The following is a 72,089-nucleotide window of genomic DNA, read 5'->3' as shown; positions in this document are numbered from 1 at the left end:
ATGAGTTAAAAGGTCATTAAGCCTTTTTAGTTAACAATATATGCATATCTAGTATTTATATATTAGATATGTACTTTGAAATATGTTATTGGTGATAGGGTTAGTGTCAAACTACATACTATTTTCTAGCATAAAGACTAATGTAACATTATTTTAATCATTGTTAGTTTTTGTGAATAATTTCATCCATTTTCATATACAAATTCAGTAAACATAAATACTTGCTTCTTGTGCCAAACTTTTCTAAATTCGATAAAATATTCATAAATATTAGTACATAAATTTCTAATGCTTTAATGTTATTATCAAAGAAATAATACGATAATTTATGTGATCAATATAATTACTTTTCATTTTTATTATAAAATAAATCAAATCAAATCATATATTTTAGTATGTATATGGGTTTCATTCATACATTATAATTTCAAATATGAAAATAACATAATAACAAGAATAATTTCATACCAAATTTAACAATTGCAAGAAGTTCTGTGTTTTATTCAAAAACTTTTAAATTCATCTATAATTTTAAATTTTGTGTTTTTTTTAAATCGAGTAGATTCTGATGCTAAGTTCGAAATAAGCCTAAATATATTGGTCTAAATCAAAAATAGAATAATTTAATGAATTATGTGTACATCTAACACTATTCCATTTATTTTATAATTGTTGACTTATTTATTTTTGACGTCAATTTGGTCAAATAACTAAAATTTACTATTCTAATTTTTCTTAAAATTATATTACATATACTTTCTAATTTTTATTGAATAAACACGCATTATTAACTTTATTTATTTATTTTTCGTATTAGTGTGAACATGATTATTTGACATTATTAATTAATTTTTATATATAATATCGTAGATTCTAATAAGATGGTTACTTAAAAATACATTACATTATTTATTAAATACATGTTATATCTTAATTTCTTTATATATTATATATAATGATTTTCTTTACATGTTAAATATTGATCAAAATTATTATCTTAATTGCAATTTTAATTATTTAGAAATATATATCTAATGAAATCAACATATATAAAAGAAAAAAACATGACAAAAAGTGTAATTTCATAAATTGTAATAGAAAGTTGAAATTTTACTTTTTAGCGCCACACATATAAGTATTTGATTAAAAATATAAAAGAAATAATAGGATAGTGGTATTGTAGCATGAGAACTAATGGGTAGACCGTAGTTCAATTCTCGTCAACAATATTTGTTAATTATAGTAGATATATGGACATATTCGTCATTTCACTGAGAATAAAAAGTCTCACTATTTTTATCCCCATGTTATGTTATTATATATAGAAGAGATGTATAAATTTGAATCTTAATATAAAATTTATAGTTACGAAAACAAAAGGATTGTTTCGGAACAAATTTTATTAATATATATAACAAATATTTGCATCAAAAATTGTATTTCAATAAACATGAAACTAGTGATTTTATTACTAATTCTGTGTTCTATACTTTTACTGCATTAAAATAATATTGTAATATAAAAATAAGCACGTTATTGGACAACAGCCTTGCAACATTATAATATAACAACAATACGTGATAGTAGAAATGTATTATTTTATATGCTTGTTAATGCTTATTTAAATCCAGAGGTTACTTATATTAATTACTTATTTTTCTAGTAACACTAAGAGTTGCAACTTTGATTTATGATTTAATAACCTTTTAATCCTTAAAGTATATAACCTTATACCTTCTCTGAATTGTACCATTATGCGTTAAAAGATATATTTCTTATACCTTGAGGGTTAAATATTAAATTTCTTGTACCTTGAGGGTTAAAAGTACACCATAATATATTTTAAGGGCTTATAGATACAATAAATATGCAAGAAATGTACCTTTTCACCATCAAGGCATGAGAAATGTATTTTTTGACCCATAAAGGTACAACTCGGAGGGTAAACGTCTTTTTTGCCCCTTTAATTTATACCGGTAATTGTAAAAAGCGCTAAAGGAGACCAAATCTCCTATCTTGGGGGTTAAAAGGTACGAGTTCAAATATTTGGAGCTGATGGATCTAACGCTATATACTTTAAGGGTCAAAATGTCATTCAGCCTGGATTTATTTATGCACAATGTTTGAAGTTTGCAGATAGTCTGGTGCCGTGCCAATTGTATCTGTATCTGCATTATTTTGTATGCCATTTAACAACCAATGCTCTCTCTTGTATGAATAACATGCAAATCCTCGATCAAAGTTTATAACTTACTATCAATACCATAAGGTTAAATCGAAAAGCCAAACCATTTTTAATATTTTTCTGCAAGGCCTAGTAGGAACTTCTCATGGCTCTTGTTTGAAATGGGGTTAATTATCAAATAGGTTGCTTATTGCATCCAAATGTATCAAGTGAGACACTTATTACAAAACTGACTCAAATGAGTCACTCATTTAAAAATTTGTATAAAAAATATCACTCTATCGTTAGTCGAAATTCTTAAAAGTATTATATATTGAGTTTCACACCTTATTTATGAATGATATTACATCCAAATGAAAGGTTCCGAGTTCTGCTATTTTATATAATATTGTTAGATTTTTAAAATTTTATCAACTTTTTATTTTTATTATTTTATTGTTTTATTTAATTTAAATAAAAATAAATAGTAGATAATAGTAGATAAATTTTTAAAAATTTAAAAATATTATCTAAAATATTATAACTCAGAAACTTTCATTTGGATGTAATATTATTCATAAAAAATGTGCGAAATTCAATATATAATACTTTTAACAATTTCGACTAACAATATATTGATATTTTTGTTACAAATTTTTAAATGAGTGATTCATTTGAGTCAGTTTTGTAATCAGTGACTCACTTGATACATTTGGACGGAGTAAGTGACCTACTTGATTATTAACCCGTTTGAAATGCATACTAAAACTGTTATCAAGGTATATAGACATTGACACTATTCTCAAGGAGGGAGAGCGATAATTGATAATCGGTTTGATGAGGAGAATTCTGAATAGCTAGATAAATAGTCTGCTTTCAACAAGTTTCTCTCCATGAAAAACCCAGTGTTCATCATTAAAATAAAGGTTGCTTTCAAGCACTTTGAGCAAAAGGCCCCCTTCAAGCACCTTGAACTTCTTGTGTGATATACCCTTTAATGAATTTTTTTTATCATTTACAATAAAGCTCATTTTCCAACTTATTAAAATCCCAATACACTGGTCCCGGTGTTGACAACCATTGTAGACCTAGGACCATGTCACAGCTGCCTAGTGGAATCAACATTACATCTGTATGAAATTTCTTACCATTAATCATCCATTCAAAATTTCTACAAATGTACTTGCATACAATGTTATTACCATCTGCAACTGTCACTGCTTGTGCTGATACTTCTTCCAACTAACACCCCAATTTCTTAGCAAAAGTAAAATCCAAAAAATTGTGAGTGCTGCCACAATCTACCAAAATATGCACTGAGTTTCCACCTGACATCCCTTTTAATCTCATAGTTTAAAAATTTTTGTTCCCTGCTAAGGCATTCACAGAAATATAGGGTCCCAATTCCTCGGTATTAACAAAAACCTCCCCACTCAATTCTTCATTTCTAACAAATTCTTCCACCTCATCATTAACTAATTCACCTGGAACTTCAACTGTGAAAAGACGAGGTTCATTAAATTTACATTTATGCCCCTTCTCATAAGCCTGATCAAAGTAATAGCAAAGGCCTTTTGCTATTATTCATCTCTCACATCTGCTAGAATGAATTTAAAATTCCTAGAGTGTCTTACATCATGTAAATTTTGTTTAATTTGAGTGGTTGATAGTGAAGATGGAGTAATATTGGCCAATAAAGGTACTGTTTGAGTGATTTTTGGTGTAATGTGTGAAGAATATGCAGCATTTGGTTTTGCAGTTTTGTAAGAAACAATAAGAGATTCCTCTTTCAATCTTACATAATCAATTGCTTCAGAGATGTTACTAGGCTTAAAAGCTTTCACAAATGTTTTCACAGTTGATTCAATCCCCCAATAAAGCAATCCACGATATAAGATTCCGGTAACACATGGTTATATTGCAACATTAAAGATCTAACATTCTCAAATTCATCAATATAAGCCTCTAATTGCCCTATATGTTGCATGTTATTAAACTGCTCCATAATCTTTCCAGCACCATCATCTCTAAATCTTGCTATCAAATCAATGATAAAATCATCTTATTCTACATATTTTCTCACATCAAGATAACTAGTAACCCAAGTTTCAGCCTTATCTATCATGTATAATGATGCTAAATTCATGTTCTGATTATTAACAATCTTACATAAATCAAAGTATCTATTACATTTATTGATCCAATTTCTAAGGTTTATAACGTCAAATTTGGGGAAATCAAGTTTTGGAGTAAATTTAAAAGGTTGAATTGTACATGTTTTTTTAACAATCCTTTCTTCATCGCCATTGCATTCCCTACGATGAGCATTGCCATTTTTATTATTCCGTGAAGTGCTCGCCCCATTCAATTATGACCTAATTTCATGAATCGATTGTATTAATCAAACCAAAGTATCTTCTACTTTCTTGTTTTGCATATCTTGTTTCTGATTGTAAGTATCCAGTTTCTTCTCCATCGTTTTGACTTGATCGTTCATTGATGAAGCTTTTTGTGTTCTAGCCAGTGTACGAAAAAGTGTATGTATTGTGTATGTATGTACTGCGGTTAGGAATCGATTGCTCTGATACCAATGATAAAGGTTAAGCAACCTTTATGAACAATGTGATATAAAACTGTGACTTGTTAGAGAGATTAATCGAGAAATATCAAAGGTGAGAGATATGAGAGAGATCAGAAAGAAAGAGATGAGAAGTTAAGAGTTTGTTATTTTCATTTTTATTGAATGAATTGTACAGAATGGATTCACTCCTTTATACAATTGAAAATGTTCAATTAACTTTCCCGCCAAATCTATCAACAAAGTCTATTTTGACTTATTTGACCTGCACAAGTCAAACATGTTACCCAGGTTGCTCCGAATGTGGGAGTTTTATCTTACTACTCAACATTATAACCACCTGTAACATAATTGTCCTTTCGATCATGCTGAACGCAAAATAATTCGATTCAGATAACTTGAAAAACTTTCATGACAACTTGAATCCAAGATTACTCCATCATTTAGTAGAAAAGGTTTGTCTTCTTTGCAACTCATTCATGCCTACAATTTTTTTAATGTATCGGCAGATTATATCCTAAAAAGTGTCCTAATAAATTGTACTTATTTTGCTTTTGGGGCTTCCAAGTTCCCCCAAAATACAAGTTCCCCCAAATATTTTATCGTAATGTTATTACAGTTAAATCTCGATTAATGAATATTTATGGGTAAATGAATATTTCTGGGACCAAAATATTTATTCATTAATCGAGATTACTCATTTATCGAGGTAAAAAATACAACAAAATATTCATTTGACGAGATTATTCGTTTATCAAATATTTAATTATCGAGATTTTCCTGTATGTCTATATAAGTGTGTTTATCATTTTGTAATTTTTTATTTGTTTGATTTTTTAATTATTTTTTATTTAGTTTTAGTACTTGAAAATTTAATATATAATATACAGTTATTTAATTTATTTTTTGACTGATATTCAATTTATTTTAGTATTCAATATTCACGCTTCTACTATTTTAAGCCTTTAATTCATTTAACTTTTCTTTCAAATTGAACATCCAATTAATTTAGCAATTTTATAACCTTTGTTTGGGGAAATAAGTAATAAAAAGATAAAGTTAAAAATAAAGAGATGGAAGGTGATGATTTGTACGAATACTTTGTGTATGTTGCGTCGAAATTTGCTAGAAGTTAGTAAGAGAAGAAACATGTTGACATACATTAAAAAGGTGGAAGACAGCTACTCGGTCGCCTATAAAATTCTTCTAATTACACATGTTAATGTTGCTTATGCAGAGCGAAGTTTTTAAAAATTGAAACCGATAAAATTCTACCATCTTGCAACTATGTCTCGAGAAACTCTAAGTGGCATAGTTATGTTATCAATAGAAAAGGACGAGGTTGAAAAACTGATTATGTAAATTTGATTGATAGTTTTGCATCAAAAAATGCAAGACGTGTTATATTTAAGTATAATAAAAAAATTAGTTTGCATAATGTTCCGTTGTATATTTTATTAGTTTACTTTTGTAGTTCTCAATACAATATTTTGTACGTAAATTTTTAATTTATAAAAATCCCAAATTTTGAGTTCACCTATGATCCCTTAATAGTAACTAGTGTATAACCCGTGCTTTGCACACGGGGATCTCAAAAATTATTTACTAAAATAAATAAAATTATAATCAAAATTGAATAATATGATTTTGAAAGATTAAGTTATTTATATAATAAGTGTATTGCATCTACATATTATGATAAATTTATTTAAGAACTATTTTCGTTACCTATGTTATTTTTATGTTATTTATTTTATGAGATTATTTCTATAAGTGGATCTGTTAAAATTTAAAGTTTACTTCAAATTTATATTAAAAACTTACCATAAGTAACACAATTCATATTTAAAATTGTATTGTCAAGTTTTCATAATTAAACGGGTCATAATAAGTACATGGATCTTTTATAAACTAATATGGATACTAAACCTAAAAATGGATACTCCATTTGGTCAAATTAAAGTTAAAAATCATAACCGAACCAAAATATGGATATTAAACCTTAGGAAAGGGTTATCCAAAAATTTATAATATATAGAGGCTAAAAGGTTTAAGTTGTGACTAGGGTAGCAAAATTATGTGTTTTCATTGCACTAACTATCTCTATTAATAAAATAGCCAAGTTATATACATCAGATTTAAGATAGAATTGTCCGTCAACAGCATCATACTCGGGCGACATATAACCGCAACAGGAAATAAATAATTATGGGATATCAACTGCAGCTGTCTGGTAACTTGACACCCGAGTACTTTACAAAACCTTCCTTCGTTCCACAAACTAATTTAGTTCATCAGACCTTCCACTTATCCGGAAATCTAGGAACAAATCCTCTCAAGCATTTACATCTAGGTGCATTATGCAATATTTTACTTTCATTAAAATCGAAGAAAATACTATATACAGAGAAATGATGTGGTAAGAAATGTGTTAGATACTCTGGAATGATAATTGTTTTGGTGGATAACTGACAGTAAAGTTCCAAACTCCTTCCCCTTCATGATACTAGCAGAAAAATTCCACCCAGCTATTTTTTCTTCAAGATGAATAATATATTTCATATATCAAAAATACAATTTCCAAACACTATTCATTAATAAGTCAAAATAGATGAAAAGAATTTTTAAACAAAATATCATAAACACTCACTACAAATATGTGATACTATCTAAATTGAGCCTGATTGCTTGAGTACTGTATAGTCATTTTTCTTACAAAAGAGATAGTGACTCTGTTGTTCTTCTTGGGAGGTTGATCAATATCCCTAGGGCTGTAATTCGAGCCGAGTTCGAGTTTTTTAAAGTCGAGTTCGAGCTTTTTTTTATCTAGTCGAGTCGAGCCTGAAAATAATCGAGCCTGAATTGTGTGTTCGAGCTCGACTCGGTAATACACGAGCCGAGTTCGAGCAGTTCGCGAGTTTTCGAACTTAACGAGTTTTCGAGTTTAACGAGTTTTTAACGAGTTTTCGAGTTTATCGAGTTTTTTCACATATTTTCGAGTTATCGAGTCCTTATCGAGTTTATCGAGTTTTTAACATATTTTCGAGTTATCGGGTTCTTATCGAGTTATTCGAGTTTTATTTTTACCTTCGTAAAAATATTTCTTTTTTGAAATTTTGACTTATAATTTAAAAACATTAGTTTCACTATTAATAACTATAAATAAATGTTCAAAACAACATACATGTGTTCTGAGGTAAATCTAACAACATATTCAAATACGTGTATAAACTAGAAAAAAAATAACAACACCTCTGTTAGTATAATTTTTCAAATCATCATTTTTATTAATTTTGTTTAACTCTATCTTCATATTTCTTAAAAATGTATTTATTTTTATATATTGTATATTGTATATCTTATATATATGATAAATAAAGTAAAATGATAATTTTATTATTGTCGGGACTCGGGGTAGAAAAGTAGTTTTTATCTTTTTTAAAACAAAAGTACGCAATAGACATTAAATCATTAATAAATAACAATTATAAAAATACTAATTTTAATTAATAGCAATACATCATAATAAAACTTTTTTGGTGTAATTTATATGATAGTTGTATAATATACCTATTAACTTATCACTAAATTGTAAATTTAGATCTAATTAGTTGACATCTCAATTAGAATTTAGACAACTATCAAAAGTATGAATCAAATTTATAATAAAATATCATTATAGTAGTAATACATTATTACTATAAAGGACCGTTAGATTTTGAAATAAATGATAACCGTTGAATCTAAAATAAAGGAATATTCTATAGATTCATGATTTAAACAAAAAAATAGAAACTCTATATTGAATAGATTATTTGATGTAAAATTCGTAACTGTCCTTTTTATTTTAAAATAAAATAAAACGAAGCACGATAACAATTTTACTTGCTTTAACTCCAACTTGATTCTTTTTTTTACTCTTTCAAATTAATAAATTCTTATTTTTCTATAAAATATTAATAATTGATGCAATAAAAATTTAACTCAGTTCAAATCTTATTTTTGAAACAAAATAAATGTTACATGAAAAATTGATAGACTAAAAATGTGACCAGAAATTTTTACTTAAAAAAATTAGTATGACAAGAAATCTGAGTCAACAAGTATTTATAAATGATACGCTATAATGAAATTAAAATATTTTTTTGATAATCATATTAGCCCTATTTTGTGTACAATAGCAATAAAGAAGGCTTTATAATGTCGGTAGCTAAAATATTTTATAATTTATATGTATAATGGAATAACACAATTACATATATATTGAGAAAAATTAAAAAATATATTTAAATTATGGAAGGGGTCCCCTCAAATATACACAAAGTAACAAAGCACTACCAATATCAAAATATATATACATTTCCAAAAAAAAAATATCAATCATGTAAATAACAAATATAGAAAGATATAAGTTATATTAATAATATAAGTAAAATAAAATATCATTAATCATCTAAATAACAAATAAAAATAATATCAAGTTATATTAATGGAAAAAAATAAAAATATAGAAAAACATAAGTAATATTAATAACATAAGTAATAACATATATAAAAAATAAAAATATTAATAAAATATAAAAAAATTAACCGAGTTCGAGTTCGAGTCGAGTCGAGTTCGAGTTTATCGAGTCGAGCTCGAGTCGAGTTCAAAAAAACTCGGCTCGGCTCGAGTTTTTAATCGAGCCTAAAATCTTGTTCGAGCTCGAGCTCGATAGCGAGTTCGAGTCGGCTCGACTCGAACTCAAAAAAGCTCGGCTAGAATTACAGCCCTAAATATCCCATATCTCATATAATCTTATTTATAAGTTAATAAAGATAGAATAAGTTATTCATTTCTGTAATTCTAATGTTTCATATATTCTAAATTTCTAATGCATACATTTTATCACAGAGTGCATTCTATATGGTATGATATGCTTTTTTTGGTAAATAGAAATTAATATGTGATATGTGTTTTTGTATGATACATTTTAATTAAAAAAATATGTAAAAATAAGAAGAGTACCAGAACTATCTTGTTGTGGTTGTGGTCATCGCTGAAGACTTGATTTCAAACATTAATTTTAATTTGGGATAATTAATTCTTAAATAAGTGAATTATAAGTCATTTTGGTCAAGGTCCTTGATAAAAAAAATCAACGTTCCCGTACTTTAACTTCTAAAAAATTTGATTAGCATCCGAAAAAATGGAATATATGACCTGTTTTTATAAACTTTTAACATAAAAAGTCCACATAGTAGCCCGGCTTTCCTTGTAAGAAAACATAATGAACAGAAAAGGGGAAAAGCCCGTATGGTAATAGACTATAGAGAATTAAATAAGAAAACTATATTTGATGGATATTTCTTACCATACAAAAGAAATCTTATAAATAGACTAGGAAATAAGAAATGGTTTAGTAAATTTGATTGTAAAAGTGGATTTTGGCAAATAAAATTAACCAAAGAATCAAGACCTTTAACAGCCTTTAGTGCTCCGCAAGGACATTATGAATGGATAGTATTACCCTTTGGATTAAAAAATGCGCCACAAATATTTCAACGAAGAATGGACCAAATCTTTAGGAAATTAAAAGATTTCTGTATAGTATATGTAGACGATATATTAATATATAGTGAAACTCTAGAAGAGCATATAAAACATTTAGAGCAATTTATAAAAACAATAGACCAGCATGGAATATTACTTTCTGAAAAGAAATCTGAAATATTTAAGAATAAGATAGAATATTTAGGATACAAAATAGATAAAGAAGGTATACAATTACAAGACCATATAGTAACAAAGATTGTAAATTTTAAGGACAAATTAGAAAATAAAAAAGAGGTACAACAATTTTTAGGAATAATAAATTATGCCTCAGATCATATTAAAGACTTACCTAAATTAAGAAAACCATTACAGGAACTAACAAAAAATAAACCTTTTGGATGGACAAAAGAACATGAAAACTGTATAAAAATTCTTAAGGAAAAGGTGAAAGATTTACCAAAACATAGAATACCCATAGAAACAGATCATTTAGAATTATATACTGATGCTAGTGATATAGGATGGGGAGCAGTGAGGTAAAAAAATTCTGATTTAAATCTGATTGTGTATGATAGCATTATAAAATAATGTTTTCTGAGATTATGATGTATAATTAGTATGAGGTTATAGAGATGATTTCATTTAAAATAATGAATTTGATTTTGTCTATTGCTTACTACATGCAAAAAATAACAATATTAATTAATACGAAAATGCATGCACCTTCCCTCGCCTTCCCTCTTTAGGGTTGTGTAGATATATAAACGATCCATAATAATAACCCCCCCGAAATTGGTATCAGAGCAAGTAATAGGCGGAAAATGAACAGTAAAACACTGTAGCAAAAGTAGCCGTGAATAGTAAACAGTGAATAGTAACTAATGAATAGTAAAAGGTACATGAATAGTAAAAAGGAAATAAAATTTGATAGTTAAATGAGACCTCCGACAAGAATAAATAGAGAAAGGAATAAAAGATATAAATCTAAAATAATAGCAACTCTATTAATTTTATTTATGGTAGAAAACAAAGTAACACAACAGATGTGTAAGAAAATTTTATACAGACAATTAATCTGACTTATGGAAGATTTAAGGATACGATCAATTCAGTATATAGCTGATAAAGAACCAACATATAATAGGCTAATAAATCAACATATTGAAAGTTGTAAGATAAGCATGCAAATAATAAATGAAAAATTAGATATTATAGCTATATTACAAACAATGCTGGAAGAAAGAGATGAAAAATTAGGAGACTAGAGGAAGAAAAACTTTTATTAAAACGAGAAAAATTTATTAAAGAAACTAATTTAGAAATCGAAATAAAAGACTTAAAAGAAGTATTAACTGAACAATATAGATTAATAGACGATTTAAAACAAAAAATTAAAAAATGAATTGGACAGATCCAAATGCAATAACTAGAAATAATAGAAAACTAAAGCAATTAATAAAAAATCAAGAAAAATTAGAAATAGATCTGGAAAAATTACTAGAAAGAAAAAATAAAATAACATGGACAAGAGAGAATAACGAAGAAATTATGAGAATTTACCAACAACTTGGAAATATGATAATAACATTTAGAAATGATAAACTAAGAATACAAGGACTTAAAAGAATAATTTTAACAAATAATATAACTGGATAAAATATAGATGGATAAAATATCATTAGAAGAAATAAGTGAAAAACAAGATATGTATTATCAAATGGATGAATACGAAGGAGGAACATCACAAACTCTAAGTTTTAAATCAGATATATATAATCAAATTCAAAGTGAAACAGAAGAATTAACAATAAAAAAGATATTCAAGACATCATATTTTGAAAGAAATAAGGAAGTTAGGTATATAGCCCAAAAACATGAGAATGTAATAGATATAGATACAATAAATGGAAAAACAAGAATAAATTTAATAACAGATGGATTAATAAAAAGAGAATTATCCAAATTAAAACAAAAGGAAGCAAATAAACTAAAAAACATATATTTTGGAGCAATAGAATTTACAATAAAAGCATATTTTCAGAAAAATATCGATACTCCTATACAGATATATGTATTGGATGATAGAATAATAGGAAATATACAAGATTCATTAATAGCAGTAATAAAAGGAAACTTGATATATCAGAAATTAAAATTTATAATACAACCCGATTTCAGTATATCACTAAGGGATGAAAATAAAGAAAGATCTTTAACATTATACTATAAGTTAGATGGAATAAAAATGCAAAAAGGAAGTAAAGTTATTAGTATAGAAACCAAAATGGTTTATGCTATGACTGGAAACCATCACGTAAAGAAACAAACGGAATTAGGAATAATAATACCAAAGTTATATAATGATATATTAGAAAAAATTGAACATAAAGAAGAATCTCAAATAACAATCCCAGAAGAAATTACAATAGATTTTAGTAATAGACAAATGATTCCAAGGCAAAGAATTAAACCAATATTAGAAGGATCTAGATTAAGTTTTAGAAAAGAACAAAATCCTATAAGATTAATTAGATCAATGAGTATGACGAGTAGAAAGATAGATTTAATAAAAATAGATACTGATAGTTTGAAAATAAAAATAATAATATTTGACGAAACAATAACAAGAGACTGTATAGCAGAAATTAATACAGGAGCTACCAAAAGTTTTATTCATATAAGCAAGGTAAATGAAGAAAATTGTAAGTGGATAGAACCTCAGACTTACAGATATGCAGAAAATGATAGAGAAATATTTATTACTAAATGTACTAATTTAAAGTTTAAAATATTAGACTTGGAATATAATATAAATATAGGAGTAATAGAATATGATAGTTCGAGTGAATTATTATTAGGAAGCGACTTCTTAAAAATGATAAATTATAAAATTAATAATAATGGAATAAAGATAGTAGATCAAGGAAAAGAAAGATTTATAGAAAAACTATGAATATACAAGAAAAATTAAGGAATAAGAAAGAAAAGTTAAAGAAAATACAGAGGATGTTAGAAAGCGAAATAGATTCACAAATAAAATATTTAGAATATAAGGAAAGACAAACAAAGTTAGAAAATGATATTAAGAAATTAGAAGAACAGAGTAAAAATACTAGTAAATATTGGATAGATGTTGGAAATGGTTGGAAGAAGCGAATCAACAAATAATAAAATGTCAGACTCAGAATTTATAAAAAATTTATGGGAAGAAATAATAGTTAAGGAAAAACTAAATGCAATAATGAGATTGGTAGAAAAACAAGATAATCAAGAAAATTTGAGACAAATAATAAGAGAAGAGTTAACAAGCTTATGGAATAATTCTGAAATACCTACTTTAAAAATGATACTAGACAAGTTAATAAAATTAGAAGAAGGAAAACAAAAAATTATACCTGAAAAAGAAATTACAAATAAGCCAGAATTAAAAGCCATTAATGCATGGAGAAGAGTTAATGAGCCAATGATGATAGATATAAGTAAAATGAAACCTAATATATCTGAACCAATAGGAAAGGTATTAGATAATTTGGGACAACTTAGTAAAAAAGGAAAGTTCTAATGGAAACTAAAGAACAAAAAGAATATAACGTGATAATATTTTTAAAGAATCATGGAAAAGAAATTTTAGAAAGAGAAAAATATAAGTATGAACCATTAAAAAAGGAAACAACTAGTGAAAGCAAAGCTGAGTTTAAGATTGATACAACTGTGATAGAATATTTAAAGTCAAAATTAGAACAACAAAAGGAAGAAATAGAAGAAATAAGGACGGAGAATAAAAAATTACGATTAAATACTAATGAAGAATGGTTAGAAAAATATAAAAAATATAAAAATAAATATAAAGAAACTAAAAAGGAACTAAAAGATGTAAAAAGAGATTTAAGACAAACAAAAAAGGAATTAAATGAAAAAACAGAAGAAAATAAAAAAGAAATAGAAATATTGAAAAGGCAATTAAATAAGATAAAAGGAAAAAAAAAAGATACAAGTGAAGTTTCTAGTACTGTATCTACAAATAATAATACAAGTACTAGTGAATTGGAACAAGATAATTTAGGAAAAACGGTGAATATAATAGAAGAATATAACAGTAGTTATGAGGAAAATTCTGAAATGGAAATAGAAAATAAAAATATAATAGAAGCTTTAGAAAGAATGAAAAATGTAAATGCAGTAATAAAACAAGAATCGAATAGTGACCAAGAAGATAAAGATAATTATACTGATATAGAAACTGAAGGAATAAAGAATGAGGAGATGGATAACTACCCAGAAGAAGAAGTAACCGACCATAATATGGAAGTTATAACAAGATATAGGAACACGATACCAAAACACATACCAATAGGACAACATAATGAATTTAAAGAATTTATAGGATCAATGTCACAAGGCGTAAACTTGAATGGATACTTCTTAGACTTAGATAATGTATATGAAGAACAAGAAATTAGCAGGAGAATTACTGATTGGAATTTAGGAATGTATATAGCATTAATGAATTCTACTCATACAGATGAGTTAGAATATACTTATAACTTGATCTCAAAAACGTTAATTGGAAAGGTAGCATATTGGATAGAATCCATAGAATATCAGTTAAAAACTGAAGTACTAAGGTATGCAACGGATTGGAAATCAATGTTACAAATATTTGATATGATATTAAAAAGAGAATTCTTAGGAGAACCTTGGATAGTAGCTAGAGACCAAGTTTTAATAGAAAGAAAAATAGAAATAATAATGAATCTAAATAACATGAAATGCTGTAAAATTAACAAGTTACCAGAATATACTATAAGTTTTACTAAATTCTTTTATGAAGCTAGATTCTTACCCGAAGAAGGACATATATATCAACAATTATATTATGATCATTTACCAGAACCTTATAATACTGAGATAACTAAGGAATATAATAAGTTAGAACCTCGTGAGAACACTCTGGGTGAAAGAATAAGAGTACTAAGAGGATATCTAATGAGAAAATGTGAAGAATATAGGGTACAACAGAAGGTTAAAAAGGATAAAAAACTAGGATTAAGAGAAATATGTGGATTCACTGAAAGAAGATTAGTATTTGGATGTGAAGATAAAAAACCCTATAGGAACTATAAGAAGAGGTATAATAAGAAAAAATCATATGATAAGTACAGAAGCAAACAAAATAGAAATAATTATCCTTATAAATACAACAGATATAAGAGAAAAAGATTTAGGAAATTTAGAAATACACCAGAAAATAGGAGAAGATATAAAAATAAGAGAAAGTTTAGAAGAAAACCTTTTAAAAAGAAAGATATAAGTGAATGTAAATGTTGGAATTGTAATGAAAAAGGACATTATGCTAATAAATGTCCTAAACTGAAAGAAAAGAAAGTAAAATATATAAATACATCACAATTCATAATGGAAATAGAACAAATTAAAGAAGATGACAATAGATGGTATGAATATGAAGAGTTTTATATTAGTGAAACTGATAATGAAATAAACTTTATAAATTATGAATCATCTAGTGAAAGCAATTGGGAGGAATGGTAGCAATATACATAGAAGCAGATGTAGAATATAAAAAATATAAATTCCTAAAACAAAAAATATTTATAGATAGTGGAGCAGATCTATGTCTAGTAAAAAAGGAAGTTTTAGCTTCATATAGATGGGAAAAATCTAATGCACATAGAACTAGGGTATCAGGATTTAATGAACAAAAGAAGGAATTAGATGTAATAGCAAAAAACATGAGAATAAAGCTAAATAAAACATTATTCAGTTTACCTATTGTATATCAGAATAAGATGAAGCAATCTATATTATTAGGAAATAACTTTTTAGATTATTTTAAAACACATATAGTAACTTCAAATACCCTATCATTACAAACTCCGTGTAATAAGTGGATAGTATTAAAAAGAATTATGCCAATAAGTACTATAAATACTATAAGAATAAACAATCTAAAAATAGAGAGAAATAATAATCTACAAGAATTAACTGAAAAATATAATAATTTATTAAAATCCAACTTCGGAGAAAATCCTATGAGGTTATGGGATAAGGAAAAGATATATGCTGAAATAAAATTATTAAACCCTAATGATATAATAAGATCTAAACCTATAAGGTATAGCCCTTCAGACCAAAAAGAATTTGATAATCAAATCAATGAATTATTAAAACTAAAATTAATACAAGAAAGTAAAAGTCCACATAGTAGCCCGGCTTTCCTTGTAAGAAAACATAATGAACAGAAAAGGGGAAAAGCCCGTATGGTAATAGACTATAGAGAATTAAATAAGAAAACTATATTTGATGGATATTTCTTACCATACAAAAGAAATCTTATAAATAGACTAGGAAATAAGAAATGGTTTAGTAAATTTGATTGTAAAAGTGGATTTTGGCAAATAAAATTAACCAAAGAATCAAGACCTTTAACAGCCTTTAGTGCTCCGCAAGGACATTATGAATGGATAGTATTACCCTTTGGATTAAAAAATGCGCCACAAATATTTCAACGAAGAATGGACCAAATCTTTAGGAAATTAAAAGATTTCTGTATAGTATATGTAGACGATATATTAATATATAGTGAAACTCTAGAAGAGCATATAAAACATTTAGAGCAATTTATAAAAACAATAGACCAGCATGGAATATTACTTTCTGAAAAGAAATCTGAAATATTTAAGAATAAGATAGAATATTTAGGATACAAAATAGATAAAGAAGGTATACAATTACAAGACCATATAGTAACAAAGATTGTAAATTTTAAGGACAAATTAGAAAATAAAAAAGAGGTACAACAATTTTTAGGAATAATAAATTATGCCTCAGATCATATTAAAGACTTACCTAAATTAAGAAAACCATTACAGGAACTAACAAAAAATAAACCTTTTGGATGGACAAAAGAACATGAAAACTGTATAAAAATTCTTAAGGAAAAGGTGAAAGATTTACCAAAACATAGAATACCCATAGAAACAGATCATTTAGAATTATATACTGATGCTAGTGATATAGGATGGGGAGCAGTCCTAATAGCATATGAGAAGGATGACATAGATAAAGAAAATACACATATATGTGGATATGCAGGAGGAACTTGGAAACCTAATGAATCAAACTACCACATAAATGAAAAAGAACTATTAGCTGTAAAATATGGGATTAAAAAGTTTCATTATCATTTATTACCTGTTAAATTTGTAGTAAGAACAGATAATACTCAAGTAAAAGCCTTTATTACTAATAAAATAGAATTATTACCAGAATTAAATAAAAGAAGAAAATGGCAATCTTTTTTCTGTTGTTATGATTTTGTAATAAAAAATATATCAGGAACAAAAAATGTGTTAGCTGACTATCTTAGCAGAGAAAATAAACAATGAAAATAGAATATACAAGAAGACAAGCTCAACCATGGAAAATCATATCGGGATCTTTAATAATATGGACTACTACTTCAGAAGCTGTTGAATTTATAAAAAATTTTGCTCTCGAAGGATTAGATGAAAATAATACAGAAAAACTAGAAGAAGCATACAAAGGATTTCTAGAAATAGAAAAACACATTGGTTATTATTTCACTCCTAATAGAAGGTATATTGATGAATTATTAATATCAATTATTAGAAAATTAAATGCCATTGAATGTCATGCATTTTGTTTTTGTAAAGGGAAAATTTAATTGTTTGTTGCTCTTAGCAGGATATGGAAAATTTTGAGAAATATATCACTTATGTCACTTCTCATATCTCAACCAATAATGAGAAAATCACCAAACTCCAAAAGGAGATAGAAACCCTGGTTCAGGAGAACCAACATTTTCTGAAACAAATTATGGAAGCTATAAAAGACAAAACAACTCTACAAGCTTCAGTTGCAATCCCTACAATAAAACCTATAACATTTTCATCAAAGCTTGTAACCATGCCATCACCTTCAACCAACATATCAACTACTCTGTCAAATTTATCAATGAGTGATAGGCTGAAACACTCACCTGAGATAGTGAAAACATATGAGCAAATGATGAAATATTATGATTATAAATCTAACCCTGATGTTTGCAGACTGACAAAATCTACAAAATATCCCAGATATATTTGTTGTGAAAATGCAAAACCTGACATAGTCTATAACCTGTTTATACATGGTTTTGTTGACAAGATCTTAACAAATGAAACCATGTATTGTATATCAAAGCTACCAAGTATAATTGTCAAATCCGTGGAAGCTATGATACGGGAAATGGGAGCAGGCTCATATGGAATACAAGTTTTTGATGCATCAACCGATCTAGTTGGAAAACCCATAATAATATGTCAACTATTTAAATTGGGAAGGAATATGGCAGATATTGTGGGAGAAACCAAAAGCTTGAAATTGCCAAATCCCTGTGATATTAACAAATTCCAGGAATGGTTATGTGAAAAACGAGCCATTGGACTAGCTACCCTCAGGTCCAAAATACAAGATATACTACGAGCTCGGAAAGCTATAATTATTTCTGAAAGCCATGGTGGAGGTTTCACCGAAAGTATAATAACCTTATATTATGATAATATTATACAAAATTCAGGAACTATGGCATTAGAGATAATGCTTGATAAAATAGAAAACCTGAAATATAATCATGCAAAACATACTACTGAATATTATCAAAGAATAACAGGTCCTCGAAAGAGACCTATTATCAGTCTAAAAGATGATGACAAAGGGATGAATTCTGATCCCTTTGCATAATACAAAAATGGTGTAATACACCAGAATACTGCAAATTGAATGGTGAAAACCAAAAAGTTATATTACCAGGAGATTCCAAAAATATCATGGCAGACAAAGATGAAGAAAAAAGAAAAGAAAAAGCAGATTCCCTGGAAAAAGATGACAGATCCTGCAAGATATCATGGCAGACACAAAAGATAAAGATGAAGAAAATATGAAGAGACGACAAAAGAAGAAATGGCAGACAAAGAAAAGAAAAGATTCCTGAATTATTAGTAATTATGTAAAAGAAACCGGTTATCCCGGTAATCTGTAACCATATAGAAAGACTACTATAAATAAGTCCATACATGAAATGGAAAAGAAGACGAAAATTTCTGAAGTTCAATTCTCTCTCTCTCTCTCTGAATATGTCTGGCTAAACTTCTTCACTCTCTATAAACTCTACTAGGAATATATCATAATAATAGAAACAGATTATTTTATAAGTATTATATACAATCAGAATTGGTTCAGAAAAATAATATCTTGAAGAATAGCGATATGGAAGAGACCGTGTGAGGACTCCTGCATCCAGCCAAAGAATATCCAAAGGAGCTTGGAGAGCGTTATGGATAATAGGGCAAGGGTGAGTTGAGACTTCCAGTGACCAGAAAGCTATTGTAAGAGGTAAAAAAATTCTGATTTAAATCTGATTGTGTATGATAGCATTATAAAATAATGTTTTCTGAGATTATGATGTATAATTAGTATGAGGTTATAGAGATGATTTCATTTAAAATAATGAATTTGATTTTGTCTATTGCTTACTACATGCAAAAAATAACAATATTAATTAATACGAAAATGCATGCACCTTCCCTCGCCTTCCCTCTTTAGGGTTGTGTAGATATATAAACGATCCATAATAATAACCCCCCCGAAATTGGATCAATTATGGCTGGTGCAATACAAAATTGTAGAATGCGTATTCCACACTTATACCTGCTTCCCTGTACCTGCGCTTCGCTCTCTTGCCGCGTGGAAATAGCACAATGATCAATGACAAAGTTCTGTAGGGATGGACATGATCACGTGAGGTTAAGGTGGTGCCCAGTCCAGTCCAATTACCAGACTCCAGCTATAATAAAAATACGCATTCTACTTATATTTATTAGTTCATATACCCTTGTATAATTTATTTTGAAATACCCTGAAGTGGAACGTGTATTGTGGGTTATTCCATCTCAAAATGCGTATTATGGGTTACTACATCCTGATATCATATCTGTATCCTGTCGGCTAAAATTGGTCACTTCTTGAAAACCAACTATTTTTGTCATTTTATTACTAAAAAGGGTTATTTTTGTTACTCACCTCGACATCCCTCTGTCAGAATTTGATTAAAGTCCGTTAGTTAATTAGAGTTATTCAACTTCTTGAATTTGAGGGTTTTGATTTTTTGATATAATGATGAAATTGAGGATGTAGGAAGTTTCGGAGGTCAAACCAAAGAGATCTATCTAGATTTTAACGGCGTAAAATGATCGGAAACCATGGCCAATTTCCGGTTGGCGGTGACAAAACTACAATTCTAGTCATCCTCCGCAATTGAAATATACATCTCTTCGGTTTGACCTATTGAAACTTCCAAACACCCTCAATTTCATTAATTGAATCAAAAAACCCCAATTTCAAGAAGTTGAAGAATCCTAAATTACTAACGGATAGTCAAAAACTAACGGAATGTGACTCTAATATTTGATTAAAATTTCTACCTTCTCTTTTCAGCTTTTTCTTCAACGATAAGAACAAATATATCACAGCAAGTAGTACAAATAGTACTACAGAAACTACAATGACCCATACTTGCCTGTGTAATCTGGTTCCCCATGTTTCCTCTGTGCAGCCAGATAGTTAAACAAAACTTCAGGAAAGAGAAATGCCCAGAATGGCATGACCTGTGAAAAATGACCAAAATAGCACCCAGAAACGTTGAATTGGGTGACATTCTGGCAAAACGCTACATCGTGCAGCTTCTTGACCAATTTTTGTTTTTTTTTAATATTTGAAGAAAAATATTAAAGTTTCGTTTAAGGATAAAATGGTAGATGAAGTAGTGTTTTTTCCTACAATACTGGGGAGTATTTTTCCTGTTGAGAATAAATGTATTATCTAGGACTATTTAAGGACAAACTAATTTCATAAATGGCACTGATAGTACCACAATAAGTATCATCGAGGCAAGTCTGCGGTAATGGTTAAGTCGTTGGATGAGGACAACGTGGAGCTGCTGCATATATGATCGCCTGCACGAATTTTTCTCTTTGTGAAAAATCCAGGTTGCTTAGGGTGAGGGAGTTTCATTTTACTGCTCAACATTAGAACCACCTGTGACATAGCTGGCCTTTCTACTGGATCTTCTTGAACGCACAATAATCCAATCTGAATAACTCGAAAGACTTCGTGATGGTTACTTGATTCCAGTATCACCCCATCAACTAGTTCCAAAAGCTTGTTTTCTTTATATTTGATCCACGCCTGCAGTAAGTTTAGTTTATGAGTTGTCAGTAGTAGCTAAACGCTGAATATTACTGTAATGTCATAAACTTACATGTCCAATAAGGTTCAAGCTGTGATCAGGATGGCTAAACAATCTGTTTCTCATTCCACTCACTATCTCTATGAGTAAAACACCAAAGCTATATACGTCAGATTTAATCGAGAATAGCCCATCAATAGCATACTCAGGGGACATGTAACCACTGCACAAGATAAGAAGTATAAGATGTATAGTTTAGCATTTCTTAAGCAAAGTAAATAGCAATGTTGTAGAGTCGTCAAAATTCTTACTATGTCCCAACAACTCTTGATGTATTTGCTTCAGTTATACTTCCTTCAAAACTTCTGGCAAGGCCAAAGTCTGAGATCTTTGGATTCATCTCATAATCAAGTAATATATTGCCGGCTTTATGATCTCGATGAATAATCCTTAGTTTTGAATCCTGATGAAGGTAAAGAAGTCCTCTAGCTATGCCAATTATTATGTTGTATCATTTTGCCCAGTCCATTGACTTTGCTGTTTCTTCATCTAAACATATTGCATCAAGTTAATAAAAACTTTGTCTAGACCTGTAGATAAGCACGATAAATTAGTGACGTACCAAATATGAAGAAATCTAAACTTTTGTGGGGCATGTACTCATAGATCAGAATACTTTCCCCATGTTCAACGCAGCAACCAAGAAGCGCCACAAGATTTCTGTGCTGAAGTTTTGCTATACATGAAACTTCATTTTTGAATTCCTCTAGTCCTTGTCCTGAATTCTTCGAAAGCCTCTTCACAGCTATCTCTTGTCCATTATCCAAGATCCCCTAAGGATAACTACTTTCATGATTCCATCTATTTAATCAAAAATAGGTTCATTCCATTCTATATTTCATTACCTTTATAGTGCTTCCATATTTTAAAGGCAGCACTAAATTCAGCTGGCTACATTGTAGTAGCTGTGCATTCATACATCACCCAACTTCAACTCTCCATTAGAATTACCAAGTTCATTTTTCAGTGAACATGCACTCGACTAAGTCTATAGCCACTGGTTGCTGGAAACTTTTTTCTATTTTGGAAAATAAATATATATAGTCTATCAATTACAAAGATTTAAAAGTTTACACGTATTTGTTGAGTATACAACAACGAAAGCAAAACCCAAATCGAATAAACAAGAACAAGAAAATAAACGACTGTTAAATATATACTTTAGGACTGAAATTATATTTAATAATGTGTTAAACTATTATTATAGTTTTAGGATTCAGTTAGGCAGATTATATATTAGCAGTTATGTATTTCTGCAGTTATAGCCATGTTATGGGGAGAAGTTATATTCTCTCTGTAGTTTAAATATTGTAATATGTTCATCAGTTAATAATATATCTGTGTTTCTTCTAAATATAACTTACAAATGGTATCAGAGCTCTCTTCTTAAGGGATCTGTGTTTGTACGTATTAGACAACTAATGGATGCCGAATCTGGATTTTCTTCGATTGTTCCACCAGTGTTCGATGGAAATAACTACCAGACTTGGGCAGTGCGCATGGAGGCGTATTTGGATGCTTTAGATCTCTGGGAAGCAGTTGTGGAAGACTACGAAATTCATGAACTTCTTGACAATGCTACGATGGCGCAGATCAAAGCACAGAAGGAGAAGAAAATAAAGAAATCAAAGGCTAAAGCCTGTTTGTTTGCTGCAGTTTCAGCATCCATTTTTACTCGAATCATGTCTCTAAAGTCAACGAAGGAAATATGGGATTTCCTCAAGTCTGAGTACAAAGGAAATGACAGAATTCGTGGGATGCAAGTGTTGAATTTGATTCGTAATTTTGAGTTGCAAAAGATGAAAGAGACAGAGACAATAAAGGAGTATGCTGACAGGCTTCTTAACATCGGGAATCAAGTCAGTTTGTTAGGTTCTTCAATAGCAGATTCCAGGATTGTCGAAAAGATTCTCGTCACGGTGCCCGAAAGGTTTGAGGGCACAATTACTACTCTTGAAAATACCAAGGATCTGTCAAAGATTACACTTACAGAACTATTAAGTGCCTTGCAAGCACAAGAGCAGAGACGTGCGATGAGACAAGAAGGATCTGTAGAAGGAGCCCTACCAATGAAATATCAAGACGATGGGAAAAATAAGAGGTCTGTGTACAAAAAGTATCATGTTTCAAGTGGAGAAGGTTCTACAACAGGTAACAGGATCAGATTCGAAAATAAAAGACTAGGATTTAGAAAAGATTATCCTCCTTGTTAACATTGTGGAAAAAAGGGTCACCCTCCATTCAAATGTTGGAGGAGACCTGATGCTAAATGCAACAAATGTAACCAGATGGGACATGAAGCTATTATATGCAAGAATGAAAATCAGCAACAAGGTGAGGATGCTAAGATGGCTGATCCAGAGGAGGAGGATCTATTATTTGTGGCTACTTGTTTTGCAAGTAGTGAAGAAAGTGGGAGTTGGCTAATCGACAGCGGTTGCACCAATCATATGACAAATGACAAGGAGATTCTTCGAGATTTAAGGCCAACCAATATCACAAAAGTTAGGATTGGAAATGGTGATTACATCTCAGTAAAAGGAAAAGGGACTGCTGCAATTGCAAGTTGTTCAGGTACTAGGCTTATTTCTGATGTTATTTATGTACCTGATATTCAACAAAACTTGTTGAGTGTTTGTCAACTAACTGAGAGAGGATTTAAAGTTATTTTCGAAGACAAACATTGTTTAATAAAAGATGCAGCCAATTAAGATATTTTTATTATTAGAATGAAAGGAAAGAGTTTTTCTTTAAATCCATTGGAGGAGGAGCAATCAACATTTACTATCAAGGAAAATATCACATAAGTTTGGCACAAACGACTTGGGCATTATTATCACAAAGGGTTGTTGCAAATGAAGTCAAAATTGATGGCAGAAGATATTCCAGATTTTGAAGATAGGATTTCAAACTGCGATGCATGTCAATTTGGTAAACTTGTTAGAAAATCATTTCCTAAGGTATCTGGAAGAGCAACAAGAAAACTGCAATGAATTCATACAGATGTTTGTGGCCCGCAAAGAACACCTTCTTTAAAAGGTAGTCTTTATTATGTTATCTTCATCGATGATTTCACTAGAATGTGCTGGATATTTTTCTTGAAGTTTAAATCAGAAGTAGCTCAAGTCTTTTGGAAGTTCAAAGCAAGAGTTGAAAATGAAAGTGGCTGCAAAATTCAGATTGTGAGATCAGACAATGGAAAAGAATACACATCAAATGAATTCAATCAGTTTTGTGAAAGTGCTGGCATTGAGCATCAACTAACAGCTCCTTACACGCCACAACAAAATGGAGTTAGTGAGAGGAGAAACAGGTACATATTGGAAATGTCCAGATGTATGCTACATGAAAAAAATTTACCAAAGTCGTTTTGGGCGGAGGCAACAAATACAACTGTATTTCTTCAGAATAGGCTTCCGACGAAGGCACTAAATGATCAAACACCATTCAAGGCCTGGTAAGATAAGAAACCATCACTAAAATTTCTTAAAATATTTGGCTATTTGTGTTTCACTTATATTCCGCAGAACAAACGTGATAAACTGGACAAAAAAGCATCTCCAGGTATTTTTGTAGGCTACGTTAATAAGGCCTATAAAATATTCGATCCACAAAGCGAACAATTTGTTGTTACCAGGGATGTTAACTTTGTGGAGAATGAGAAATGGAACTGGAATGACGTTGCAGAGAAGAAAAATCATTTGATGACGGAATTGAAATTCAATCTTCCTAGTTCAAGTACTGAAAAATTAGAAGAAAATGTTGACTTGCAAAATGAAATGGTGGATCATGTCCCCGTAAGAGGAACTATGAGTCTGTCTGATATCTATGAACGATGCAACATTGCTGTTTGTGAACCTGCAAATTATGAAGAAGCAAGAAAAAACAAAAATTGGGTAGTTGCAACGAACGAGGAGTTGTCCATGATAGAGAAAAATAATACATGGATTCTAGTGGGAAGGCCTGAAAACAGAAAGGTTATTGGAGTCAAATGGGTGTATAGAACCAAGCTAAATGCTGATGGGTCTGTCAATAAACACAAAGCAAGACTCATGGTTAAAAGATATTCTCAAGTTTTTGGTGTGGATTATTCAGACACTTTTGCACCAGTGGCTCGTTTGGACACCATAAGGCTTTTACTTGCGATAGCCGCTCAAATGAATTGGAGAGTCCATCAGCTGGATATAAAATCAGCATTTTTAAATGGTGTTTTGCAAGAAGAAATTTACGTTGAACAGCCAGAATGTTTTAAGAGGAAGGGAGAAGAGAACAAGGTATATCTTCTCAAGAAGGCTCTTTATTGTTTAAAGCAGGCTCCACGAGCCTGGTACAAAAGGATAGATGATCATTTGTTGAGCTTGGGTTTTAAAAAAAGCTTGTCAGAGGCTACTCTTTATGTCAAACATCATTATGATGATGTTGTGATTGTCTCACTTTACGTTGATGATCTTTTAGTAACATGAAATAATGCAGGCCTAGTTACAAGGTTTAAGCAAGAAATGAAGAAAGTTTTTGAGATGACAGATCTTGGGTTGATGTCTTTCTTTCTTGGTATGAAAATTATGCAGGCTGATCATGAAATTTTCATATGTCAGAAGAAGTATGCAAAGGAGATATTAAATAAGTTTAACTTTGAAGAGTGCAAGGCAGTAAACACTCCTATGAATCAGAAGGAGAAGTTGTGTGAGAATGATGGTGGTGATAAAGTTGATGAGGGATACTATAGAAGCATGATTGGTTGTTTGATGTATCTAACAGCAACACGACCAGATATTTTGAATGCTGTAATGTTTTGTCCAGTTTATGCATTGTGCAAGTGAATTGCATCTTAAGGCTGCTAAAAGAGTGATACGATATATTAACGGGACAAGTCATTATGGTATTAAATTTCAAAGAAGCAAGAATTTCAAGCTGGTAGTTTACTCTGACAGTGATTGGGGTGGTTGTACTGATGACATGAGAAGTACCTCGGGTTACTGTTTTACATTTGGATCTGGTATGTTCTCATGGAAATCGAAGAAACAAGAAACCGTGGCTCAATCTACTGCTGAGGCAGAATTTGTTGCAACAACAACAACGGTTAATCAAGCATTGTGGTTAAGAAAAATTTTATTGGATCTTAATCTACAACAAAAAGCAAGCATTGAGATTTTTGTTGACAACCAGGCTGCCATTGCTATTTCCCATGATCCTGTGTTTCATGGGACAACTAAGCATTTCAACATAAAATTGTTTTTCATAAGAGAAGTGCAGAAGGAAGAGATTGTGATATTAATTTAATGCAAGTCTGAAGATCAGTTGGCAGATTTGTTCACAAAGCCGTTTCCAGTGAGTAGATTTTAGTTTCTAAGGCAAAAGATTGGTGTTTGCAGCTCCTAAAGCAAGGAGGAGTGTTAAATATATGCTTTAGGACTGAAATTATATTTAATAATGTGTTAAACTATTATTATAGTTTTAGGATTCAGTTAGGCAGATTATATATTAGCAGTTATGTATTTGTGCAGTTATAGCCATATTATCAGGAGAAGTTATATTCTCTCCGTAGTTTAAATATTGTAATCTGTTCATCAGTTAATAATATATCTGTGTTTCTTCTAAATATAACTTACAACGACAATCACACAACACAAAGATTTACGTGGTTCGGAAATTCCTACTCCACAAGCCGCACTAATTTTGTATTGATCTCTCACAATTTGTTGTGTTATGATTTTATAATTACATGAGTATTTATAAGAGAAGAAACTAGGCCTAAATCAAAATTACAGTCCAAATCTGAAAAGTAGACTAATCCATAAACTAATCTGAATCTGAATAGTCTATTTTCACGGGCTTAATTAATAGACTCCACAAAACCCAACAATCTCCCACTTGGAGTCTGGCCAATCTTCACTTCACTCTTGTAAGTCTAGTAAAATCAATTCTTCAATCAATAACTCTAATTAGTGTAGCGCCTTCTCATCAATCAATTCTGAAGGCCAGTTGAAGCTACGCAAAGCTTCAACTTTTCATTCGTAACCACCTTAGTCAACATATCTGTAGGATTCTTTGAACCAAGGATTTTCTTCAAGGACAAAGTACCATTGCTTATCAACTCTCTTGTAAAGTGATATCTCAGCTGAATATTCTTCGTCCTAGCATGAAACACGGGATTCTTCGCAAGATGAATAGCACTCTGACTGTCGCTATACAAATCACTGTCCGCCTGTTTCTTGCCCAACTCCTCAAGAAAATTTTTCAACCAAATTATCTCCTTGCTAGCTTCAGAGATAGCCATATATTCTGCTTCTATGGTTGAAAGAGCAATACTCTTTTGAAGTCGAGACATCCAACTAACTGCGGTGCCACCCAAAGTGAAAATATAACCCGTTGTACTTTTTCTTATGTCCAAACATCCACCCAAATTTACATCAGAGAACCCTTCCAAGATAACATCTTTCTTACTGAAACATAGTGCAACCTTGGATGTGCCTTTCAAGTAGCGTAACAACCACTTGACTGCTTTCCAATGCTCTCTTCCTGGATTAGACATAAATCTGCTAACAACTCCCACTGCATGAGCAATGTCTGGCCTTGTACACACCATATCATACATTAAACTGCCAATTGCAGATGCATAAGGAACTTTAGCCATATCTTTCTTGCCTTCATCCGTTTTAGGTGATTGCTTCTTTGTGAGATTAAAGTGACTCGCCAACGGTGTACTTCTGGTCTTTGCATCCTGGACACTGAATTTCTGTAACAACTTCTCAACATACTTCTCTTGAGATAATTTTAAAGTACCTTCAGTTCTATCCCTTATGATGCTCATACCAAGTATTTGTTTTGCTGCACCCATATCCTTCATCTCAAACTCCTCAGACATCTGTCTCTTTAACCTGTTGATTTCCCTCATATTTGATCCTGCTATCAACATGTCATCAACATACAACAACAATATGATATAAGATGAATCAAACTGTTTAAAGTAACAACAATGATCCATAACACTCCTCGTGTACCCATTCTTCATCATAAAGATGTCAAACTTCAAGTACCATTGTGTCGGTGCTTACTTTAAACCATACAAGCTTTTTATAAGCTTGCAAACAAGGTTTTCTTTCCCAGCTACCTGAAATCCCTCTGGCTGAACCATGTAGATGTCTTCCTCAAGATCACCATGTAAGAACGCAGTCTTAACATCTAGTTGCTCTAGATGTAACTCCTCTGCAGCCACAATACTTAGCACAATTCTAACTGTAGTCATCTTAACAACGGGAGAAAATATATCGGTATAGTCAATACCCTTTTTCTGTTGATAACCCTTGACTACTAACCTTGCCTTGTATCTCTTGCTGCCATCATGTTCTTCTTTGATCCTGAACACCCACTTATTATGTAAAACCTTCTTTCCTGCTGGTAACTCTGTTAAAGACCAAGTCTCATTCTTCTCAAGAGAACTCATCTCCTCATCGATGGCTGATTTCCACTGAACTGAATCATTCACTTGTACTGCCTCTGAATAACACTGAGGCTCCCCGTCCTCGGTCAATAATATATAATATGCTGAAGGAGAATATCTTTGTGGTGGCCTCACACTTCTGCTAGATTTTCTTACCTCAGTCCGTGGAGTTACTGGAACCCTGTCATCAACATATTCCGAACTCCCACTATTTCTGCAAGATCTGTTTCTGTAATATCTTCAAGCACTGCTTCCTCTTTCTCAAGTTGTTCCTTTGTAAACTCAGAATCGACTACAAGCTTATACTTATACACTGCATTCTCATTAAAAGTAACATCTCTACTTATAACGACCTTCTTAGTCAGTTCATCCCAAAAACGGTAACCCATATCATCTGAGCAACCAATGAAGATACACTTCTTTGCTTTCGGATCAAGCTTGTCCCTGTCGGAATCTTTAACACGCACATAAGAAACACAACCAAAAACTCGCAAGTGTGAAAGATTTACCTCTTTTTCCTGCCACTCTTCTTCAGGAATCTTGAACCCCAAAGGACTTGAAGGTCCTCTATTTATGAGATACGCAGCTGTGCTAACTGTATCAGCCCAAAACATCTTTGGAAACCCTGCATGTAATCTCATACTCTTGGCCCTCTCATTCAAGGTTCTATTCATGCGCTCTGCAACACCATTCTGTTGTGGTGTCTCTGGAATAGTTTTAATCATTCTAATCCCAAATTCCGCGCAATAACTTTTAAACTCATCACTACTGTATTCACCTCCATTATCTGACATCAAACTCTTCACTTTTAAACCGGTCTGATTTTCAACTTCAGTCTTCCACTTCTTGAAAGTAGCAAACACATCTGATTTATTCTTCAAAAAATAAACCCATACCTTTCTTGTGGAATCATCAATGAAAGTGACATAGTAGCGAGATCCACCCAATGATGCAACTGTTGTTGGACCATGTACATATGTATGAACTAGCTCTAACTTCTTAGCTTTGGGGGTCCTCCCTGATTTTACAAAAGTAACACGTTTCTGCTTTCCAAGAACACATGGCTCACAGAATCCAACTTCCACATTCTTCAACTCTGGAATCTTCCCCTTCGAAGTTAATAGCTTCATACCTTTTTCACTCATATGACCAAGCCTTTTGTGCCACAAAGTTGAAGACTCAATCTCATCAGCAACTGCATTTGCTTCGTAGCTAGATTATTCAACAATGTATAAAGTCCCCTTTTTCTATCCACGAGCAATGACTAGATTCCCCTTTATAACCTTCCACTGTCCGTCTCCGAAAGTAACTCGATACCCTTCCTTATCTAACTGACCCACAGATAACAACATCTTCTTCAGTCCAGGAATATACCTTACATCTTTCAACGTCCAGCTATTTCCAAAAGAGGTTCTGATATTAGTATCTCCCATGCCCGCAATATCCAAAGTCTCATCATCAGCAAGACGAACTTTACCAAAATTTCCAACTCTGAAATTTAACATTAAATCCTTACAAGGGGTAGCATGGAATGATGCACCAGAATCCATAACCCATGATTCAACCGAACATTTAACACAACAAATCAAAGCATCATCATCCTCCACTTCTTCAACTACGTTAGCTGAATTATCCTCTTTACTCTTTCCTTTTGGAGCCGCGGGAGCCGTGCACTGATTCCTGAAGTGACCCTTCTTCTGACAATTCCAACAAACAATATCCTTGCGATCTTTGGATTGTCCTCTCTTCTGTGACTTCGATCTACTACGCCCCTTATTCTGCCCCTTTTCGAACTTTCTGCCTCTACTCTCAGCACTCAACAAGGAACCTGACGACTCTCCTGAGTTTCTCCTATGAATATCTTCTCCAAGAATCGAATCTCGAACTCCATCAAAAGTCATCTTATCGCTTCCAGATGAATTACTTATAGCAGTGACAAATCCCGACCAACTGTCTGGTAATGAGGATGCCAACAACAAGGCTTGTACTTCATCATCGAATTTAATATCCACCGATGCCAATCTTGCTAGGATGGAATTAAATTCGTTCACATGATCAGCAACACAATCGCCTTCATTCAATCTAGTGGCAACTAACAAGCGAATCAAATACACCTTATTTGAAGCAGACGACTTCTCATACATGTTTGAAAAAGCCTTGATCAAACCATAAGTTGTCGTTTCCTTGACGATATTGTAAGCAATGTTCTTCGCCAAAGTCAACCTGACAACCCCCAGAGCCTGCCTGTCCAAAAGCTTCCAGTCTTCATCCTTCATTGCAGTTGGTTTCTTCTCTTCCAGCGGTTCATGTAGTTTTTTCTGATAAAAATAATCCTCAATTTGCATTTTCTAAAACCCATAATCTTTGCCATCAAATTTGTCGATCTTTACCTTCCCGTCTTCTGCCATCGCTCCCACTCGCCTGAAAACCTAGGCTCTGATACCAGTTGTTGAGTATACAACAACGAAAGCAAAACCCAAAACGAATAAACAAGAATAAGAAAATAAACGACAATCACACAAGACAAAGATTTACGTGGTTCGGAAATTCCTACTCCACAAGCCGCACTAATTTTGTATTGATCTCTCACAATTTGTTGTGTTATGATTTTATAATTACATGAGTATTTATAAGAGAAGAAACTAGGCCTAAATCAAAATTACCGTCCAAATATGAAAAGTAGACTAATCCATAAACTAATCATGGGCTTAATTAATAGACTCCACAAAACCCAACAATATTTGTGTCATTAACACCAAGCAGTAGTGCGGAGGTAGACTCATTTATCTTTGCTTACTCTGTGTTTTAAGTCTATCAATTACAAAGATTTAAAAGTTTACACGTATTTGTGTCATTAACACCGAGCAGTAGTGCAGAGGTAGACTCATTAATCTTTGCTCATTCTGTGTTTTACTATGTTAGGTCACACTTTCACTGTAGAGGGGGTGAATACAGTGTTTATTACAATCAAATCAAACTTCAAGAACTTATGTAACAGAAAACAAACTTTATTGAAACAATAAACTCTGTTACAATCTGGAACTGTTATCTCTCAGTGATGAACAAAATATCACGAGAGCTGCTAGGGTTACAGTAAATAATATTCTCGATAATGATAACACTTATAGTGTAAACCCTATGTCTGTGTTTATATATTACACAGTTACAAGATAATCGCTAATTGATATGGAATATAATTCTGCTTCCTAATATATATCAATCAGATATCTTCTATTCCAAGTATTCCATTCTTCACGGAATTCCTTCTTCATGCATATCTCTTCTTATGTTTATCTTGATCTTCTTAACTTCAATCAGCTACTGTCCTTATCTAATCGTCCTTCAGCACTTAAGTTCTGATATCTATCTCCTGATAACATAAGTACTGATATCCCTTAAGTTCTGACGTCCAGTATAAGTACTGATTAGTTAAGTACTGATTTGTTCTGTTCAAATAAGATCTGAAATCTAAACATAAAACATATTAGCCATGACATTATCAAATATATCTAACAATCTCCCCTAACTTGTAAATTAGCAAAATATACAAGTTTAACAGATATTTGATGATGTCAAAAACATTAAGTACAAATGCATGAGAAATAGACAAGATAACTACAACTTACAGTCCTTAAAGCTTTTACCAATTCAACTTCTGATAACAACTTTGGTCTGTATACACATCAGAATTTAAGTAGTTGTAGACCTTTGACTTGGCTTCATCATTTTCTGATCTCTCTGATGTCAGGAATTGTTCTGAGATAATTCTTCAACAAACATTTCTCAGCATATCTGAGTTCATCAATCATTCTCCGTTTGACATCTTTAAGCTCTGCAGTATCTTCACCAGTTTGAAATATTGCAGCTCTGAGATCATTAATCTTTGCTCTTCTCAACTCCCGATCTAGTCTTATGACATAAGCTTTGTTAGACTCTAGATTGAATTCAAGCCCCTTAATACCAAGATATGTTCTGATTTGTGCAGTATTAGGCTTCATATCAACAATATCACCATTGTGATTTCTGTACTTTGGAACATATCTGCTGTCAGACTTAACAGAATAAAGCCTTTTCTGTCTCTGAATCTGTTCTTTTAAGTAGTTTGCAGCAGTCTCTGTTATTCTGTCATCCACTTGAAGTAAGAAAAGTACATGCTCCAATTCTTCAAAATACTTCAAAGGAATGGCATTTTGTCTTATATGATAAACCCTACCATCTGTCATGAAATACAACAAGATGTGTTCCTTCAAGTAGGTATGGTAAACCATTTGTACAGATTTTAGTTGATTCAATCTTTCAGGAGTTGCTCCAATACCTGGTGCACTCAAGGAAGTTGGATCATCGGTAGTGTTGTGTACTCTTCTTTCATCAGCACTTCCCAATCCAGTTTTATCTCTAGCTTCCTTTCCAGTAACTACTCTTGCTTCAAAACCACTTGGAGTAGTCTTCAAAGATTGAGTCTGTTTTGCTTTAGTGAATCCTGGTAGGAGTGTTTTAGATTTATTGTCTGATATCAAGTTAACTTGAGCACTGTCAGAGGTTACTTGCTTCTTCTGAATATCAGAACTTACAATTTCTTGACTCTGAACAACTTGAGCTGTGTCAGAGGTTGTTTTAAGAACTTTTCTTGAAGTCAGAGCAAGATCATCTTTTCCATCAGTAATTTCTTCTTCCTCAGGAGGTACATAAGGCTTGATAGGTTCACCAACCTTTTCTTTACCCTTGGATCTTGGATCTATCTGTGGTTGTGATCTAGCCAAAGTTTCTTCAGTATGTATCCTTTCTTTGATCACAATGCCTTTAGGTTTTGGAAGTAACTTTTTACCAGAAGTTTCAGATTTAGATGTGACTTTCTCTGATTTAAGTCTGGCTTCTTCTTCCTTTAAACTTTCCAAGTCCATCCCTGGATTTTCTTGAAGAAATAACTGTCTTGACATTTCCTCATCAAGATCTAGAAGTTCATCAGAACTGATGGAGCTTCAGCATGATCAAAAATTGCAGCATAGTTGTTTGGAACAAACTTTGCTCCATCAATGATTAAATCCTTTGGTGCCATGTGAAAAAATATTGAAATTCAAGTATGCCTGTTAGGTGTTTGAGATAATGTCTGTATGAAAAACCAACGTGAGAAAGAATGAGAAAGAGAGTAAAAGTAAGAAGAGAGATAAAGGATAAAGAAAATAAAAGATTAAAGAAATCTTCTCTCTGTTGTTCTTATACTCTGAAAAAAATGTTACCGTTGGACACCTGTCAGACATGCAGTAATAACGGATAGTTACTGGGCTCGAGAAAACAGGAATGATTACTTACCCAGTTGCCTTGTTTCAAGGAAAAACCATTTCATTTATCAAGAGACACAATTTTAATTCAAAATTTAAACCGTTAGCACTGATTGAATTATTTTTCACTGCAACATTAATATCCTGAAAATGAATCATGTGAAAAATGACCGAGATAATTTCGATGAATAAGTGCTGACAAAGAATCAGAACTTAAATAAAGACAAAATTTAAATGGTCATCAGAATATCAAGCAGGATTTAACAACACAAGATAAAATAACTCAGAGACAAAATCTTGAAGTAAAAACAGTTTTCATTAATATATCAAGTCAATACATATATGAAATAGAAATTACATCAATACAAGATTTTCCCTAAGCTTCTAATCCTAACGTCAACAGCTTTAGTCCTAGCTAAGAAGCCTGACAAAGCTGAGGATGAAGAAGAACAGGAAGAAGACGAGATTAAGTCATCTTCTTCTTCCTATCTTCGACGAACAAGATGGCGAGTCGTATGATTCGCTCTTGCTGACGGATACGATGAAGGTGAAGGTCTCTTCGAATGGCCACCAGATCACGTTTGATAACCTCTGGAAATTGAATCCAGAGATTGTGAGGGATGTTGGTGATAGGGTAGGGAGTTGGAATTCCATTCAAAAAGACATGCACAGTCTCATCACCGTAATTGTAGAACCAGCCAAATTCAGCCATTTGTGATAGTAAATGAAAAACAAGACTGAATTTGTGATACAAGTGTGATGAGAAGACTAATGTGAAGTGGCTGTGTATATAGGCAAGAAAATGCCAAGAGACGCAAAGATATTTAATGCTGACAGGTAGAATTAATTCTACCTCGTCTCCCTAGACTTTGAAAAAGAATAACAGTCATTGGAAAGAGGAATCATGGTCTAGACCGCACAAGACACAAGAAACAGTGGACTGTTCAAGTACAAAACCATTAATCCTAATCATAGTGACTATTAATCTTCCACTTCAACATATGCGAGTACAAACTGAGACTGTTATGAAATTTCATTCAAAGATAAGCCAAGTAAAGGATTAGACTGAGAAATCAGAACTTAGACCTATACCAGAACTTAACAGTCATCAGAACATAATTTCTTAACTCGAAAAAGGAATGCTCATCTTAGTAAATACTCATACAAGTTCTTAGTTATGAACGTCAGAACTTAATCATCAGAACGTGTAACTAGAACTTGTCCTCAGAATTTGTGCAAAAATGACACAATGACTGTTTATCTAAAATAACATAGACCACCACAGAAATTTTCATCATTCAGATGGAGTGATTAGTGTGTGCATTAAGCTAAATAACAGACAAAGAGTAAAGTCTGATCTACTTCAGTACATCTTAGAAATAAGTCATAATTAAAATTTTGCTAAAGAGCTGTCATTATCCTGAAACTTACTGATAAATGAGTTCATGCATGAGTCCACCTCAACTGTTTTTGTGCTAATTTTATGCATCTTTAAAATTCTCTTTTACAGTGGCTTCTCAGTGTAAGTGAGTCACGACTGCTTATCAGAATTTATGCTTTTATCAGAGTATTTCTCCAGTAATCATAGAGTGTGAAAAGTCACCAAGAAAATATTTTGCTTTTCTAATGCATATTTACTTAATACCAGCAATGCACTTGGGTCGTCCCTTTCACATTTTTACTCTAGATCTCAAAGGAGTACCTGATATTATTCTTTGATTTTTTTTTTCTTTTTGATAAGTGAGGTTTATCAGCACTTAGTACATTCAGCAGTTTTACTAGAATCAGAACTTAAACAGATGAGTAGCATTATTCTAATTTGGGACTTAGTAATAAGATGAATAAAGTAAACTAAACTAAGCTCAAGTATCAGAATTTTCTTGTGTCATAAGATTTCCACAGAAATAATTACTTCTTTCATGGGATCATTTGTTTATTGAAGACTAGTAGGTCAGTATCTAGCACAATTATCCTCATAGGATTGAATAGTTACTGAAACAGACATATCACTTATCAGAGTTTAGAAACATATATCAGACAACAGTCAGTACTTAAAGACATTTATCAATTAATGCACAGAATATACAAAGAGATTAATTCTGTAAATACTGATCATAAAGTCTGATAACATAGAACAAGTTTAAGCAGATTTAGAGAAAGAACCTGAAATCATTCCAAGTTCATTTACCAATTTTGAAAAGGTAGCTTCACACAGTGGTTTTGTGAAGATATCTGCTACTTGTTGATCTGTGGGAACAAAATGCAATTCCACTGTACCTTCATCCACATGTTCCCTGATGAAATGGTACCTGATGCTGATGTGCTTTGTCATAGAGTGTTGAACTGGATTACCTGTCATAGCAATAGCACTTTGATTATCACAGTAAATAGGGATTTTGAAATATGTTAACCCATAATCCAGTAACTGATTCTTCATCCAGAGAATCTGTGCACAGCAGCTTCCTGCAGCAATATACTCTGCTTCTGCAGTTGATGTGGAAATTGATTTTTGTTTCTTGCTATACCAAGAAACCAACCTGCCTCCAAGAAATTGGCAGCTACCACTTGTGCTTTTCCTGTCAATTTTGCAACCTGCAAAATCTGCATCTGAGTAACCTATTAATTTAAAATCTGATTCTCTAGGATACCATAATCCTAGATCAGCTGTTCCTTTAAGATACTTAAAGATTCTTTTTACAGATGTTAAGTGAGGTTCTCTTGGATCTGCTTGAAATCTTGCACAAAGACAGGTAGCAAATATGATATCTGGTCTACTAGCAGCTAGATAGAGAAGTGAGCCAATCATACCTCTGTAATCAGTAATATCTACTGAATTACCAGTATCCTTATCCAATTTTGTTGCAGTGGCCATGGGAGTGGATGCACTTGAACAGTCTTGCATTCCAAATTTCTTCAGCAAGTTTCTGGTGTACTTAGATTGACAAATAAAAGTTCCTTCTTCACTCTGCTTGACTTGAAGGCCCAGAAAATAACTAAGTTCTCCCATCATACTCATCTGATATCTTGACTGCATTAGGTTGGCAAACATTTTGCAAAGTTCTGAATCAAAAGTAAGTCCTTGCCATGGTTGAGATAGAACAGTGTTTTGTCAATAGTTCCTCTGTTGAATCCACTTTCCAGAAGAAACTGAACTAAAGTCTCATACCATGCTCTAGGAGCTTGCTTAAGTCCATAAAGTGCTTTATCAAGCCTGTAGACATAATCTGGATGTTTGGAATCTACAAAGCCTGGAGGTTGTTCAACATATACTTCCTCTTCCAATTCTCCATTGAGAAAAGCACTTTTCACATCCATTTGAAAGACAGTAAACTTTTTGTGAGCAGCATAAGCCATGAATATCCTTATGGCTTCTAACCTAGCAACTGGCGCAAATGTTTTATCATAGTCATTTCCCTCCTGTTGAGAATATCCTTTTGCAACCAGCCTTGCCTTGTTCCTTACAATTATGCCATCACTGTCAGTTTTGTTTCTAAATACCCACTTTGTACCAACAACCGATCTATTCTTAGGTCTTGGCACTAAGGTCCAGACTTTGTTTCTTTCAAATTCATTCAACTCTTCCTGCATTGCTTGCACCCAATCAACATCTTGAAGAGCTTCTTCCACTTTCTTTGGCTCAGACTGAGAGAGAAAAGAATTGTAAAGACATTCATTCGAAGTACCTGTTCTAGTTCTGACACCTGCCTCAGGATTTCCAATTATCAAATCAGGTGTATGTGATTTTGTCCACTTCCTTGCAGATGGAAGATTTTCTCTAGAACTGGATGCTCCCCCATGATTCATGCTGTCTTCGGTTTCATTTTCTGATGCTCCCCCTGAAACTATGCTCTCTGAGTTGGATCCTTCAGTATTTAGATTTTCAGTACTGTCAGTACTTGGCTTATCAGAACTTGACGAATCAGAATTTGAAGAGCCAGATGTATGTTCTGATGCTTCTTGAGATGTGATAATATCTTGAGTATGCTCCCCCTGCATTGGTGCATCTTCCTTTGACGTAGTCACCACAGTTTCAATAACATCAGAGTTTAATCCATCAGAATTTACAGTATCAGGACTTAGACTGTCAGGACTTGAGGTATCAGAATATGAATCTTCATTTTCAAATCTCAGCTGATCATGATCAATGCAATCTTCAAGTCCAGTGATCTTCTTGTCATCAAAAGAGACATTGATAGATTCCATGACCACTTTTGTTCTCAAATTATAGACTCTGAAGGCTTTTGTAGAAAGTGGATATCCAACAAAGATTCCCTCATCAGCTTTTAGATCAAACTTGGATAGCTGTTCAGGATGAGTCTTGAGAACAAAACACTTACATCCAAATACATGAAAGTATTTGAGATTTGGCTTCTTGTTCTTCACCATCTCATATGGTGTTTTTCCATGCTTGTTAATGAGTGTTGCATTTTGAGTAAAACAAGCAGTCTGCACAGCTTCAGCCCAGAAATAGGTTGGAAGCTTTGCTTCTTCAAGCATTGTTCGTGCAGCTTCAATGAGAGTTCTATTCTTCCTTTCAACAACTCCATTTTGCTGTGGAGTTTCAGGAGCAGAAAATTCCTGCTTTATTCCATGATTTTTGCAGAACTCTTCCATTATCAGATTCTTGAATTCAGTGCCATTATCACTCCTCAAAATTTTCACAGAATCTTTGATCAATTTATCCAGATGTTTGACATGATCAATCAGGATAGATGCAGTTTCACTTTTTGTGTGCAAGAAATACACCCATGTGTATCTGGTGAACTCATCTACTATGACCAACGCATATTTCTTCTTTGCAATAGACATGACATTCACTGGACCAAATAGATCAACATGAAGTAGATAATAAGGCTCAAGAATTGATGATTCAGTCTTGCTCTTGAACGAAGATTTTCTTTGTTTAGCCTTCTGACATGAGTCACAAAGACCATCAGGAACAAACACTGATTTTGGCAGTCCTCTCACAAGATCTTTCTTGATCAGTTCATTTATCTTGTTGAAGTTTAAATGAGAGAGTTTCTTGTGCCAATTCCAGCTTTCTTCAGTTGAGGCTCTACTTACTAAACAGATTGCAGAACCATCAGAACTAGTTGAAAGCTTAGCTTCATAAATGTTACCACGCCTGAATCCCTTCTGAACAATTTTTTCTTTAGATTTACTAACTATTTCACAATGTTCTGCAAAGAAATCAACATGATAACCTCTGTCACAGATTTGACTTATACTCAGTAAGTTGTGTTTAAGTCCTGAGACCAGAGCTACATCTTTAATGATGACATTCCCAAGATTGATATTGCCATATCCCAAAGTTTTTCCAATGTTGCCATCTCCATAAGAAACACTTGGGCCAGCTTTCTCCACAAAGTCTGATAGCAGGGCCTTATTTCCAGTCATATGTCCTGAACATCCACTGTCCAGAACTAAAATATTTTTCCTGTTGCCCTGCAATCAAAAAGACCACTAATTATTAGTTTTAAGGACCCAGACTTGCTTGGATCCTTTGGCCTTTTTAGGTTTGTTAACATTTGCAGCGGATTTAGCATCAGATTTTATGTTAACAGTTTTCTCATCAGAACTTATACTACCAGACTTTGAATCAGAACTTACACTAGAAGGAACAACAGAAACTTTCTTTAAAGAAGGTTTTATTTGATAATAATCATAGTACAAACTATGATATTCCTTACAAGTATAAATGGAATGCCATAAACTACCACAATGAAAATAAGGATTTTGTGGTTTGTATCTAACAGACTGACTCTTAACTCCTGATTTTGAAGATAAGGAGTTAATATTCTTATTTTTCCTGCAAAAAGAAGCCAGATGGTTAGAACTTCCACAGTTATGAAACGCTTTCCTAGGAGCATCAGGAACAGATTTATAGTTATTGCTTTTATTCACACCTTCCTTTCCATTCCTGTTTTTCCTAGGTGATTTTACCTTGTTTGCATTCTTAACATCTTTCAGCTTATGCTTAAGCTGCTTCTTTGTCATTAAGCCTATGTTAACTTCAGCTGTCTTTTCCTGTTTTAGTTTGTCAGAAGCTAATTCCTTTTTAACTTCTGATTTCTCATTTTCAGATTTTTCAGTTACAAACTTAACAGGTTTTAACTTCAGCTTTTGCTTATCAACAGGCTTAATTTCTACAGTTCCTTTTTCATTTTTATTTTCTCCATAACCTAAGCCCTCTTTCTAGTTTCCACTGCTTAGCAAATTTTGAGTTGTTTTGCCAGAGTTAGTCCAAGTTCTGATAATCTCTCTCTCCTTTTCTAACTCAGTTTTTAGAGATTCATTCATTTTTAGCACTTCATCCCTAACATAAAAGGCATCATCTCTATCCTGCTGAGTTTGATGGAACATGACTAACTCTTTTTCTAAGAAATCATTTCTTTTCCTAAAAGCAAGATTTTCAGAAGTTAATCTTTCACATGTTAAAGTTTGATCTCTATAACTAACAAACATGGTTTTAAGATATCTTCTCAACTCATTAATATCATCAGTATGAAAAGCATAAGTAGTCTGAGGTACCTTTGTTTCAGCAGCTTCAGAACTGCTCTCAGAACTTGATTTATCAGCATTTGCCATCAATGCATAGTTCTCCTCACTTTCAGAGTCTGAGGTGTCTGTCCAGCTTTTCTGCTTTGTGACAAGAGCTTTGCCTTTGTCACTCTTGGTCTTCTTGCAATCAGGAGATATGTGGCCTTTCTCACCACAATTATAACATTTAACATTAGCGTAATCTCCTCTGTCAGACTTTCCTCCTCTTCCTTCAGATCTTCTGAAATTCTTCTTATCAGAACTTATGCCTTTCCTGGAAAACTTCTTTCCCTTCCTGAACTTCCTGTATGCAATCTTTGTGATTCCTTTCACCATAAGAGCACACAGCTTCATCATCTCCTCATCAGCATCAGTTTCAGGCAAGCTTTCAGAATCTGAGTCATCATCACTCTCAGAACTTGATGACTCAGTATCAGACTTTATGATAAGAGCTTTACCCTTGTCTTTCTTTGAGGAAGGTGGTTTGGGGGATTCCTCTTCAGCCTTGAGAGCAACTGTCCTTGACTTTCCTCCTTTCCTCTTGCTTCTTTGTTCCATCTCAAGTTCATGAGTCTTGAGCATTCCATAGATTTCATCAAGAGTTGTTTCATCAAGATTGTAGTTGTCTCTTATTGTTGTTGCCTTCAAATCCCAACATTCAGGAAGAGCTAACAGGAATTTAAGGTTTGTATCTTCAAGATCATACTCCTTATTTACTAATGACAAGTCATTCAAGAGTTTGACAAATCTATCATATACATCAGTCAATGACTCATTAATCCTAGAGTCAAAGTGTTCATACTCTTGAGTGAGTATTGTCTTCCTGTTCTTCTTAACTGTTTCAGTTCCTTGACACCTTGTCTCCAGTGCATCCCATTTCTCCTTAGCAGTCTTGCAGTTGATTACCCTGTTTGACATTACATTATCAATGGCACTATGCAATAAGTGTCGTACCTTGGCATCCTTAGCAATAGATGCTATATCTTCAGCAGTGTAATCACTCTTTTCCTTTGGTACGGTCTTTGCTGCTTCACCTGCAACTACAACAGCGAGCTTGGTAGGTTTGTGAGGCCCTTCCTTGATTCTATCAAGGTATTCTGGATCTGTTGCTTCCAGAAACATGGTCATCCTTACCTTCCATATGGGATATTCAGATGGTCTCAATATGGGAACTCTGATAGTCTCATATCGACTCTGAGTTGATGTCTTTGATGATTCCTCAGTTTTGGTAGGCTTAGTTGGAGTTTCTGTGTCAGACATGATTGTGTTTGGATCTTTAACTGTATGTGTGTTAACAGAAGGCTCTGATACCACTTGTTAGGTCACACTTTCACTGTAGAGGGGGTGAATACAGTGTTTATTACAATCAAATCAAACTTCAAGAACTTATGTAACAGAAAACAAACTTTATTGAAACAATAAACTCTGTTACAATCTGGAACTGTTATCTCTCAGTGATGAACAAAATATCACGAGAGCTGCTAGGGTTACAGTAAATAATATTCTCGATAATGATAACACTTATAGTGTAAACCCTATGTCTGTGTTTATATATTACACAGTTACAAGATAATCGCTAATTGATATGGAATATAATTCTGCTTCCTAATATATATCAATCAGATATCTTCTATTCCAAGTATTCCATTCTTCACGGAATTCCTTCTTCATGCATATCTCTTCTTATGTTTATCTTGATCTTCTTAACTTCAATCAGCTACTGTCCTTATCTAATCGTCCTTCAGCACTTAAGTTCTGATATCTATCTCCTGATAACATAAGTACTGATATCCCTTAAGTTCTGACGTCCAGTATAAGTACTGATTAGTTAAGTACTGATTTGTTCTGTTCAAATAAGATCTGAAATCTAAACATAAAACATATTAGCCATGACATTATCAAATATATCTAACATACTAGTTGTAGATTCTCTTTCTCTACCTAACGGTGTTACTGATAATTTTGTTTATCTCAATTTTTTTTGTTAAAGCTCTTTCTTCCCACTGAGAAAACAGAGCATTGAGGTGGTATTCTAAATCTATTATTCTTTTACAATCACTCTCGTCGGCCTGTGCATTCATTATCAGCATTCAGTTCGTACTGAATAATCTGTATATCCAAGTAATATAAAACTAATGGATAAATATCAGTTAACATGAATCCTTCATATGTTGTTTATGTTTCATATTATTACCTTGAAGACAGGTCCAAAACCTCCCTCTCCAAGCTTATTGTTTTGGGAGAAGGTATTTGTCGCCTTTTCAATAAAATCAAAGCTAATTAGTGGCAGTTCCAGCTCTTCGCTCTCAATCTTGGTTAGGGCAATACTTTCTGAACTGAATTTCAACCTTTCTGCAAAAAAGAATAATATTAATATAGAAGGTAGTTTAGTTCTTTACTGGCCAAAAGTCAGTTCATTCTTTGAATGTATTTTCGACTTTTTAAAGTAATTTTAATTAAAATTTGTACCTTCTCTCTTCACCATTTTCTTCTTTAAAAAGAACACAAGTATCACAGCAAGTAGTATAAATAGTACTACAGAGACTACAATGATCCATACTTGCCTGTGTAATCTGGTTCCCCGTGTTTTCTCTGTGCAGCCAGATAGTTAAAAAAAAACTTCAAGAAATTTCACTGTTAACAGTAAAAAGTGAAGACCCTTAATATACAGAGCAGGGGGTTACCTAATTCAGATGCTGCCATTCTGATGTAGATATCTTTCCCATCTTCGGTGTAGCCTCTGATATCGATCAGGTCACTAAACCATAAGAAACATCCACTTTCACCTTTTCTAATGTCTGCCTTCGCATATGCTGTACATGAGCAGTTCTTTAAGCACAACTTCTCACATTCATTGAGGTTCATTTGCATGTTATACCATGAATATCTTGTATCAGGCAATTTCACACCTAAGTGTTTAACAAATCCTTCTCCAGTCCGACAGTCTAATGATTTTTTCCGGACACAACCATCAGACCAATCCAGTGTTTTCCATTTCTTTGGGAGTTGAGGAGCAAATCCTCTTAAACATTCACACCTTGGTGAATTATTAATGTTACAAATGCCATTCGCGCCACACAATCTGTAACGATCACAGTCACTGACCTGTAGAGTAACCAAAACCATCCAATTTTGGTTTTGAGCATTCCACAGCAAAATGTTTGAGACTCCATTGGGGTTCAGTAAAAATCTTACAATGGCAGGAGAAATTTTATTAACGAGATCAAACTTATAATATTTCTCCTTCTCGTTGAAAACAAAGCTGTCTGTATAAATTCCATTGGGATTATTATTAGGATTCCCACTGAACTGACAACCCACCCATGGTCCTGTCCTGGACCAAAGTACTGAACCTTTCCATAAAAGTAACTGTGGAAAACCGGTATTATCAAGTCGGTTGGTATAAGTACCTGCAGATGGATCATCGACGCTTTTCCATGAGGTGAAGTGCCTGTCTACGCCAGTAACCAAATCGAAACCAAACTTCATGCCTGGTAGCAACGTGTTTACTGGATAATCAAAACTCTGCCAAATATAATTTTCTTTGGCCATGTCATCCTCATCTCTTAAAACCAAATTCCCAGTATCTAGTAGTTGTGCAGTAGGGTTCTTCACCGACGATCTAGACTTATACGATGACCAAACCACTGTGCCACTTTCATTACTTGAGAGTAATAAAATTTTATTGCCATCGACTTTTACCACACCCAAGGCATTTGTCAGTGGAGTCTCCCTGTTAGCTACCCATACAACTGTCCCATATGATATTTTCTTGTACCAAATACCTAAATATCGATTCTTGGACCCCCCAGGGCTAAAAAACCCCAGTTGGAATTCTCCACGAGCAGATGTAATGGTATCGCCATCTCTAATGGTTTCGTGTAGGCTAATGGTGTCTAGTGATGCAGAAAACATGCAGGTAGAGAGTAAGATGGAGCAAAACAAAAGAACAGTAAATGCTTTCATCATTTGCATTATTACCCTGTAATATTCACGGGAAAATAAAGGTGTAGGCTGCTTGACCTGACCAAGCAATTCAACAAAGCGTGGGTCTGATTTGGTGGGATTTTACACGGTATAGATAATAGAAGGTGCATTTCGAGTTTTTGTTCTTGACTTATATCTGTTGATTATTTTGCGGGTAAAATTCTGCAGATGGTAAATGCTAATTGGCCGTTTCTGTCAAGTTCTTGACTTCTTGCCCAGGCCTTCTGAAGAGAATATATTAATTTGTTGTCATTATTGCCGAAAACTTGACCTGATAAATTTGTTTAATGAAGTAATGGATGACTTTCCCAGATATTTTCCTGCATGATCGACTGGTTTTCATATTTAGAGAAATGGTTCACATATTTAGTGAAAACTATATAATATGAACTATTGAACTATAGAGCGGCAGATTGTTAGAATATAAGCAGTGAGATAACTCCATTAGTATGAGACATCTGGGAGCTGCCCAAAAATAAATTCATGCAAGCTCGTGGTATCAGAGTTATGGTTAAGACGATCCCGTAACAATCTCACGTCGGCTCCAAAATGGACCAAGAAAAAAGGCAAATGGGCTAATCCGGGACGGTTTAAGGGGGATGCAGGTGGACCTTCCAGTATGGACCTAGAGGGAGTCAGAAAGTCAGAAGGATTCCAGTATAGGTCAAGGGGGAGCCAGACCACACAATCAGGAGGCAGAAACGAGTCTGATGTGTGAAGGGATAGATTGTTAGGAGTTGTCTCATATTGTTTGTGGGAGGGTCATAATCAGGAGGCAGAAACGAGCCCGATGTGTGAATGGGGTGATTGTTAGGAGTTATCCCACATCATTTGTGGGAGAGGCAGATTACTAGAATATAAGCAGTCAGATAACTCCATTAGTATGAGGTCTTTTGGGAGCTGCCCAAAAATAAATCGTGCGGGTTCAGCCCAGAGCGTAGAGTGATGGAACCTTTGATCTAAAGAAATAATTGTCCCCGTCTAGTGTTTATAAATTTAAGCAATACGTAACTCACTTTTTTAAAAATAATAATCATATTTACATGAATAGAGAACCATCTGCCTAAACAATATTTTGGCATAAGGCTTAGTAGGAACTTCTCATGAATCTTGTTCGAAATGCAGATTAAAATTGTTATCAAGGCATATAGACATTGACATTATTCTCGAGGTAAGAGAGCTGTAAATGTTAAATGGTTTGATGAGGAGAATTCTGAATTGCTTGATGAATAGCCTGCTTCAATTAAGATTCCTTCCATGAAAAACCCAAGTGAACGCACAACAATCCTAATTGGATAACTCAGAAAACTTCCATATGGTTACTTGAATCCAAAATAAGTCCATCAATTAGTTGCAAAAGTTTATCTTCTTTGTAACTCATCCATGCCTACAATTAAATTATTGAACTATCATTAGTAAATAAGCATTATTGCCTAAAAATTGTTAAAATAAATTGTACTTACATGCCCTAAAAGGTTTAAGCCGGGATCAGGGTGGTGAAATAATTTATTTTTCACTCCACTAACTATCTCTATTAGTAAAACACCAAAGCTATTTACAACTGAGAATTGTCCGTCAATAGCATACTCGGGAGAAATGTAACCATCGCAGAAAATAAATATTTATGGGATATCAATTGACAGCTGGGATGCAAAAAGTAAAAAATTAAACTGCAGAGTCATGGAATTCTTACCATGTCCCAACAACTCTTGATGTCTTTGCGTCAATTTCATTCCCTCCAAAACTTCTTGCTAGGTTAAAGTCTGAAATATTCGGATTTATCTCATGATCTAGTAAAATGTTACTTGCCTTAGATCTCCGTGTACGATTCTTAGCTTTGAATCTTGGTGAAAATACATATGTTCCCTAGCAATGCAATCAATTATGTTGTATCGTGTTTTCCAATCCAGTGTGATTCTTAAATTTTCATCTATTCATTTTTCATCAAATTAGCCTACACATGGCTATATATATGTAATATCCCGTAATTTTTAGAATTCGATTAATAAAAGAATAATAGAATAAAAAGGATTAAAATTAGACAAGGACTAGGATTTAAAATTGGGTTAGAATATTGGGCCTAAAATTTGGATCAGATTCTAATATGGATAACTTGTAGGTTAAGATATGGGGTTTTGTATCGTTATAAATACACCATATTCGTCTTTCTCGTTTTTTATATAAGAATTCGTAGGGCTCTTCTCAGCAAAAATCAGCAGTCTTGTAAAATTCGTAGAAAATTCATCGTAAGTCGGAATTCAGTGATTCTGGACTTTTCGGAGAGGTCTTTTCGTTATCTTCAACTTTCGTGTTTCGTATTTTCTAATATAACGTCGTTTAGTAGGTCAAAAAGGCTATATTCAGATCTGGTCAGATTTTAAGGTAAGTTTTCGATCGATCTTACTAGTGTTTTCAAAATTGTGTATTATGCGTGTATATTTGATTATCAAAAAATGGGCTAAGTGATGATATTTTTGAAAGTATTATGTGTTACAAGTATACGTATTGTTGTATCTCTGTGGTGTCTAGATGATAATTCTGAATATTTGATTTGTGCCATGGTTTGTGAAAATATCAAATAAGAACTTAGGACCGCAGTCACCGGATTGTAGTGACAGTTTTCAGAAAATTTAGGACCGTTATCACCGGGTTGTAGTGGTCTTGGCATGAGTTATTGATTTTGGAATTATTGTTGTCTATGTGCTATGTGTATTGTGTGTATCGAATAATAATAAGAATAAGAAAGTGTATCAAAAGTGTTTGTTTCGTATATCGTATCGTATAGATTATCGTATTTTGTTATATGTGTTCATGTTACTTGGCCTACTAGTTGGATCGATTGATTTCTTGCTGGGCTGTATAGCTCATTACTTACAATTTCAGGTTTCGCCTAAGAGTTCGAGTTGGATAGCATTGAAGTTAGAGGACTTAGAATTGGAGTTGTTTGACTTTTGGACTTCCGTTAGCTGCGCTTTTGTAATAGTGACCTCTGTAATAGACTTTTTAATCAAGAAATTGTATTTGCTTTTAGTTTCGATTTCAGAGTTAATGGTCCAGCAGTGCGGGCTGTTACAATATACGATTTAAAAGACCTTGAGATAAATCCATAAATTCCTTTTTTTAGTAATTAACATATATAAATTCGGGATCATGCTAAATCAATCATCACAAAACGTTATCATATAGGCTCAATGATATTTTGGCCCTTAAAGTATTAAGTGTTCTACCCATCAGTCTCAAATATTTCAACTCGTACCTTTTAACCTCTATAATATGAGATTTCATATCTTTTAACCCTTTTTACCGTTATCGATAAAAATTGGAAGGGCAAAAAAGATATTTACCCTCCGAGTTGTACCGTTATGGGTCAAAGGATATATTTCTCATACCTTGAGGGTGAAAAGGTACACGATAATATATTTTAAGGACTAATAAATATGTAAAAATTATTTTATGAAATTTATAGTTTTTTTGTATAAGCTAGTTTTTTTCATAAAATAATTCTTACATATCTGTTTTTTCGTATAAAATTACAACATCATCTTTTACACGTTTCGGCTCTCCCGTTACTTCCTCCAACTCGTAACTTCCTCCAACTATTTGCTCAAACTGACTACTTCCTGGTCCTCAACATATGCTAAACGTGTCCTCTCAGGCTCTCACCAAGGGTTATACTATCTATACCAAAGATATGTTCGCCAATAGTAACCGTTGATTTGATCTCCTGTACAGAAAGGTTTGTGTACTTTTGTACAAGCTTTTTAAGTAACTGCTCCAAATACTCCAAGTCATTTCTAAATTCTCTTCTATTGAATCATTTTCCTGAAGTACATCACCGAGAAAATCATGTAATCTTCTTATCTCACTGTCACCGTGGTGATCACGCTGTTCAATAACCTGCAACACCTCCAACTTATCTTTTAATTCAACCACCTCACTCTGCAGTTTAGTTTATCTTTTTTCAATTAAAACATATCTTCCTTCTGTAAAACTATACAATTATCACGAGTAAGAGTCTTAAAACTTGTGAAAAGGTACTTTTTTTCATTGATAACTATCCAAGATTCCCATCGCTGAACAAGATTATTCCGCTCTATCAACGATTGTTCAAACATCTCATTTTTTTAGCTAGCAAAGAAAACTTATTTTATAGATCATCATACTTTCTAATCGATTCGTTTTCTTGATTTAAATGTGTTGGCATCTCTTCCTTCCATGTATTCATGTGGTTCTTTCTCATGCACCACTTTTTTGATCCCATTCAGCAGGAGTCAATGACTTTTCAGCAATTGCACTTGCTAACCAATCAATCTTTTCAATTATATACCTAGCATGAAAGTGTTCTGGAAGCTCTAAGTCTTTCAGAATTTCTTCTATTCGATGAAGTACAAAATTTTTTAAAAGAAGAGAAAGAAAAAATCTCTTAATGTAATAGCTAAGATCCAAATGTAGGAGAGTTTAAACTCAAGAGCTTCCACACGCTCACCCACCTTCGAGTATGCCTTAAATTTTGTTTCCACCTCAATAGGCTTCTACAACTCAAGGTATAAACTAGCTTATGCAAAAAAACTATAAATTTCATAAAATAATTCTTATTTTATCTATTAGCCCTTAAAGTATATTATGATGTATCTTTTAACCCTCAAAATATTAAAAATGTACATTTTAACCCATAACGGTATAACTCGGAGGAGGGTAAAATATCATTTTTCCCCTCCGATTTATATGGGTAACGATAAAAATGGTTAAAGGGTACGAAAAAATGGTTAAAGGGTATGAAATCTCATATCACGGGGTTAAAAGGCACGAGTTCTAACATTTGGGACTGATGTATATAAGGCTATATACTTTTTATTACTTTTTATTTTTAATATTTTACTTAGTAATAATATATTACTTAATACTACTAATAATATATTATATTACCAAAAATTAAAATATAATAATATATTATATTATGAAAGTTACTTAGTAATAATATCTTCCTGAGTAATAATATATTACAATATAATAATATATTACAATATAATAATATATTATATTACCAAAATTTGAAATAGATATAAATTTTATCTATTATTTTAAATTACCATAACTTAAAATAAATTTCAGAAAATGTATCATTTAAATTGTATATTTCATAAATTTATTTTTATATTTCATAAAACTTTAAAATTTAAAAAAATAAAATTAATTATTTTTAAAATAATTTGTAGCATTATTTATGATTGGATTATCTTCTCTTTTCTTTAAATAATATGTTGCATTATTTCATAAATAAAGTTTCATAAATAAAATTAATTATTTCCGAGAACCTAATCTTCTCTTTCATATCTTGAAAATCTGACGAAAAAGTAGATTCTCTTTCAATGTAATCTTATCGGAAATCTCAAATGGATAGTACAATAATTCTCTTTGCAGGAAATCTGACAAAATTAATAATTCACAATAATACTCATCTTCTTTCCTATATCCCGTGTTACTATTTATATATGTCCTTGTACACTTTGAAAGATCACAGCTAATTAGCTGCTTCACTTTTGTTGCTAGTCCTGATTATCTTGCAAACAACATTCTAATTTCAACACACACCTTTGTTCTAATTTCCTAAAATTTAGCGAAATAAATAGATTATACTTGTAGAGACCTCCGATATAGAAAAAGGTATGTCATCCTTATATGTATGTGTGTGTGTGTATATATATAGTCTTTAATTAGCTGCTTAACTGTTAATATTTTTAGTAAAGCATGGAAATGGAAGGGCACGTGAATGTCAATTTTTTTTTTGGGTGGAGTGGTTATTCGAGAAGGGACTAATATCAATTACTCTATCGATCCCAAAAAATAATGTTTATTAGGTTTGGTACCACTTATGATGAGTTTAAGCGTGTTTTGTACAATTTAATGAATATTAATTCGTATCATTGGAATTTAAAACTGAGTTTGAAGTATCCATAGCATGGTCAATACAACCTAGTTGAACGTTTTTATCAAATGGATATATTATGTGATGATGATGTTACACGCATGTTAAATGTCCCTTCCATGTTGCTGAAAATTCAAGGAGATGTTTCATTGTTCATTGAAACAGAGGAAATTGTTGTTGATGAGCCATACTCATTTCAACTTAATTTAGGGTCACAACCGACACAAACAACATACGGGGGTAATGTAAATCCAGGGTGGTCAGATCTACTTTTTCAAGGTGGGGAGTACAGAGGCGGAACTAGTGAACAAGGTGGAGGATATGGAAGGGGGAGTAGTCAACATGGTGGAGGGTACAGAGGGGGGACTAGTCAACATAGTGAAGGGTATGGAGGGGGAAGTAGTCAATATGGTAGAGATTATGATGGGGAGAGTACTCAATATGGTGGGGGGTATGAAGGTTGGACTAGTCAACATGGTGGAAGGTATGAAGGGGGGACTAGTCAACATGATGAAGGGTATGTAGGAGAGAGTAGTCAATATGGTGAAGGGTATGAAGGTCGGACTAGTCGACATGGTGGAAGGTATGGAGGGGGGATTAGTCAATATGGTGGAGGGTATGGAGAGGAGAGTAGTCAATATGGTGGAGGTTATGAAGAGGAAATTAGTCAATATAGTGGAGGTTATTGGGGGACTAGTTATGAAAATGATGAAGATGGTGGAGGTTAAGGTGGAAGAGGTTCAGGTAAGCGGTTAGCCTTTGTGGCAGATGAAGCTATAGTCAATTCATCTAGTGAGTAGAATTTTCACCTTCATGATGATGATGATGAAGAGTCTTCAGGCATCGATGAAGGTGAAGGGCATTCAGAGAGGAATGAAGAAATTTCTAGCATAATTCCTGTAGTTGGGGAAGAGCATCATGTTCCAAGGGTTCCATGGTTTCGTACAGAGAAATACACTCCCTCAATAATTGATAACCTTAATGATTTATATGTTGAAAACCTCGATCAGGGGGAACTGAGTGAAGGAATGTGTTACCGTGACAAAGCCAGCCTCTTACTAGTAGTACGACGTGCACATATTTCCACTGACCGTATATATAAAACAAAAAAGAGTAACAAAGAACAACTCATTGTACAGTGTCAGACGGAGGGCTGTAACTGAAGGATGAGAGCTGCTTTCATGCATGATTCCGGGTACTGGCGGATAAATGTGAATAGAGAGGAACACAAATGCATGGTCGATTAGCCGTTGCAAGATCACAAAAAGTTATTTGCAAGGATGATTTTGCGGTTTGTGAAACCACTTGTAAGTAATTTCACATACATAAATATTGATGTTCTTTACATATTTGGTACGAAAATATTTTGACATTTATTGTGATATGTTGAAACAGGTAATAGATACACCCGAATTTGCCATTAAAACCATTATCCCTCTTATCAACAATGAGCACAACCATATAGTGGGGTACAATAAAATGTGGAGAGGCAAAAAAATAGCCATTGAGAAAGTCTATGATAGTTGGACTACAATATACCAAGCTCTGCCCATAATTCTGGCAGCCATTATCAAGACAAATCCTAGAACCATTGCTCAGATCGATGTTGTGCCTCATGCTGAGGAACGGGGTTGCCCGTATGTAAGCGAATTTTTTGGTGTTTGAAGGCAATGATGGACGGGTGGCAACATGCACATCCTGTGATTTCAATAGATGGAACTTTCTTGAAGGGAAGATATAGGGGCAAGCTGCTTATTGCTATGGGTGTAGATTTGAACAACCACCCTTTTTCTCTTTGCTATGGCTTGGTTGATGAGGAGACATATGAAAACTGGTCTTGGTTTTTGGAGCATCTTCGGAGACATGTTTGTCGGTAAAAAGCCGGCTTGTGCATCATTTCCGATCGTACAACTAGTATTATCTCAGCACTATGAGACCCACAAAATGGATTTGCTGAGCCATTAGGAATTGATAGGTTTTGTCTACTCCATGTCAGAAGCAACTTTTTCCATCATCACCCTGGTGGTGAACTAAAAGAATTGATGTGGAAAGCTGGAACAACCACGGAAGTCTCAAAGCACTACATATATATGGCAAGGATTGTTGGAATTTCCCCCAGCCCTGGACTATCTTTCAAGAATACCCGTGGAGAGGTGGATACTTTCCCACGACACTGGTGTTCGATACGGTCAAACAACCACAAACATGCTTGAGGGTTTTAACAAAAACATAAGAAGGGCTCGTTTCCTTTCAGTAATAGCGATGATGGAGTACCTCTTCTACAAGGCAGTCACAATTGTTGACACACATCGAAATATAGTGGATGACGGTCTGTAATAGGGGAAACAGTTATGTGCACGTTTAGTCGTTATGTTAGAAAAAATTCAAAGGAAGGCAACATGACATACGATTATTACTTTTCACCGTCTGCACGTGATATTGAAAATAGTTATACATCAGTATACAACTGCTAAGGGAAGGGTAAATGGAGGTAAAACCCAGGTTGTCAACCTGAATGACCGTACGTGCACATGTGGAAAATGGACGACCCATCACATGATGTGCTCTCATTCAATGGCAGGTTGTATAAGACATGAATTGAGTTGGGAGTATTTTATTGAAAACTGCCATAAGAACCAAACAATGAAGAACTTGTACCGGCCAATGATTTATCCGTTATAACCAACTGAATACTGGAACTACGAATTACCCATACCTTGGCAGGGCTATGGAAAGTTAGTGCCAGATGAGTCCTTGGAAATGCTTAAGAAAAAATGCGGAGATAAGGGTCAATTGGTGCGGATCGAACGAAGATTGATGGCCCGTGGTCAGGAAAGAAATGTACAGTATGCAACCAAGAAGGTCACACCAAGTATAACAAGAAATTTCTAGGGCAGAGCACCCATACTTAACAACTTGAGCTTGTTGTTGCTCATTTCCGTGTTTTTCATTCCATTTCCGTGTTTTTCATAACTGCATCGTTCCTTTCCATTTCCGTGTTTTTCATTCCAGCTCCGTATTAGTTGTGTCTTTCTGTAATATCAAGCTATTTTCAATTAGGCATTTATGTTGTACTATGAACCTACTTTGACCACCTTCATGAATTTCATTCCCATGTTTACTTTTTCTATTTTTTATGTACTATTCTACACATTTCTAGTACCATTCTACTACCGTCAAAACTCATAAATTTTCAATTTATTTATTTATTAAAATAAATAGTAAGCAAAGTACTACAAAAGTGCTACTACATGGATGCAAGTTTTTACAAAAATAAAATTCACCCTTTCTCGAGCTACAAAAGTCATATATATACAAATTTAAAATTAAAAAAAAAACATACTAAAATAGGTTTACATTACTAACTAATAAAAAAAAATTAAACCAAATTTTTTTTTTGGTAATTAAATATGAGCTTTACAAAACAAGCCCTCACATAATTTTTAACCATCCAAATCTGCACAAACACAAGGCAAACAAAGGGGAGGATAGAAAAAAAACTGAAAAAAATATTATTTACCCCAGAACGCCACTTCTTTTGGGTATCTGTGACAGAACCCCGGAAAAAGTGGCGTTCTGTGCCATATTTGTCAAATTTTGAACAACTATGCCATAAAAATGAATTTTTCTTTCAAGTGTGACAAAAAAGGGACGGAGCCCATCTACTAATGACAAAATAAAACATGAAGAAAGGAACAAGAAGGAGTTCTAATATTAGCTTAGCATAAACCGAACAATTACCAAGTAAGACAAGTCTCAGTATTATTCTTATCATGATAGAATGGTGTGAAATCTCCTCTTATCAAATAAGCTAGGCATCAAAATTTATAAAGTAAATTACAATGAACACAAACTAACCTCACCATTTTGCCGATTTCCTCTGTTTTTCCCTTCTATTCACTCTTGTTTTTCTTTTCTTTCCTTTTATAACACAAAATTCATGTAAATGCTGAGATGCACATTAAGTACCATTACTCCTAATTATCACCATTCATTATTAATCTTGTCTTTTTCAGTTTTATAGTCTTATAAAAAAATACTCTTAAATTTCAAAATATCTCACAATTAATAGACAACTATATAACATCACAAATATAAAACCATTTACTTTGCAAACAATTATATTAAAAACCACAGGTTTTACACTAATAGCTGTAAATCAGGATTCTTTATAGTTCTATGTGCATGCGATGACCAAATTATCCCATCACTACTATTAACAATTCACAAATAATTCCCTTATTGTTGATCAGTACCACACCTGAGGTATTCATAAGAGGATGATTTCTATTAGATGATTTCTATTAGAAACTCATACAACTGTCCCGTTGATATTTTCTTGTACCAGATGCCCAAATATCGATATGTAGAACTGCCTGGGCTATAAAAATCCAAGTTCAAATTCTCTGCCGGCTGATATGATGGTGTCACCATCTCTATAGGTCTGATATGTTCTGATGGTGTCTGCTGCCATGGCTTTTGTTAGGAGCAATTGATGATATCAAACAGAAACTATCAAAGTTCACTTCAGAATTTATATCAATGGATGATGATGATGTTCACGGATGATGATATCGATGGATGATGATATCAACGGATGATGATGTCAATAGATGATGAAATCAGTATTTGTCACTGTTAGGTCACACACACTGTAGAAGGGGGTTGAATACAGTATTTACTACAATCAAATCAAATATAAGAACTCAAGTAACAGAATACTGATTTTATTCAACACAATAAACTCTGTTACAAAGAACTGTTCTCTCTCAGTGATGAACAAATTATCACGAGAGCTGCTAGGGTTACAAAGAATAATGATTTCGATTAAGATAACATATATAGTATAAACCCAATGCCTGTGTTTATATACTACACAGTTACAAGATAATATTCTAATTGATATGGAATATAATTATGCTTCCTAAAATATCAATCAGTTATCTTTTCTTCCAAGTATTCTATTCTTCATAGAATTCCTTTTCCATGCATATTTCTTCTTGTGTTTGTCTTAATTTTCTTTCCTTTCAATCAGCCGCCTGCCTTATCTGAAAGTCTCCTTAAGTCCTGATATTATCTCCTGATAAATATTTCCTGATAACTTAAGTTCTGATGACTTAAGTTCTGATATCTTAAGTCCTGACTTCAGTATTAGTACTGATTTCCAGTTAAGTACTGATTTGTCCTGTTAAGTAAGATCTGAAAACTTAAACACAAATCATATTAGCCATGACATCACAAATATATCTAACAATCTCCCCCAACTTGTAAATTAGCATAATATACAAGTTCAACAGATATTTGATTATGTCAAAAAAATTAAGTACAAATACATGAGAATTTGACTAGATAAGTACAACTTACAGTCCTTTCAGCTTTACCATCTTTAACTTCTGATAACAGCTTCAGTCTGTATACACTTCAGAATTTAAGTAGTTGTAGATCTTTGACTTGGCTTCAATTTTTGATCTCTTTGATGTCAGGAGTTATTCTGAGATAGTTCTTCAAAAGACATCTCTCAGCATATTCAAGTTCATTGACCATCCTCCTTTTAACATTTATCAATTCAGCTGTATCTTCACCAGTTTGAAAAATAGCTGCTCTGAGATCATTTATCTTAGCTTTTATTATCTCATGATCTAGTCTGATCAGATATGCCTTGTCAGACTCTAGATTGAATTCCACAGCCTTATAACCCAGAAAAGTAGTTATGATCTTAGCAGTGTTAGGCTTCATTTCGACAATATCACCTTTGTGATCTCTGTACTTGGGACAATATGTACTGTCAGACTTTACAGAGTAAAGCTTCTTCTGTCTTTGAATTTGTGACTTTAAATAACCTGCAGCACTATCTGTTAATCTGTTTCTCACTTGAAGTAGGAATAGAACATGTTCCAGTCCCTCAAAATACTTCAATGGAATAGCATTCTGCCTGATATGGTATACCCTTCCATCTGTCATAAAATATAACACGATATGTTCTTTCAAAACCGAATGGTAAACCATTTGTACAGATTCAAGTCGATTCAATCTTTCAGGAGTTGCTCCAACACCTGGTTCACTTAAGGAAGTTGGATCATTGGTAGTGTTGTGTACTCTTCTTTTATCAGAACTACCCAATCCAGATTTATCTCTTTCTTCATTTCCTGTAACAACTCTTGCTTCAAAACCACTTGTTGCAGTCTTCAAAGGTTGAGTCTGTTTAGCTTTGGTGAATCCTGGTAGGAGTATCTTTGAAGGTTTCACATGAGCAATGTCAGAGGTTTCCTTTTCCTTATCTTCTGATATCAAGCCAACTTGAGCTATGTCAGAGGTTGCTTGCTTCACTGTCATATCAGAACTTACTACATCTTGACTCTGAACAACATGAGCCATGTTAGAGGTTGTTTGAGAAATCATCTTTGAAATTAGAGTAAGACTAGCATCTTCTTCATCATCAGTTATTCCTTCATCCATGACTGGCATATAAACCTTACAGGTTCATCAACTTTTTCTTTGCCCTTGGACCTTGGATCAATTTCCACTTGTGATTTGGCTTTGGTTGCCTCAAAATTTGTTTTTTCCTTTATCACAATACCCTTAGGCTTTGGAAATTTCTTTTCAACAACGGAAGCTTTAGATTTTGTCTTGACACCTTCTGCTTTGAGTCTAGCTTCTTCTTCCTTTAGACTCTCAAAGTCCATTCCTGGATTTTCTTTAAGAAATAATTGCTTTGAAATTTCTTCATCAAGTTCCAGATGTTCACCAGAACTTATCATTTTACCAGTATCAGAACTTATTCTTCTCCCAGTATCAGAAATTGTTCTTTGACTTGTAATTCTAGCTTTACTTGATGAAAATCCTTGACCTTGACCTTGACCTCTACCCTTATCAGAGTTTCCCTGGTCATCATTTCCATCATCCTTTCCCTTCAGTTTCTGAATAGATTTGCATTTGGACTTAATCACTTTCTCCCCCTTTTTGGCATCAGCAGGTAAAAGAAGAGAGACAAGCAATTCCACTGAGGATTGGATCTCATTGAGTTTAGTTTGCTGAGAAGCTTGATTCTTCAAAATTTCAGAAATCTGAGCTTGTTGCTTCTCCTGAGTTTTCTCAATGTTGGCAATTCTATCAAAGGTAGGCTTGAAAAATCTGTTCTTTTCAAGTTTCACATTCATATCTTGCTGGATCAAGATTTCTTGAATTTTATTCACCTTGGCATGAGTTGTTGAATGTTGACCTTGAAGGTGCCTAGAACTCAATGCAGTAACTCTCAGCTGTGCCTTGAAATCATCATTTATCAGCATTTCATCAGCTTTTGCCAGATGCTCAGCAAGAATCTTTTCAGAAGGAACAAAACTAACTGTGTTCCATTCCTTAGTCCACTCCTTTCCTCTAGGAGTTTCACTCCAAGGTACTGGTGTTTCCTTAACAAACTTCTTGATTAGATTAGCTTTATTAACTATTTGTTGAGGTGCATGTCCTGATGGACCAGCTGCATCAGCATTTAGATTGGTAGCAACTTCACCAGTAGTTTCCTCATTGGCAGCATTAGAACTTGCAGATCCTGCAGTATCAACATCCTCTGATAAAATAGCAGTATGTGAGGCTATAGAGGCTTCAACATCATCCTCTAAATTTTGATCTACAACCAAGTCTTGATCAACATCCAAAATTGGTGTTGTTGTTGGAGTGAGTTGAATTGGTGGAGCTTCCAAGTACAGAACCTCAGGCACAATTAAGTTATGAATATCAATTTCAGCACTTGTACCTGGGTCTTCAGTATGTACTTGTTCAATTATAGGTGACATAGGAGGTGTAGGTACTCTGTCTTGAGCAGTGTCTGGTTGTGCAGAAGGAAGTGATTCAATAACAATTAGTTCTATTGAGATCAGAGATTCCTGATCCCCTTCCTTAGCTGCTTCCACTACATCCTCCAAATCTGACTCAACTATATCCCTGTAAGCTCTCTGTTTCTTCAATTTCTTCAAAGGCGGAGACACTGTAGGAGCTTTATCATCAGAATTTAACTTTTTAAGCCTTTTGAGGGGCCTAGAACTCCCAGTTACAGTATCTTTCTGAGAAGAAACCTTCTCATCTTCTATAACAACAGGTTCTGATATGGGAACCTGTTCCTCAGTTGTTTCCTCAAATCAACAGAATTTAATCAAAACATTCATCACAAAATAAAATTAAAAATCGATGAAGTAAAGATTAATTAATTACAATTAAACATGCACAGTCACATAATTTGAGAAACAAAGAACAAATCTTGCCATTAAAGAAAATTTCATTGATATATTAGATGAGTACATTTCATGAAATTTATCAATTACATGCATAAAGTACAAGATAGTTTTATTTTACAATTCTTAACATCAACAGCCTTAGTCCTAAGCTAAGAAGCCTGACAAAGCTGATGGTGAAGAGAAACAGATGGATGACAATTAATTCTTCTTCCTACTTTCAACAAAGAGAACAACAAGATGAATGATTTGCTCCTGTTGTTTAAGAAAACGAAGATGAACTTCTCTTTGGAAAGACAACAGATCATTTTTAATGTTCTCTGGAAGTTGAATCCATATGACGAATGGAATGTTGTTGATAGGATATGAAGTCAGAATTCCATTTCGAAAGATAGTCACAGTTTATGTGCCATAACAGTAATACCAACTAAAATGTGCCATTGTTTGAGAGAAATGAACAGATGTGGTTTTACTGATGAATGATCAGTCATTTAAATAGGCAATGGAATACTAAGGGACGCGAGGAATGTGTAACAATTACAAGTAAAAATAATGACCCCTCGACTCCCTAGACTGATGTGTAATAATAACAGTCAGTAAAAGATCTAAAGCCAGAGTTAATGGGCACGAGATATATTAACAATTATTGTGCGCATGCAGTTTTTCAAGACATACACGCTAACCACTAACCTATAATGATTATGACTATTTTATCTCACATTAACCAATATTCTGTAAAAATATTATCGTTCAAGTAATGACCAAAAATAAACCAAGTAAATAAATACTGCCACGTCAGCATCAGAACTTGATTATTATCAGGATTTAAAAGTCATCAGAATATGGCTTCTTAACTCGAAAAGTTATTCCTGTAATTCTTCACACAAATACTGATATGGTTTCCTCAGAACTTACTCATCAGAACTTCCATCAGAACTTGTCCTCAGAATTTATGCAATTGACACTTAAACTGTTCATCTAAAATAACATTTATCACCACAGTCATTTTCATCATTCATTTGGAGTGTATGTGTGTGCAATAAGCTAAATATCAAACAAAGAGTAAAGTCTGATTTACTTCAGTTAATCTTAGAAATAAGGCATAACTAAGAACTTTGCTCAAAATCAGTCATTAGTCTGAAGTCTACTGTAGAATGAGTTCATACATGAGTCTACCTCAACTGTTTTATGCTCATTTTATGCATCTTTTCAAATTCCTTTTTATAGTGGCTTCTCAGTGTAAGTGAGTCACGACTGCTTATCAAAATTTATGCTGCTATCAGAGTATTTCTCCAATAATCATAGAGTGTAAAAAGTCACCAAGAAAATTTTATTTTGCTTTTCAAATGCATATTACTTAATACCAGCAATGCACTTGGGTCTTCCCTTCCACATTTTTACTCTAGATCTCAAAGGAGTACCTAATATTTATTTTTTTTTCTTTTTTTTTTCTTTTGATAAGTGAGGCTTATCAGCACTTAGTACATCCATCAGATTTACTAACATCAGAACTTAACAGATAAGAAGCACTATTCTAGTTTTTGACTTAGTAATAAGATACACAAAGTAAACTTTAACTAAGCTCAATATCAGAATTTGCTTGTGTTAAAAGCTTTTCCACATAAACAATTACTTCATACATAAGATCTTTAGTATATTAAAGACTACTAGGTCAGCATCTAACACAGTTATCCTCATTGGATTGAATAGTCACAGAAACATTCATATCACTATCAGAGTTTAGAAATTCACATCAGAAAACAATCAGCACTTAGAAAATTTCAATTTAAGCACATAATACACAAAGATAGTAATATCTGTAAATACTGATCATAAAGTCTGATGTATCAGAACATAAACTAAGCAGATTTAGAGAAAGAACCTGAAACCATTCCAACTTCATTTACCAATCTTGTAAAAGTAGCTTCACATAGTAGTTTTGTGAAGATATCTGCTAGTTGTTGATCTGTTGGAACAAAATGCAATTTCACTGTACCTTCATCCATATGTTCTCTTATGAAGTGGTACCTAATGCTGACGTGCTTTGTCATTGAGTGTTGAACTGGATTACCTGTCATAGCAATAGCACTTTGATTATCACAGTAAATAGGGATTTAGAAAATTCTAACCTATAATCCAGTAACTGATTCTTCATCCAAAGAATCTGTGCACAACAACTTCCTGCAGTAATGTATTATGCTACTTCAGTTGATATGGAAATTGACTTCTATTTCTTGCTAAACCAAGAAACCAATCTGCCTCCAAGAAATTGGCAGCTTTCACTTGTGCTTTTCCTGTCAATTGTGTATCCTGCAAAATCTGCATCTGAGTAACCTATTAGCTTAAAGTCTGATTCTCTAGGATACCACAATCCCAGATCAGCTGTACCCTTAAGGTACTTGAAAATTCTTTTCACAGCTGTTAAGTGAGGTTCTCTTGGATCTGCTTGAAATCTTACACAAAGACAGGTAGCATACATGATATCAGGTCTACTTGCAGTTAGATAGAGTAATGAGCCGATCATACCTCTATAATCAGTATTATCTACTGATTTACCAGTATCCTTATTCAACTTTGTTGTAGTGGCCATTGGAGTGGATGCATTTGAACAATCATGCATTCCAAACTTCTTCAACAAATTTCTGGTGTACTTAGATTGACAAATAAAAGTTCCTTCTTCATTCTGCTTGACTTGAAGGCCCAAAAAATAGTTAAGTTCTCCCATCATACTCATTTGATATCTTGACTGCATCAACTTGGCAAACTTCTTACAAAGTCTGTCATTTGTAGAACCAAAAATGATATCATCAACATATATCTGCACCAAAAGTAAGTCCTTTCCATGGTTGAGGTAGAACAGTGTTTTGTCAATAGTCCCTCTGTTAAATCCACTTTCTAGAAGAAACTGAGCTAAAGTCTCATACCATGCTTTTGGAGCTTGCTTAAGGCCATAAAGTGCTTTATCAAGCTTGTAGACATGATTGGGAAATTTGGGATCTACAAAGCCTTGAGGTTGTTCAACATATACCTCTTCTTCCAATTCTCCATTGAGAAAGGTACTTTTTACATCCATTTAAAAGACTTTAAACTTCTTATGAGCAGCATAAGCCAAAAATATCCTTATGGCTTCCAATCTAGCAACTGGTGAAAATGTTTCATAATAATCAATTCCCTCCTGTTGAGAGTATCCTTTTGCAACCAGCCTTGCTTTATTCCTTGTAATTATGCCATCACTGTCAGTTTTGTTTCTTAACACCCACTTTGTACCAATAACAGACCTGTTCTTTGGTCTTGGCACTAGGGTCCAGAATTTATTTCTTTCAAACTCATTTAACTCTTCCTACATTGCTTGCACCCAATCAGCATCTTGAAGAGCTTCTTCCACTTTCTTTGGTTCAGTCTGAGAAAGAAAAGAATGATAGAGACATTCATTTGATGTAGCTGTTCTAGTTCTGACACCTGCATCAGGATTTCCAATAATTAAGTCAGGTGTATGTGCTTTAGTCCACTTTCTTGCAGATGGAAGGTTATCTCTAGAACTGGATGCTCCCCCATGATCCATGCTGTCTCCATCAACATTTTCTGATGCTCCCACTGAAATTATGCTCTCTGAGTTGGATCCTTCAGTATTTGAGTTTCCAGAATTATCAGAATTTGAGTTTTCAGAATTATCAGAACTTGGCCCATCAGAACTTGACGAATCAGAACTTGAAGAGCCTGTTGTAGATTCTGATGCTTCTTAAGATGTGGTTGGATCTTCAATATGCTCCCCCTGCACAGGTGCATTTTCCTTATGTGTAGTCACCATAGTTTCAATAACATCAGAGTTTAATCCATCAGAGTTTGCAGTATCAGGATTTAGACTGTCAGGATTTACAAAATCAGAATTAAAAACTTCATTTTCGAATCTCAGCTGATCATGATCATTAAAAACTTCAAGTCCAGTAATTTTCTTATCATCAAAAGAGACATTGATAGATTCCACGACAACCTTTGTTCTTAAATTGTAGACTCTGAAGGCTTTTGTGGAAAGTGGATATCCAACAAAAATTCCTTCATCAGCTTTTAGATCAAATTTGGATAGCTGTTCGGGATGAGTCTTAAGAACAAAACACTTGCATCCAAATACATGAAAATACTTCAGATTTGACTTCTTGTTATTCCCAGTGGACTAACAATGAGATTTACAGAAGGGGGTTGAATGTAAATCTCAAAACTTTTTCAAGTTTTGAGCAGTTTCTAAGGCTAAGTGTTTTTGAGAACAAGTGTGTGAATTGCTTGAAGCTAATACAGATAGATATATATATTCAAACACAAATGTAAAGAACACAAAGAACTTAAAAACTTTTCTGGTGGATTTGTTGTTCCACCAGAGATGTGTTATTTTAGAAAATCTGTGATTCAAAGAATTAAATCACAGCTGCTTCCTAGTACAAACTAGATAATTTTCTCTCTGGATATTTCTAAACAGCTCTGGAAAATTCTCTTCTAATTACTAGTTGCTACTTGGTTTATATATCACCAAGTTTACAAGTGAAGACAAAACTGTAAAATATAATTAAAAAGATTCTTCACATGTTTCTTCTTCATTTCTCTATCCAATGCAATCTAGGATAATATGTGAATCTTTAAATACTCCCTTGTTTGCATCAAAATAGAAATGCTGCATTTTCTTGATTCCTCCTAGAGGCTTCCACATTCCAGTTTGTCTCTGTCAACCCATGTGCCTCTGTCAGCTTGTGAATCATCACTATCAACTGCTAATGAACTAAGCATCCGTTGAAGCTTTCATCCGTTGATGCCTTATCCGTTGAGGCTTTATCCGTTGAAGCTTTATCCGTTGATGCATTATCAGTTGAAGTCTTTATCCGTTGAAGCACTTATCCGTTGATGGATATTATCCATTGAAGCATTAGAGACATCCGTTGAAGCTTTGTTTCTTATCCGTTGAAGGTCTTCAATATCCGTTGATACTTCTTCACTTATACAAAATTACAAGGCATGGAATATTTACAATTAGCCCTCCTATTTGCATATTCATTAGTAGTCAACATGACTGATAATTTCCTACAACATCTAAGAATTACAACTTGAATCCAGAGAATGAAATGTGCTACAATACTAAACTTATTGCTAAGTAAAGCTACTCCTTCAACGGATAGCCAAGATGGTCTTATCCGTTGAGGCTACAAATACTAGATTTCTACTTAAGTGTTTTGTTTATCTTATCATCAAACTAATACACATATTCCTAACACTTCTTTTTCTTCACCATCTCATATGGTGTTTTTCCATGCTTGTTGATAAGTGTTGCATTCTAAGTAAAACAAATAGTCTGCACAGCTTCAGCCCAAAAGTAGGTTGATAACTTTGTCTCATCAAGCATAGTTCATGCAGCTTCAATAAGAGTTCTATTCTTTCTTTCAACAACTCCATTTTGCTGTGGAGTTCCAGGAGCAGAGAATTCCTGCTTTATTCCATGGTCTTTGCAGAACTCTTCCATGATCAAATTCTTAAACTCAGTGCCATTATCACTCCTTATGATTTTCACAGAGTCTTTGACCAATTTATCCAGTTATTTGACATGATCAATCAAGATAGATGCAGTTTCACTTTTTGTGTGCAAGAAATACACCCATGTATATCTGGTGAACTCATCCACTATGAACATAGCATATTTCTTCTTTGCAATAGACATGACATTCACTGGACCAAATAGATCAACATGTAGTAGGTGATAAGGCTCAAGAATTGATGATTAAGTCAAGATTTTGTGCTCTTTTGTCAGCCTTTAGCTGTTTGGCTTCTTCCTTCAACCTTCAGGTTTCTTCCCTCTTGGCTATTGAGAATTTGGGATGTCCTTGCATCACACATATGCTCTTTCCCTCTCTGAAGATAATAGCTATGTTCCTCCTTACAGCCACATCCATGGTCTCTTTGAGTTTTGAGATACTTCTACCCAAAAGCTTGTCCTCATCAGCCTTTGGAAGAGGAAAATCCACTTCTTTCAGAGGATTCTTTGTAGAGTCCTTATTCGATCTGTTGTTGGGCTTGAGAACCATAGGTTTCAGATCCTTGGAAGAAGTCTCTCCAACCTTATTCCTCCCTACTGGCTTGAACTCCATAATAATTGATTCCACTTTTGTGCTATGCTTCACAGATTGTGATTGAGAAGTTGTAGAACCAAATATTTGTTGCATCTTTTCATCAATCTTCTTCCTTTGCTCTTTGACTTGCAATTCAGCTGCTACTATCTGGATTAAATCAATTCCATCAAGCTTTCCTTTGATTGGAATAATTGGAGAAGTGGTGATGACATGAACTAGCACTTGAGAAATTTGAACTGTTGTCGATGGCTCTCCTTCCCCTTTATTCTCCTCCTTTTTGTTATCATCAAGGGTAGGGGTCAAGCCTTGTACATCTGCCAGCTGCATGAGTAGATTTGTTTGAGTGTGTTGATTCTGAAGAATGGTGACCATAGAGTCTTCAATGATCTGAACTCTGGTTTCCAATCTAGCCAGTCTCTTGTCAGCATCAGATTCTTTCCTCAGTCTCCCCAACAAATCTTGCATAGTACCATAAGGTATGACTAAATCCAACTTTTCAGCATTGTAGGATTTTAGATCAGTAATATCCTGCTTGAGCTCATCCACACTTAGATTCTGTTTGAGGTGCTGCAACTGCAGGAGATGCAGAGATTCCAGATGAGCTTGAAGAATTGCCTTGGTACCAGCATATGTAGTCTCCTGAAGGGCCTTCTGAATTGTCATGACTTGTCTGACCAAAGTGACACCAAACTCTCCTGGTGTTGATGCTTTTGCCCATGCCCATTCAGGAAGATCTGGAACAGAACTTGGGCCTGCTACTCCCCCTAAGTTCATGCTCTCATTCAAAGAATCAGAGTCATCATCATTAGAATTTACTCCAAATTCTTCAGATGGCTCACCAGCTTGAGAAGGCAGCCTGTTAACAGCAGCTTTATCTCTGAGAAGAGATTTTGAAGTGTGCACAATGTTTAATATCTGTTCTGCCTCCACATTGCCCTGAGCAGCCAATAATTGATAGGCTGAAACAGGATGAGTAAAAGTGTCAGCATCCAAGGAAATGTTATTAATTTCAGCTTTATAATGTTGCTGAAATTGTCTTTCCTTTTCTGCATCATCCACTTTCATTGACTCACTAGCAATGGCTGGATCCACCCTTATAGCTTCTGTACCTGCCTTTCTCTCTTTTTCTCTATTTTCTTGCATCAGGGGCTCCCTCTGGCTCACACACACCCTCACACCCTCACCCTCACCTTCTAAGGTGGCACTCCCCTCACTCACTTTTGCCATGCTGGAAGAAATAGCATGCATATGATGACTCTCAACCTCTCCTTTTGCCTGGGAGCAACCCAGCCTCTCACTCAAAAGATCACTCCCTTCCCTCAAACCTAAAAGTGATTTTACAGTAGCCATGTCCTCTACAGTTGGAATTGTTTCTGTTATGTGTGTAGAGACCACCAACGGATAGGGAGTATCCATTGAAGTGGAAACTGATGGTATCAACGGATAACTGCTGTTAAGCTTATCCGTTGAAGAACAACCACTTGTCAACGGATGAGAGATATCCGTTGAAGAAGGAAAAGATGTAGATATAGAAAGTGACATAATTGTTGAATCTGTGTGAATTGATTTTAAGTGAGATAACACGGATTCTTCAACTACATCTGAAAGAATTGGCTGATGATCCAACAAATCATCTAAAAGATGATGATCATCAGGTTTTGAGTTTTAATGAGGGAGAATCAGGAATTGATGTGAATATCATATCCACATCCAGAGAGGGTGATGGAGAGTTTGATGATTGGTGTATTTCTATTATGAGAGAATGGGGCTGTGACTCCACATTGGCTGGAATCACATCAAGCTGAATTTGTGAAGGCACAGATACAGGTGGATGTATCTGTGCTGTGTGTGCCCCTTGTATGGAAACTAGGATCCTGGCCTTCTTCTTCCTTAAAAAGGCTTTAATTGGTGAATGTGTGGCTTCAGTGTCCTTCCCTCTTTTGGTCTGTGTCCTGGTTGGGGACTATTTTCAATAGTTGCACCCTTTTGGGAGGATGCAACTAGGGATGTGTTAGACTCCTTTTGAATTGATTTTAAGTGAGATAACACGGATTCTTCAACTACATCTGAAAGAATTGGCTGATGATCCAACAAATCATCTAAAAGATGATGATCATCAGGTTTTGAGTGGGGCTCCTCCCTGAGTTTTAATGAGGGAGAATCAGGAATTGATGTGAATATCATATCCACATCCAGAGAGGGTGATGGAGAGTTTGATGATTGGTGTATTTCTATTATGAGAGAATGGGGCTGTGACTCCACATTGGCTGGAATCACATCAAGCTGAATTTGTGAAGGCACAGATACAGGTGGATGTATCTGTGCTGTGTGTGCCCCTTGTATGGAAACTAGGATCCTGGCCTTCTTCTTCCTTAAAAAGGCTTTAATTGGTGAATGTGTGGCTTCAGTGTCCTTCCCTCTTTTGGTCTGTGTCCTGGTTGGGGACTATTTTCAATAGTTGCACCCTTTTGGGAGGATGCAACTAGGGATGTGTTAGACTCCTTTTGAACCACCACAGTCTTTTGAGAGACTGTGACTTGGCTGGCTTGGGTACTACTCACCTCTCCCACCTTATCCTGGGGGGTTTCTTGATGTTCACCCCTCCCCTCACCACTCACACCCTGTTCACTCCCTTCAGGATTTATGGTAGTTGTTACAACTGTTGTCTTTTGAGAAACAACAGAGGTAGTTTTCTTTGACTTGAGTTTTAAAACTTTAGTTTTGGTGGCTTTGGTAGGAACCTGTTTGGGCAAAGACACAGATCCCATTGCCACACTGGAAGACAAAGAAACAATGGGGTTGGAGATAGTAGGAGTTATAGAAGTGTTTACCTCACTTACCTGTGGTGCATTCATGATTGGAAAATATACCAATGGCACCTGGCTGTTGAGGTTCATTTTCAAAAGGTCTGCAAGGACCCTTTTCTCTTGTGCCCATCATTTGAGTTTATTATTCTCATTTGATATAACCAATCCTTCAGCAACATGGTTAGCCAATAACATAAAGAATCTAGCATAGTAGATGTTATGTGGTCTATTAGCTTTGTTACCTAATCTAGAACCTAATTCTAGCATGACACAGTTGCTAAAATTAAAGTACCTATCAGAAACTAGCATATAAAGCATATTAACAAGAGATGAAGTTGTGGCATCAAAATTGCTAATCTTCCCAGAAAAAACCTTAATAAAGGCATCTCCAAGAAAACTCCATTCTTTCCTAAGACCTTTCCTTCTAATGCTACCTAAACTAGCAGAATCAAAAACATAGCCTATGGAATCTAATATAGCAGATACATCTTTATCAGTGTGTGGTGTTATGGCATTATTCTCAGGCAACTTAAAGCAAGACTGTATATCATCACAGTTAATGCAATAATCCTTACCTTTGAGAGAGAAGGCAATAGTCATATCTGTGGAGTTGAACTCTGCAGTTGTCCAAATCTCCTCAATCACCTCACAGTAGATGGTGGGGGCTTCCAGCATTGCATAGCTCAGTTTGCAGTTTTTGATGAAGTCCATCATCTTGTGATAATCAGAATGGGCTTCATTCTTTTCAACCAAGGCTACGAAATTATTCTTTTCATAAACAAATCCTGTTTGAGACATAATTTTGACTACTGGTGCCATTGTTGTGAGTAGAGGTTGCAGAGAAAAACTTGAGAATTTTGGGAGAGAAGGAGAATGAAAATTGCAAGAAAGCGTAAAGTGAAAATAAGAGTTCAGTGGGCTTTTATACTTTCTTGAATTAAAACATAAATAAAATGATACTTTTAAGTAAATTACAGCCGTTCAAGAATAAATAAAATCGTAGAAATTCTAAACTGCCTTTAAAACAAATACATACAACAGTGTATATCTGTATCAACGGTTAAGTAAAGAAATCAACGGCTGTGACTTACTGAAAGTAACTGATGTGACACTTCAACGGATAAGGTAAATAGTTATCCGTTGATGACCAACACTATTTTATCCGTTGAGGGATAAAATTACCAGAAATGTATTTGTCTTTCAACGGATAATGAACATCCGTTGATAGAACAATTTTTGCTTTCAACGGATAGGGAATATCCGTTAATAGGATAGGTCTTTCTTGAAGCCAACTTTGTTCTTGCAGTAAATTCATTTCAGGCTTCAATGCAGATTATATAGAGGATATAAATTTATGAATAATTAAGCATACCTAGCTCACTTACTAATCTTGTGAATGTTGATTCATCAAGTGGCTTGGTAAATATGTCTGCAATCTGCTTTTCACTTGGAACAAAATAAAGTTCCACTGTACCTTTCATCACATGTTCCCTAATGAAGTGGTACTTGATATCAATGTGCTTGGTTCTTGAGTGCTGCACTGGATTTTCAGTAATGGCAATGGCACTTGTGTTGTCACAGAATATTGGAATTTTGTCAACAGTCAAACCATAGTCAAATAGTTGATTCCTCATCCATAGTATCTGTGCACAATAACTACCGGCAGCAATGTACTCAGCTTCAGCTGTTGATGTAGAAACAGGATTTTGCTTCTTGCTGAACCATGACACAAGCTTGTTCCCTAGAAATTGACAGGTGCCAGTTGTGCTTTTCCTGTCTATTTTACAGCCTGCATAATCTGCATCTGAGTAGCCAATTAGATCAAAACCAGACTCTCTAGGGTACCAAATTCCTAGATTTGGAGTCCCTTTGAGATATCTGAAGATTCTTTTAATAGCCACTAAGTGAGATTCTTTAGGGTCAGCTTGAAATCTAGCACAGAGACATGTAGAAAATATTATATCAGGTCTACTAGTAGTAAAATATAAAAGTGAGCCAACCATGCCTCTATAACTTGGAATATCCACAGACTTTTCAGCCTTGTTTAATTCAAGCTTGGTGGCAGTGGCCATGGGAGTTTTTGCAGATGAACAGTCCATTAAGTCAAACTTCTTTAAAAGATCATAAATATATTTAGTTTGACTAATGAAAATTCCATCACTAACTTGTTTAACTTGTAAACCAAGAAAATAAGTTAGCTCTCCCATCATGCTCATTTCATATTTACTTTGCATTAATTTAGCAAACGTTTTACAAAGCTTATCATCTGTAGATCCAAATATAATATCATCTACATAAATTTGAACAAGTATTTTAGAGCCATTAACATTTCTAAAGAAGAGAGTTTTGTCAACAGTACCTCTTGTGAAATGATTATCTAGAAGGAATTTTGACAAAGTCTCATACCAGGCTCTAGGTGCTTGTTTTAGTCCATAGAGTGCTTTCAACAGATAGTACACATAGTCTGGAAAGTTTGGATCTTCAAATCCTGGAGGTTGGCTTACATAAACTTCCTCCTCCAATTCCCCATTTAGAAATGCACTCTTGACATCCATTTGATAGACTTTGAAATTTGCATGAGCTGCATAGGCTAGAAAGATTCTGATGGCCTCAAGTCTGGCAACTGGAGCAAATGTTTCATCAAAATCTATTCCTTCTTGTTGAGAATAGCCTTTAGCAACCAATCTGGCTTTATTCCTTATGACAATGCCATTTTCATCCATCTTATTTTCGAATACCCATTTTGTGTCAATAGAACTCTTGTTCTTTGGCTTGGGTACCAGCTTCCATACTTTGTTCCTTTCAAATTGGTTTAGCTCCTCTTGCATTGCTAAAATCCAATCTGGATCCAATAGAGCTTCTTCCACTCTCTTAGGTTCCTCCTGTGATAGAAAGCTACTATACAGACATTCATCTTGAGTAGCCCTTCTAGTTTGCACTTTAGATGTAACATCACCAATGATCAGTTTAAAAGGGTGATTCTTGGTCCATTTTCTTTGAGGTGGTAGATTAGCTCTAGATGAGGTTGCCTCAGTATTGTCATGATGTGAGATAGAATGTTGATTGGTTGAAACTCCCCCTGAGTTGCTGATCCTTTGAAAGGAATTGGGAGCTCTATCAACTGATGAAGTGAATTGATTATCCGTTGACAGACTGTGATCAATGGATGCTTCATTATGAACTTCAATGGATGATGCACTTTGTCTTTCAACGGATGCTGCATTGCTTCTTTCAATGGAAGCTGAATTATGACTTTCAACGGATGCAGCATTCTGTGCATTATCCAAAGGCAGATTCTGAATTCTTCTTGAGATGCCTTCTTCATCATTCTCATCTTCACTATCATCACAATATATCTCAATGTTATCAAATTTGAGTCCTTCATGATGTCCCTCATCTGTTAGTCCATCAATCTTTTTATCATCAAACACAACATGCACAAATTCCATGACAATGTTGGTTCTTAGATTGTAGACCCTATAAGATTTTCCAGCAGAATAACCAACAAATATTCCTTCATCAGCCTTTGCATCAAACTTCCCTTTGTGATCAGATTGATTCCTTAAGATGTAACATTTGCAACCAAAGACATGCAAAAAGTTTAAAGTTGGTTTTCTTCTCTTGAATAATTGATAGGGAGTCATGCATTTTGCCTGATTGATTAGAGAAATATTCTGAGTGTAACATGCACAGTTAACAGCCTCAGCCCAAAAGTAAGTTGGGAGTTTTGACTCTTCAAGCATTGTCCTTGCAGCCTCAATTAGTGATCCGTTCTTCCTTTCCACCACACCATTTTGTTGTGGAATCCTTGGAGCTGAGAACTCATGCATGATCCCATTTTCTTCACAGAACAACTTCATGGTTGAATTCTTGAACTCAGTTCCATTGTCACTCCTAATATTCCTTACTTTGAAATCATGATGATTGTTGACTTGCTTGATATGATTGATAATGATTTCACTAGCTTCATCCTTTGATCCAAGAAAATAGACCCATAAAAACTTAGAGAAATCATCAACAATCACTAGGCAATATCTTTTCCTTGAAATTGACAATACATTGACTGGTCCAAAAAGATCCATATGTAGTAGTTGCAATGGTTCATCAATTGCAGATTCAAGCTTCTTACTGAATGATACTTTCTTTTGCTTTCCTTTCTGACAAGTATCACAC

The 72,089-nt window shown here is 33.8% G+C and overlaps 1 protein-coding gene and 1 pseudogene across 1 annotated transcript; one reads left to right on the top strand and one right to left on the bottom strand.

The window, feature by feature from the left end:
• Positions 1–21,237: 21,237 nt before the first annotated feature.
• On the bottom strand, positions 21,238–44,839 carry LOC141686758 (G-type lectin S-receptor-like serine/threonine-protein kinase At4g27290; annotated as a pseudogene).
• Positions 44,840–52,008: 7,169 nt separating this feature from the next.
• LOC141686751 (uncharacterized) lies at positions 52,009–52,654 on the top strand. The gene is made up of 3 exons (XM_074491805.1): positions 52,009–52,068; positions 52,173–52,418; positions 52,508–52,654. The coding sequence occupies exons 1-3, from the start codon at positions 52,009–52,011 to the stop codon at positions 52,652–52,654; spliced, it is 453 nt and encodes a 150-aa protein (XP_074347906.1).
• Positions 52,655–72,089: the final 19,435 nt, after the last annotated feature.

Source organism: Apium graveolens, chromosome 2 (assembly GCF_009905375.1).
Source record: "Apium graveolens cultivar Ventura chromosome 2, ASM990537v1, whole genome shotgun sequence".
NCBI classification, from domain to species: domain Eukaryota; kingdom Viridiplantae; phylum Streptophyta; class Magnoliopsida; order Apiales; family Apiaceae; genus Apium; species Apium graveolens.
Note: the sequence above shows the minus strand (reverse complement) of the source record. Positions and strands in the feature narration are given on the sequence as shown.

Bases quoted from the DNA above. Each gene is read 5' to 3' on its own strand.
- LOC141686751 (XM_074491805.1), top strand. From the start codon at position 52,009: ATGCATGGTCGATTAGCCGTTGCAAGATCACAAAAAGTTATTTGCAAG. The intron at 52,069-52,172 runs GTTTGTGAAACC...ATGTTGAAACAG, and splicing joins TTTGCAAGGATGATTTTGCG to GTAATAGATACACCCGAATT. The intron at 52,419-52,507 runs GTAAGCGAATTT...ACTTTCTTGAAG, and splicing joins AGGAACGGGGTTGCCCGTAT to GGAAGATATAGGGGCAAGCT.